The sequence below is a fragment of the Triticum urartu genome, chromosome 6A, assembly GCF_056163025.1.
Source record: "Triticum urartu cultivar PI428250 chromosome 6A, HENAU_Tu73, whole genome shotgun sequence".
NCBI lineage: Eukaryota > Viridiplantae > Streptophyta > Magnoliopsida > Poales > Poaceae > Triticum > Triticum urartu.
In genome coordinates this window covers 537,136,411-537,198,895 of record NC_141878.1, presented here as the reverse complement: position 1 = coordinate 537,198,895, position 62,485 = coordinate 537,136,411, and the positions used below count along the sequence as shown (strand labels likewise).

The 62,485-nt window shown below is 45.4% G+C and overlaps 2 protein-coding genes across 2 annotated transcripts; one reads left to right on the top strand and one right to left on the bottom strand.

Moving 5' to 3' along the window:
• Positions 1–39,352: 39,352 nt before the first annotated feature.
• LOC125516896 (phenylalanine--tRNA ligase alpha subunit, cytoplasmic-like) lies at positions 39,353–43,733 on the top strand. The gene is made up of 17 exons (XM_087527117.1): positions 39,353–39,576; positions 39,666–39,788; positions 39,886–39,975; positions 40,258–40,314; positions 40,413–40,465; positions 40,578–40,670; positions 40,972–41,193; positions 41,282–41,320; positions 41,599–41,675; positions 41,786–41,870; positions 41,936–42,035; positions 42,169–42,265; positions 42,389–42,460; positions 42,689–42,755; positions 42,832–42,957; positions 43,319–43,373; positions 43,447–43,733. Exons 1-17 carry the CDS (start codon positions 39,406–39,408, stop codon positions 43,495–43,497), a joined length of 1,578 nt encoding a protein of 525 aa, XP_087383243.1. The 5' UTR covers positions 39,353–39,405; the 3' UTR covers positions 43,498–43,733.
• Positions 43,734–44,733: 1,000 nt separating this feature from the next.
• LOC125514755 (uncharacterized) lies at positions 44,734–59,352 on the bottom strand. The gene is made up of 7 exons (XM_087528667.1): positions 59,215–59,352; positions 56,752–57,199; positions 56,317–56,454; positions 55,779–56,223; positions 55,090–55,179; positions 54,600–54,704; positions 44,734–45,882 (listed from the first exon to the last, which is right to left on the bottom strand). The coding sequence occupies exons 2-7, from the start codon at positions 56,848–56,850 to the stop codon at positions 45,095–45,097; spliced, it is 1,665 nt and encodes a 554-aa protein (XP_087384793.1). The 5' UTR covers positions 56,851–57,199; positions 59,215–59,352; the 3' UTR covers positions 44,734–45,094.
• Positions 59,353–62,485: the final 3,133 nt, after the last annotated feature.

The following is a 62,485-nucleotide window of genomic DNA, read 5'->3' as shown; positions in this document are numbered from 1 at the left end:
GTTCTTACTTTGATGGTACTAATTTTGCTAGTTGCAAGCATAAGATGAAAATGCATATTCTTGGACATAACCCCGCTGTTTGGGCTATTGTGTGTATTGGCTTGCAAGGTGAATTCTTTGATGGGAGAGAACCGAACCGTGAAGCTACCGCGGAATAATTGAAGATGCTGCAATACAATGCTCAAGCTTGTGATATTCTCTTCAACGGATTATGCCCCGAAGAATTCAACAAAATCAGTTGTCTTGAGAATGCAAAGGAAATTTGAGATACTTTGATTGATATGCACGAAGGTACCGACTCCGTCAAGGAATTCAAATTGGGTGTACTTCAAAGTCAACTTGACAAGTTCAAAATGAAGGATGGTGAAGGTGTCGCTGAAATGTATTCTAGGCTTGCTCTCATCACAAATGAGATTGCCGGCTTAGGAAGTGAAGAGATGATCGATAGATTCATCATCAAGAAGATCCTAAGAGCCTTGGATGGAAAATATAATATTGTGTGCACATTGATCCAAATGATGCCAAATTACAAAGATCTCAAGCCAACGGAAGTCATTGGAAGAATTGTTGCTCATGAGATGTCACTCAAGTATAAGGAAGAGCTTCACAACAAGTCAGGTGGTGCTTACAAAGCCTCATGTGATGCTCCCACATCATCAAGTGAGAAACAAACCTTCAACGAAGAATTGAGACTAATGGTGAAGAATTTCAACAAGTTTTACAAGAGTAGAAGCAAGGAAAGAAGTTCCAAGTCAAGGTCCTACAATGACAAAAGATCTTCTAGTCGTGAACGTAATTGCTACAATTGTGAAAGACCCGGACACTATTCCAATGAGTGTACGACTTCCTACAAAAGAAGAGAAGATTCTCCCAAAAGAAGAAGTATAAGAGAAGAATCACCACCAAGAGAGAGAAGGAGTAGAGATGACCATTATGAACGAAGAACATCATAGAGAAGTAAGGATTCGGAAAAGAAGGACAAGTCATCAAAGAGCTACACAAAACAAAGACATCAAGTGTAGCGACCAGACCTCAAACAGTCTGATCTCTGTGCTCCGGTGTCATCCCTGGATCAGTAATGCTGACACCACACAGTACTCGGAGGATTTATAGCAGAGTAGCAATCACACACTTATTACATCGAGTGTCTCAAAAGAGAACTTATTACAATAAATATGGCTTAAGGCCATCTAGTGACGATAACAGCGGAAGGCTTGGAAGATAAGTGAGTCCATCAACTCCAACGGCATCACTGAGTATAGAACCACGACCTAAAAACTCCTTAATCGTCGTCTGAAAAGTCTGCAACATTAACGTTGCAGCCCGAAAACGGGTCAGCACATGGAATATGCTGGCAAGGTAACACATAGAGAATAATGGAATGCAACAGCTATACTATATGCATATTTGGCTGGTGGAAAACTCTATGGTTACTGTTTTTGCGTAAAGCCAATTTTTCCCTACTTCAAAGGAATAAAATTAATTACTATCATGGTGGTTGTGAAACATTGAGAATGGTTGACAGCATCCTCAATCCCAATTAAGTAACATCATTAAAACCCATCAAAATTAATTTAGAGTAACATGTTGAGATTCACATGAAAATCCAGGTACCAGATACTCAAGATGTCCATAACCGGGGACACGGCTAACCATGATTAGTTTATACACTCTGCAGAGGTTTGCGCACTTTTCCTCACAAGACTCGATCGCCTCCGTTTGGTTTCTCGCACTGCAGGGTGTTTGAGAAGACGGATGACCGAGACATAGTCTTTCAGAAGCGCTAGCACCTTACGATCGGGTAGACCGTACCACCTACATCCCCTACATCTGCTAGTCTACCACTGTAAGAGTTCGCACAACTTAGTCAACTATGCCAGAGCCCATAATGTCTTGTGGCTGCACACGAAAGTTTCTAGTATGAATAATCTCATGATCCCTTTGGGCCTGGGTGGCGGTCCAAAGAAAACAGGCAAGTCCTGGTAACCCCAGGTGCCTCAATCCACCCAGATGTGTGTTAGGTTGCCACCTTAGATAAACCCTTAATTATAAATCTCACATCTGTCATGGATATCACCCACCCAATCCACGTCTACTAGCATAGCATGGCGTAATAAGCAAACATAGAAGTAACTCCCAAAGGTTTGATAATAAACAGGTAATAGGTACTACCTCATCTACTTCCCATCCCATAATTTAATTAGATCCTAATCATGCAATGTGTGAGGATTGATCTAATGCAATAAAACTGGGTTGTAGAAAAGGTATGATCAAAGTGTTACTTGCCTTACTGATGATCCGCGTAACCTAGAGATTCGAAGTAACAATTGGCGCACTCCGGGTATTCTATCACAGACAAACAACAAGCATACAATAAGTACTCATCTAATGCACAGGTAAAACTCAAATAAGAGATCTAACCAGAAGGTTCAACTTAAGAACTCCGGTTGGCAAAAAGAATCAAATTGAACGAAGCAAAAGAAATTAAACGACGAAAGAAAACAACTTCGTTCTAGTAATCTGGATCTAGGGCAAATTTTACAGTAGCAAAAACATGTTTAAGTTGATTATTCGGAAAGAGGGTTTCGAGACGAAACTCCAGGCGCTTGAATCGCCTGATTCCGATAAACGAGCGAAAAGTTATACTAAAACGAAAATCGGATCAGAAATCGCGATCAGAAAATAACCGCGAAAAATCCGACGAAAAAGAAAAACGATGAACAGAATTTTTTTTTAAAAAAAACTGCACGGAAAACGAGGCGGCGGCGAACCTCGAAAGGCGCGCGGCTCCGACGGCGGTGGCGGGCGGTGGCGGCGGCGGCGGCTAGGGTTAGGCGGCGAGGCGGGCTGGCTCTCTCGGCGGGCCTCGGGCGCTATTTAAAGGCGCCCCGGGCGGAGGTTTCCTGGCCGGGTACGGCCCGGAGTCGGTTACGCGTTTTTTTAAAATTCCGCTCGGAAGAAAAATAAAAAAAATACTAAACGGACTCCAAAAATCACGAAATAAATTTTGCCGGGTTTCTAAAATCAAGCCCGATAAAGTGAACATTTATCTGGGCCCAAACTACAACTTTGAAAAACGCGCATTTTTCCTAAATTCAAATAAAAATACCGAAAAACTCCGAAATAAATCTTATTTGATTTTTTTATTAAATCCTCAATATTTATATATTTTGGGAAAGTCATTTCATTCCCTGTCTCATATTTTTTGTAATAAAAATAATTGATGATAAAATAAATAAAATCAAATGATCATGTTTACATAATTTGAGAATACTCAAATACGTAAATAACGAAATCCCCAACTCTCTCCGTGGGTCCTTGAGTTGCTTAGGATTTTCTAGGATCAAAACCAAAGCAAAATAAAATATGATATGCATGATGACCTAATGTATAATATTCCAAATTGAAAATTTGGGATGTTACATCAAGCTCATGTTGGTGAATGGGTATCCGGCTCCGACTCCGACGATCACTCCGAAAAAAGTTATCACTCCGATGAAGTAGTTGTTGGTCTAGCACTTGTTTCAACCAACTCCTACGACATATTTGAGTCACCAAATGAAGGAATTGAAAGATGCTTCATGGCTAAAGGTCCAAAGGTATCACACCCCGAGTATGTTGATTTCAGTAGTGATGAAGATGATTTGCTAGGTGATGATAATTTACTCATTGACAACTCTAGTTATGAAAACTATGATGAACTTACTATTAATCATGCTAATCAAGATAAAACGAATGACAATGATAAGAAGGAGATTGAGCGTCTAACTAAAGAACTAAACACTCTTAAGTTAGCTCATGAAACTACCTTAGAAGATCATTGAGAACTTTTAAAGACTCATGAAAAGCTACGTTTTGAAAAGCTCAACCTTGAGCAAGAGTATGAGTTCTTAAAGGCAATCAATGATGATCTTCGCAAGAAAAGTTCTTCTTACATTGCCAAGCGTTTAATCTTGTCTACTTACATGCCACAAGTTAAATCTAGCAACAAGAACAAGAAAGATTCTTCCTCTAGTAGTAACCACAATCATGCTAAATTCAATGTTGTTGCTTCGAGTAGTTCTCTTAATCCCACTAATGATTCTCTTAGCCAAGTTACATTTGAGCAAGAAAATAGCTTATTGAAGGAAATTATAGAGAAAGGTGTTTACAAGAGTCTTGCCGGAAGTAAGCAATTTGAGGAAATTGTACGCAAGCAAGGAAGACACCGGAAGAATCAAGGTGTTGGTTTTGAACGAAAGTTCAATGCCAATGGAGTTGAGTGGGAAGAAGATCAATACCCCAAGACGAAATTTGTTCCTCAACAAGAGAAATATGATCCTACTTCTTTCCAAGGAACACAGGCTCAAGATGATCTTCCACCACAATACCACAAGCTAACATGCAAGGACAAGCTTCAAGAGGAGATTGATGCATTTGAAGAAGCACCTAAGGCCTTGGTCAAGTGGGCTCCCAAGACTACATCAAGTTCCACTTCATCAAGTACAACTACAACTCCAAGGATTCCCATCAAGATGGTGTGGATCCCTAAGAAGAAGAACTAGAGAGTATACTTCACTCTTATCATCTTGGCAAGGACAAGTGCAAACAACTTCCATATATTGCACTAGTTCAAGGAGTCACAAACCCTCTTGTTGGTAAGACAAGGGACAAGGTAACCTAATGCATTCATGGACATCATCTCATGTGAATATCGCTCTATGTCTATGGATATCCTTGTTTGTTCCTTGTGGGACTAACCCGTGTAGGTATTGAAAGTGTAACTCACTCCAAAAAATTGCTCTGAATGATCTACATCAACATTGAGCATCTACATCTTTAACACCTACATGAAGTCACCATCGACAAAACCCAAGGTTAGTTCATCCCTCTTAGGGGGATATCACATCTAGGGGGAGCTTTACTCCAATCAATTGAGGTAAATCAACTCTAATAATGTGAGCACAACAATGCTTTATGTAAAAGTGGTAACCCCGCTTGTGCTTAAACGGTGAGTATGACCTACGATCAAATGTTCTCATTTGACTCCTAAGTCAATATACTCATATATAGATGGCCTAGTCATCGACAAATTGCTTGATAGATGCTAGAGTGATTGTGCATGCTTTGTCACATATTTCATTTGCCATTTTATTGTGTGAGCATGTTGGATGCATATTTTACTCATTCGAGGACATTAATTTGTTGCTTTGATTGTTTGGCTTTTTCTATTTTGCCAAATGGATGGACAAAATGCATAAGAACTCCCTCTAGCTATCTATACTTTTCTCGTCTCAAACTCTATTCATGCTACATCATAAAGTTTGATCAAGTCAGATTCGAACCACTCTGTGTGACCGAGTCATCTTGGAGCACTTGGAGTCCCCAATTCGTCATAGACTTAAACTTCCAAAACCTCTTTGTGCATTTCGGTATGACCGAGTCATCCATTTCGGTCACACCGAGATCACTAAGTTGATCTAGGTTTTCAATCTCGGTGCAACCGATTTGAACTTTTCGGTCACACCGAGTTGCAGTAACCGCTTGCGATTCTGCATCTCGGTGCCACCGAGTTGTTACACTCTGTCACACTGACAGGGTCGGGATATATAAACCCACGGGTGAGATTTTGGAAATTTCTTCAAAACCTCTCAGTCCGCGCGTATCCTGCTCTGCCGCCTCGGGTCTCCGGATCGTCTTCTCGCCACCGGCGACCTCCCGCCGCTGATTTCCATCGCCGTCAATGGAATTCTGCCCCTCCATTGCCGCCGTAGCGAACTCCGCCGAACTAGGGTACGAGTTCGATCCTTTATGCTATTCTTTTAACTCCGATTCGTAGCACATTACTTTGCCATGATCATGACCACGTATGCAATCAATCCATCCACTGAAAATCTCCTTTAGATTAGATTGGATTTGAAAATTTAGGGTTAGGTCTCCGCCGGACTCATCTCGGACCGACCGAATTGTAGAAATCGGTCTCACCGATTTGGTTTAGTCCATAGCACGTGCATTTTCGGTCTGACCAAAAATTGCAAATCGGTGTGACCGAGTTCAATTCTTTGTGAAACCCTAGCAGTCTCGGTGCCACCGAACTGTGACTCGGTCTGACCGAGTTCACTAGTTTAGGTTCCAAAAGCTGCTTCGGTATCACCAAGTTTACAAATCGGTAGCTCCGAAATGCTTTCTGTGAAGAACTAAAACCAAGTTTTTAAGTCATCTATTTTGCAAAAACTCTGCACTTTGTGATGCTCATCCACTCTACCTCATCTATATCTATTCACAAGGTCTGCTGTCAGTAAGTTTGCAGAGATGTTTGACCAAAGCGACAGCCAGAACAGGTTTGAAGAGCAAGTGCAATTGAGTGAGGGCACTAGTCCCTCTAGCAGTTCTGATGATGGTAGCAGGAGCACAACAAGCAACTTACCCAAAGCAGCCACCAGGTCAAGAAAGAAGAAAACCTCAGATTCTGAAGATGAGGACTATGTGGCTGTTGAGGAGGAAGTCAGCTCCAAGAAGAAGGTGCTGAAGAAAGAATATGGGTCAGCTGCTACAACTAAGCCTGGCTTGCACAAGAAGGCCCCTGCCAAGAGGGTGCCAACCTTAAAGGTTAGAGCCTCAACTGCTGAAACCTCCAAGCCAATTGAAGAGGCTGTTGGAGAAGGAAAGAAGAGGAAGGAAAGGGTCAAGAAGACCACTGCCAGAGTGCTTGGTAGATCCTCCATTATGAGAGATCCAGAAGAAGAGGAAGAGGAAGAGGAAGAGGATGCTGCTCCAGCTCCCAAGTCTCAGAAGCTCATGGGAGATGCTATAAAATCAGGGGCTACTCTGTCTAAGCCCAAGTCTGCTCCCAAGACTGCTGCTCAGAAGCCTTCTGCACCCAAGAGAAACACTAGAAGTATTCCTGCAACAGAAAAGAACAAGGCCCCAACGCCTGAAGCTAAAGAAGAAGAAGATGATTCACTTGTTTTGAGGAAGTTGAAGCCCAAAATTCCTGACCATAATGATGCTCATCCAAGCGCTGAGGACATGCACATCAGGAAAATCGGTAAGGAATTCTATGTAGACGAAGCACTGACAAAACTATTCTCCTCCATCTTCCAGCTATAGAACTTATTGGAGATTTCATATCTCTCAATTCGGGCATTTGCTTGAAATATTAACTTCAACTCCTGGAACATCTCACATGCTCGATGACGTTCAAAACATCGTTGAAGTCCCGGTTCTAAGCCGTAAAGCATGGCACACTGAACTATCGAGTAGTCATCAACTTTTCTCTGCCAGACGTTCATAACATCTGGCGTTGCTCCTGCAGCGGGTTTGTCACCTAGCGGTGCTTTCAGGACGTAATTCTTCTGTGCACCAATGAGGATAATCCTCAAGTTACGGACCCAGTCCGTGTAATTGCTACCATCTTCTTTCAACTTTGCTTTCTCAAGGAACGCATTAAAATTCAACGGAATAACAGCACGGGCCATCTATCTACAACAATATAGACATGCAAAATACTATCAGGTACTAAGTTCATGATAAATTAAAGTTCAATTAATCATATTACTTAAGAACTCCCACTTAGACAGACATCCCTCTAATCATCTAAGTGATCACGTGATCCATATCAACTAAACCATGTCTGATCATCACGTGAGATGGAGTAGTTTTCAATGGTGAACATCACTATGTTGATCATATCTACTATATGATTCACGCTCGACCTTTCGGTCTCAGTGTTCCGAGGCTATATCTGCATATGCTAGGCTCATCAAGTTTAACCCGAGTATTCTGCGTGTGCAAAACTGGCTTGCACCCGTTGTATGTGAACATAGAGCTTATCACACCCGATCATCACGTGGTGTCTCGGCACGACGAACTTTCGCAACGGTGCATACTCAGGGAGAACACTTATACCTTGAAATTTAGTGAGAGATCATCTTATAATGCTACTGCCAAACTAAGCAAAATAAGATGCATAAAGGATAAACATCACATGCAATCAATATAAGTGATATGATATGGTCATCATCATCTTGTGCCTTTGATCTCCATCTCCAAAGCCCCGTCATGATCACCATCGTCACCGGCTTGACACCTTGATCTCCATCAAAGCATCGCTGTCGTCTCGCCAACTACTGCTTCTACAACTATCGCTACCGCTTAGTGATAAAGTAAAGCAATTACATGGCGATTGCATTTCATACAATAAAGCGACAACCATATGGCTCCTGCCCGTTGCCGATAACTGTGTTACAAAACATGATCATCTCATACAATAAAATTTAGCATCATGTCTTGACCATATTACATCACAACATGCCCTACAAAAACAAGTTAGACGTCCTCTACTTTGTTGTTGCAAGTTTTACGTGGCTGCTACGTGCTGAGCAAGAACCGTTCTTACCTACGCATCAAAAACCACAACGCGGTATAGTGATTGCTTTTTGATCTTCAGAAAGAACCCTGTTCATTGAATCTGATTCAACTAAAGCTGGAGAAATAGACACCCACTAGCCACCTGTGTACGAAGCACGTCGGTAGAACCAGTCTCGCGTAAGCGTACGCGTAATGTCGGTCTGGGTCGGTTCATCCAACAATGCCGCTGAATCAAGAATCAACTAGTGACGGCAAGCAATATGTATATTCCCACGCCCACAACTCCTTTGTGTTCTACTCGTGCATATAACATCTACGCATATACCTGGCTCGGATGCCACTGTTGGAAAACGTAGTAATTTCATAAAATTTCCTACGCACACGCAAGATCATGGTGATGCATAGCAACGAGAGGGGACAGTGTCATCCACGTACCCTCGTAGACCGTAAGCGGAAGCGTTATGAGAATGCGGTTGATGTAGTCGTACGTCTTCACGATCCAACTGATCCAAGTACCAAACGTACGACACCTCCGAGTTTAGCACACGTTCAACTCGGTGACGTCCCACGAACTCCGATCCAGCAGAGCTTTGAGGGAGAGTTCCGTTAGCACGACGGCGTGATGACGGTGATGATGATGCTACCGACCCAGGGCTTCGCCTAAGCACCGCTACGATATGACCGAGGTGGATTATGGTGGAGGGGGGCACCGCACACGGCTAAAAGATCAACTGATCAACTTGTGTATATTAGGGTGCCCCTTGCCCCCGTATATAAAGGAGCAAGGGGGGAGGCCGGCCGACCCTAGAAGGGCGCGCCAAGAGGAGGAGTCCTCCTCCTAGTGGGAGTAGGACTCCTGTAACACCCCGGATATGATTTGCCTAATATGTAATCCAACTCTTGCCGTTTCCGGTGTTAAGTTATTTTATTTTCTCGGGTTCGGGTTTTTGTCTCCGTGTGTTTTTGTCGTTGTCATGCATCTCATATCATGTCATCATGTGCATTGCATTTGCATATGTGTTCATCGCATGCATCCGAGCATTCTCCCCGTTGTCCGTTTTGCATTCCGGCGCTCCGTTCTCCTCCGGTGGTCATTTCTACCTTTCTTTTGTGTGTGGGGATTAAACATTTCCGGATTGCACCGAGACTTGACAAGCGGCCTTGGTTTACTACCGGTAGACCGTCTGTCAAGTTTCGTGCCATTTGGACTTCGTTTGATGCTCCTACGGTTAACCGAGGGACCGAAAAGGCTTCGTGTGTGTTGCAGCCCAACACCCCTCCAAGTTGGCCCAAAACCCACCAAAACCCTCTCCATCATCTAGAGCGTTCGATCACGATCGCGTGGCCGAAAACCGCACCTCATTTGGACTCTCCTAGCTCCCTCTATGCCTATATAAAGACACCCCCAAAAATCTCCTTCTCCTTCCCCCCGAAAACCCTAGATCCACTCATCATCGCGCGCCGTCGGACACAACAGCCACCGACGGACATGTCCGTTTCGCCCCCGCCGCCGCCACGTGGCAACCGTCGCCGCCGTCGCCTCTGAGGCCCGCCGAGCCCAGCACGGGCCCGCGGAGCCCATCGCGCCGCACCCCGCCGCCCGGGTGCCCCGCCGCCATAGCCACCGGAGCCGGCCGCGCCCGCCGCCTCTCCCTCCGCGCCGGCCACCGGCGACCTCCGCCGCCACCAACCTCCGCCGGCGCCGCCCCGGCCACCGGTGCCCGCCGCCCCGGCCGCCGTGCCCGTGGCCGCCTTGCCGCGCCGGCGCCGCCACTTCGGCAGCTCCGGCAACCCCCCCCCCCGCAAGGACTCCGGTGACCTTCAAGATTTCCAGCGATCCTCGTAAAGCGTGCCGGCCGGATCTAGATCTGAGATTTATCTCGGGTTGACTTTTTGCCCGAAACCCTAATTATTTTGCCTCTGTTCATCGCATCGTAACTTTGCATCCGTAGCTCCGTTTTGGACATATAGAATATCAAAATGTTCGTCTCAGAGAGCACATCATTTCATCTCATTGCATCATTTTCATTTGAGTTCATCTTGATGCCCGAAATGCTGTTAGAAGAGTGCTATTTGAGATAATTGTCAGATCTGCTGCTCCAATTAGATATTTGTCATTTTGCCATGTTTATTGTGTGCATGATATGCCCCTGAGCTCTACATGAGTTTTGTTACATGTTTTTCCATCTATCCAGAGGTTCAATCCATGTATTTTGTGATGTGTGTGCTGACTAGCACAAGCTTGCAAAGTGGAGCATTCGTTAATGTTGATTTCAGGGACTTAGCATTTCCACTAAGTCCTTGGTCTGTTTATCTCATTATGCCATATGTTCATGTTGTTTCCTAGTGATCCGTGCCTCTTTTGAGGATGATCAGTAAGGATGTTTTGTTAATCTTGTAGTGCTCTATCCATCCATGTCTTTGTTTGCAATTATGGAGCACCCTACCTTGAGTCAATCAAGCTCTACTTTTGTCATTTCGTGAATCTGGGCAGATTGTCTACTTGTTAGCAATTTTGCCGAGGATGTTGTAGTTGATCCGTGCATGCTATGTTATTTTTCTTGCCATGTCTAGCTTGTATTTTGTGTATTTTTGATGGGTGTATGCTTAGTTTGTCATGACTTGTTCTGTAGTGAGTGCATCGAGCTCGTAAACATGCCTACTTGATATCTGTTTCAGCATGCTCCAGTTTTCACCAAGTCTGAGAACTGATTATGTTTTTGCCATGTTCACATGCTTGCAAATGTATTTTCTGATCCCTTTTGGCTCAAGGTCACTAAGGGTCTTTTGTTAAGCTCTTTGAGTAGCTCCATGCCATGCTTTACTTTGCCATGTTCAGGTCCTGTAGCATATAGTTTTCATGCTCCAAAGTGGGCTACCTGATCTGAAATTCCAGACAAGTGTTAATTTCACTAAGTCTGAAATCTGTTTACCAAATGCATTTTTGCCATGCTTGTTTGAACCTGTTAATGGATGAATTGGCCGTAGCTCAGTGCTAGTCTTTTGTTAATCATCATGAGTAGATCCCTGCCATGTATTTTAACGCCATGTTTGGGTGCTGTAGCATGTTCATCTTGTTGCATCTAGTCGGCTACTTGCTGTAAATCGCAGAACGTGGTCATATTTGAATCGCTTGCCATTTTCAAACCGTAACTCCGATTCTGGCGTTCTTTATATCGTTTTCAAGCGGTTTCACCTCACCTTTCCAGTGGCACACTTGGATTTCCAAGCTGAGGCCAGGTTCATGCATTCCTTGTCAAATCTTGCATATGCATCCCATATCACATCCCGCATAGCATACCATCTTTGCATCATGTTGTTTGAGTTTGCACGTGGTTGATTGTGCCCTTGTTGCTTGTTTGTCTTGTTTGGGTAGAGCCGAGATACGAGTTCGCTAACGAGGAGCCCGTTGATTTTGCTTTCGAGGATCCAGTCTACTCTGACAACTTTGCAGGCAAGATGATCATACCCTCGAAATCACTACTATCTTTGCTTTGCTAGATGCTCGCTCTTTTGCTATGCCTATGCTGCGATACCTACCACTTGCTTATCATGCCTCCTATATTGTTGAACCAAACCTCTAACCCACCATGTCCTAGCAAACCGTTGATTGGCTATGTTACCGCTTTGCTCAGCCCCTCTTATAGCGTTGTTAGTTGCAGGTGAAGATTGGAGACCGTTCCTTGTTGGAATATTATTTACTTGTTGGGTTATCATTATATTATCTTGTTATCGTAATGCATCTATATACTTGGTAAAGGGTGGAAGGATCGGCCTCTCGCCTAGTGTTTTGTTCCACTCTTGCCGCCCTAGTTTCCGTCATATCGGTGTTATGTTCCCGGATTTTGCGTTCCTTACGCGGTTGGGTGATAACGGAAACCCCTTGATAGTTCGCCTTGATTAAAGCTTTTCCAGCAATGCCCAACCTTGGTTTTACCATTTGCCACCTAGCCCTTTTTTCCCTTGGGTTTCCGGAGCCCGAGGGTCATCTTATTTTAAACCCCCCGGGCCAGTGCTCCTCTGAGTGTTGGTCCACCTCGTCAGCCGCCGGTGGCCACCAGGGGCAACTCTGGGCTGGCCTACCGGAAGTTTGGACAATCTGAGTGTGCCCTGAGAACGAGATATGTGCATCTCCTATCGGGATTTGTCGGCACATTCGGGCGGTGTTGCTGGATTTGTTTTAACTTGTCGAAGTGTTTTGTAGAACCGAGATACCGAGTCTGATCGGAATGTCTCGGGAGAAGGTCTATTCCTTCGTTGACCGTGAGAGCTTGTCATGGGCTAAGTTGGGACTCCCCTGCAGGGAATTGAACTTTCGAAAGCCATGCCCGCGGTTATGGGCAGATGGGAATTTGTTAATGTCCGGTTGTAGATAACTTGAACCTTAACTTAATTAAAATGAATCAACTGTGTGAGTTGCCGTGATGGTCTCTTCTCGGCGGAGTCCGGGAAGTGAACACGGTGTTGGAGTAATGCTTGCTGCAGGTTACCCTAGTTACTCGTTCACGCTTTGCCTTCTCTTCTCGCTCTCTTTTGCGAACAGGTTAGCCACCATATATGCTAGTCGCTTGCTGCAGCTCCACATATTTACCTTGCCTTACCTATAAGCTTAAATAGTCTTGATCGCGAGGGTGCGAGATTGCTGAGTCCCTGTGGCTCACAGATTACTTCCAAACCAGATGCAGGGCCTGACGATTCCGTTCCAGATGACGCGCTTGAGCTCAAGTGGGAGTTCGACGAGGACTCGCGCCGATACTACGTGTCTTTCCCTGATGATCAGTAGTGGTGCCCAGTTGGGGTGATCGGGACCGTGTCGCTTGTTGGGTTTATCTTTTATTTTGGCGCCGTAGTCGGGCCATGAGTGTTTGAATGTTGTAATGATATTTATGTACTTTGATTGACGTGGCGAGTGTAAGCCAACTATGTATCTCCCCTTTTATTATCTATATTACATGGGATGTTGTGAAGATTGCCTAACTTGCGACATTGCTTTCAATGCAGTTATGTCTCTAAGTCGTGCCTCGACACGTGGGAGCTATAGCCGTATCGAGGGTGTTACAAGTTGGTATCAGAGCCTTCCCCGACCTTAGGAGCCCCATTGCTTGATCGTTTTTAGCAGCCGTTGTTGAGTCTAGAAAAATGTTTTGAGTCATTTAGGAATTATATATCAGAGAGTTTAGGAATTCTTTTTACTTCCCAGTCTCCTCATCGCTCTGGTAAGGCATCCTGACATAGAGTTTTGACTCTTCTCTTCTCAAATTTCACTAAAAAATTTTTAGGATCACGCGGGTATCTTGGAATCGTTCCGATGGTTTTGTGACGAGAACATTGTTCTTGGTGCCTCCTGTCTTTAGGGGTTGTGGCAGTGTCCCGGGGAGTTGAGCTCCGAGGTGTTGTCGTCACAATTTTATCGTTGCAGTTCTGGAATACCTGAGTTTAGTACGCCGACATCGAAAATCTCTTTTATGCAGTTCGTTGGTGAGATAACCTCGAGGCCACCCAGTACTGGGGCGGGAGTTCGGGAGTATCGCCATAACTTGTATAACGGATGCTTTTCGAAGGTTGAGGTAGATGGTTTCTGAAGTTTTTCTTGGTTATGTGTTGAAGGATGGATACAACTGGATGTAGGATTTGCTAGATTTGGGTGAGATATTATGCTTCCCCTGTATCCCCAACACCTGATTGCATAACCGGAAAGGTTCGGGAGTTCCATAGGTGGGAATTCTTGTAGCTCTAGCTCTTCTTCCACGGATATTTGGTTTGAGATTGGGATTTCTTACTGAGTATTCATTCTTGATCCGTACCTTGTTGATTTATTCCTCTACCTAAATTCTAAGTGGCTTCTCAATTTATGAATATGTGACCATTTCAAGTGGAATGCATTCGTTCATTTTGTTCGGATGTGAAGACTATATGTTGCAATTTCAACCCGTTTGATTCAGCTTCATTTTATCTGTCAATATGCTAACGGTTGTCACCCTCTTCAGGATGGCTCCCACTAAGAGCACCAATCAGAATCAGAATCAGGATCCGCCACGACCTCCACCTCCTCCGGAGGCATGGCAAGCTGTGATGGCCGCAACCAATGCAAACACACAGTTGATCATGCAAATTCTTCAAGAGCACAATCAAGCGAACCAAGGCAACCAAGGCAACAATCATAATCACTTTGCTACACTCGACCAGTTCCTTGCTAACGGGCCAAAGACTTTCAGCAATTGTGTTGAGGCAACTGATGCTGACAATTGGCCCGTGGATCTATGCAAGCATTTCGAGTGCAGTAACGTCATGCCTGAGGACTTCGTCAAGTTCGCTTCCTTCCAACTCAAAGACCAAGCTGCAGAATGGTTCCAGCAGTACAAGGACTCCAGAGGAGGCCGTGTGATTACCTGGGATGAATTCCTTCAAGACTTCAAAGCTCATCATATTCCTCAGAGTGTGGTTGAAAGCAAGCGTGAGGAATTCCACAACCTGAAGCAAGGCTCTTTGTCTGTCTATGACTACAACAAGTTGTTTCAGAAGCTCACCCGCTTTGCTAAGCAGGACGTCCCCGACGAGAAGAGCATGATATACCAGTTCAGGGGTGGTCTCAGAGAAGAAATTCAGCTAGCTCTTGTTCTCTTTGAGCCCTTGAGGTACGATGAGTTCTACAAGATGGCATTGAAGCAAGAGGCCGCTCAACTGAGGTGTGATGCTTCCAAGAAGCGAGTCAGAGATGCTACTCCTTCTTCCTCTACTCAAGTGGCCAAACAGCAGAAGTATTGGCTTCCTCCTCCTCCGTTCCATCAGCCATATCAGCAGAAGAGCAAAGGTGGCAGTGGATCTTCCCACCCACCCAACCCTGGCTTTCAGAACAAGACTTCGTCTCAAGCTCCAAGATCGAGTGCTCCGTATCACCGTCCTCTTTTAGAGGTCACGTGCAACAAGTGTCAATAGAAGGGTCACTATGCCAACAAATGCTTCAATCAGAGGCGTCTCCCTCCTCCTCCTCCTGTGAGATCGGCAAGTACAGTTGTGGTCAAGCATAACCCCAAGCACGCCAAGGTCAACTTGATGAACGCAGCTCAGGCAGAGGACTCGTCAGATGTCATCATGGGTAACCTTCCTGTTAACGATGTTCCTGCAAAAGTTCTTTTTGACACTGGTGCATCGCATTGTTTCATCTCGAAACCTTTTGCATCTAAGCATGAGTTGATTTCCCAAGTTATGCATACACCGTTAGCAGTTGTCTCTCCGGGTAGATGTTTGCTCGCTAACCACGAGATCCCGGATATTTCTATCATGTTGGGTGACTTCAAATTTCTGGCTTCTCCAATGGTTCTTGGTAACTCGGATATTGATCTTATTCTCGGGATGGATTGGCTTTCTAAACACAAGGCTCAGCTTGATTGTGTAGCCAGGCAGATTCAATTGACTCATTCGTCTGAGGATGTAATTGTCTTTGCCACTCGGGATAATACTATCTGTCTGTTTTCTATCAATGACAAGGGTGAACTGGATGCTATCTCGCAAATTCCAGTCGTTTGCGAGTATCAAGACGTCTTTCCAGAAGAGCTTCCAGGAATGCCTCCGCACCGGCCAGTTGAATTCGTCATCGATCTTGAGCCTGGCACAGAACCTGTGTGCAAGCGTCCTTACAAGCTCGGACCTGAAGAGTTGAAGGAGCTGAAGAAGCAACTCGATGTTCAAGAGATAATGGGTCTCATCCGGCCTAGTTTTTCTCCGTGGGGTTGTGGTGTTCTTTTTGTGAAGAAGAAGGATGGAACGGACTGACTTTGTGTTGATTACCGTCCATTGAACAAGAAGACCATCAAGAACAAATACCCACTTCCCAACATCAACGAGCCGTTCGAACAACTCAAAGGTGCCCAAGTATTCTCCAAGCTTGATCTCCGTATGGGTTATCATCAGATCCGAATCCGTGAGCAAGATATTCCCAAGACGGCTTTCGGGAAAAGCTTTGGTTCATATGAATACACTGTCATGTCTTTTGGCCTCGTCAACGCTCCTCCGACTTTCTCTCGCATGATGAACTTCATCTTCAACACCTACACCAATGACTTCATTTTGGTCTATCTCGACAACATTCTGGTCTTTTCGAAGAACAAGGAAGATCATGCCAAGCACTTGCGTTTGGTGCTCGATAAGCTCAGGGAACACAAGTTCTACGCCAAGTTCTCCAAGTGCGAATTTTGGCTCGATGAGGTTCCTTATCTTGGTCATATCATCTCTGCCAAGGGCATTGCGGTGAATCCTGAGAAGGTGTCTGCAATTGTGAATTGGGAACCACCTCAGAACGTGAAGCAACTCCGTAGCTTCCTCGGTCTCGCAAGCTACTGTCGAATATTTGTTGAAAACTTTTCTAAGATCGCGAAGCCTCTCTCAAATCTTCTCCAGAAGCACGTCAAGTACGTTTGGTCTCTGGAGTGTGGCATTGCTTTCAACACTTTGAAAGAGAAATTGGTCACTGCTCTAGTTCTGACTCCTCCTGATGAATCCAAGCCGTACGAGGTCTTTTGTGATGCCTCTCTCCAAGGTCTCGGCACAATGTTGATGCAAGAGAAGAAAGTTGTGGCTTATACCTCTCGCCAGTTGAAGCCCAACGAGAAGAACTACCCCACTCATGATCTCGAGTTGGCGGCAGTTGTGCATGCTCTTTTGACTTGGAGACATCTCTTATTGGGAAGAAAAGTGGACATTTTCACTGACCACAAGAGTCTCAAGTACATCTTCACTCAGCCTAATCTCAACCTCAGGCAGACTCACTGGGTCGAAATGATTCAAGAGTATAATCCGAGTATCGAGTATACTCCAGGCAAGGCCAATGTGATTGCTGACGCATTGAGCAGGAAGGCTTATTGCAACAGTCTGATTCTCAAGCCTTATCAACCCGAACTTTGTGAAGCTTTCCGCAAACTTAATCTGCAAGTGGTTCCTCAAGGTTTCCTCGCCAACCTTCAAGTCTCTCCTACCTTGGAAGACCAGATTCACCAAGCCCAGCTTATTGATACTATGGTGAAAAAGGTGAAGATTGGGATTGCCAAGAGTCAATCCAAGTACAAGTGCTACCGCCTTGATGACAAGGATACTCTCTTCTTCGAGGATCGTATTATTGTGCCCAACGGTGACCTTCGTAAAGTGATCATGAACGAGGCTCACAATTCTCTCCTCTCCATTCACCCTGGGAGCACGAAGATGTATCAGGACCTCAAGCAGGCTTATTGGTGGACTCGAATGAAGCGCGAGATCGCTCAGTTCGTGAATGAGTGTGATGTCTGCAGAAGAGTGAAGGCAGAACACCAAAGGCCAGCGGGTCTCCTCCAACCTCTTGCCATTCCAGAATGGAAGTTTGACCACATTGAGATGGACTTCGTGACTGGGTTTCCAAAGTCCAAACGTGGCAATGATGCTATATTCATTGTCATCAACAAACTCACTAAAGTGGCTCATTTTCTGCCTATCAAAGAGTCAATGACTGCAGCTCAATTGGCGGAACTCTATACCTCTCGGATTGTCTCTCTGCACGGTATTCCACAACTGATCTCTTCAGACCGTGGCAGCATCTTTACCTCCAAGTTTTGGGATTCTTTCCAGAAGGCCATGGGCACCAACATCCGCTTTAGCACAGCTTTCCATCCTCAAACTAGCGGTCAAGTCGAGCGTGTCAACCAGATTCTTGAAGATATGCTCAGGGCTTGTGTGATCTCCTTCGGCATGAAGTGGGAGGATTGTCTTCCTTATGCTGAATTCTCCTACAACAATAGTTTTCAAGCAAGTTCGGGCAAGGCCCCATTTGAAATTCTGTATGGCAGGAAGTGCCGTACCCCTCTCAACTGGTCTGAAACCGGTGAACGTCAACTTCTGGGAAATGACTTAATCACAGAGGCAGAGGAGATGTGCAAAGTCATTCGAGATAACCTCAAAGCAGCCCAATCACGCCAGAAGAGCTACTATGATAGTAAGCACCGTGATTTGGCTTTCGAGATCGGAGATCATGTTTACCTCCACGTCTCTCCAATGAAAGGTACTCGTCGCTTCGGTATCAAAGGGAAGCTTGCCCCTAGATACGTGGGACCTTTCAAGATTGTCAGCAAGAGAGGCGATCTCGCCTATCAACTCGAGCTTCCTTCAAACTTTGCAAATGTTCATGACGTGTTCCATGTCTCTCAGCTCCGAAAGTGCTTCAAGACTCCTGACCGCACCGTCAACTTCGAGGACATTGAGCTCCAAGAAGATCTCTCTTATCGTGAGCACCCCGTTGCTATTCTTGAAGAGACTGAACGCAAGACTCGCAACAAGTCAATCAAATTCCTCAAAGTCAAGTGGTCACACCATTCCGACCGTGAAGCTACCTGGGAACACGAGGATCACCTCCGTTTTGAATACCCGGCGTTCTTTCAGTCCTAGATCTCGGGACGAGATCCTTTCATAGTGGTGGAGTGTTGTAACACCCCGGATATGATTTGCCTAATATGTAATCCAACTCTTGCCGTTTCCGGCGTTAAGTTATTTTATTTTCTCGGGTTCGGGTTTTTGTCTCTGTGTGTTGTTGTCGTTGTCATGCATCTCATATCATGTCATCATGTGCATTTCATTTGCATACGTGTTCATCTCATGCATCCGAGCATTCTCCCCGTTGTCCGTTTTGCATTCCGGCACTCCATTCTCCTCCGGTGGTCATTTCTACCTTTCTTTTGTGTGTGGGGATTAAACATTTCCGGATTGGACCGAGACTTGACAAGCGGCCTTGGTTTACTACCGGTAGACCGCCTGTCAAGTTTCGTGCCATTTGGACTTCGTTTGATGCTCCTACGGTTAACCGAGGGACCGAAAAGGCCTCGTGTGTGTTGCAGCCCAACACCCCTCCAAGTTGGCCCAAAACCCACCAAAACCCTCTCCATCATCTAGAGCGTTCGATCACGATTGCGTGGCCGAAAACCGCACCTCATTTGGACAATCCTAGCTCCCTCTATGCCTATATAAAGACACCCCCAAAAATCTCCTTCTCCTTCCCCCCGAAAACCCTAGATCCACTCATCATCGCGCGTCGCCGGACACAACAGCCACCGACGGACATGTCCATTTCGCCCCCGCCGCCGCCACATGGCAACCGTCGCCGCCGCCGCCTCTGCGGCCCGCCGAGCCTAGCGCGGGCCCGCGGAGCCCATCGCGCCGCACCCCGCCGCCATCGCCACCGGAGCCGGCCGCGCCCGCCGCCTCTCCCTCCGCGCCGGCCACTTGTGACCTCCGCCGCCACCAACCTCCGCCGGCGCCGCCCCGGCCACCGGTGCCCGCCGCCCCGGCCGCCGCGCCCGCGGCCGCCTCGCCGCGCCGCGCCGGCGCCGCCACTTCGGCAGCTCCGGCAACTCCCCCCACGCGCAAGGACTCTGGCGACTTTCAAGATTTCCGGCGATCCTCGTAAAGCGTGCCGGACGGATCTAGATCTGAGATTTATCTCGGGTTGACTTTTTGCCCGAAACCCTAATTATTTTGCCCTGGTTCATCGCATCGTAACTTTGCATTCGTAGCTCCGTTTTGGGCATATAGCATATCAAAATGTTCGCTTCAGAGAGCACGTCATTTCATCTCATTGCATAATTTTCATTTGAGTCCATCTTGATGTCCGAAATGCTGTTAGAAGAGTGCTATTTGAGATAATTGTCAGATCTGCTGCTCCAATTAGATATTTGTCATTTTTTCCATGTTTATTGTGTGCATGATATGCCCCTAAGCTCTACATGAGTTTTGTTATATGTTTTGCCATCTATCCAGAGGTGCAATCGATGTATTTTGTGATGTGTGTGGTGACTAGCACAAGCTTGCAAAGTGGAGCATTCGTTAATGCTGATTTCAGGGACTTAGCATTTCCACTAAGTCCTTGGTCTGTTTATCTCATTATGCCATATGTTCATGTTGTTTTCTAGTGATCCGTGCCTCTTTTGAGGATGATCAATAAAGATGTTTTGTTAATCTTGTAGTGCTCTATCCATCCATATCTTTGTTTGCAATTATGGAGCACCCTAGCTTGAGTCAATCGAGCTCTACTTTTGTCATTTCGTGAATCTGGGCAGATTGTCTACTTGTTAGCAATTTTGCCGAGGATGTTGTAGTTGATCCGTGCATGCTATGTTATTGTTCTTGCCATGTCTAGCTTGTATTTTATGTATTTTTTGATGGGTGTATGCTTAGTTTGTCATGACTTGCTCTGTAGTGAGTGCATCGAGCTCGTAAACATGCCTACTTGATATCTGTTTCAGCATGCTCCAGTTTTCACTAAGTCTGAGAACTGATTATGTTTTTGCCATGTTCACATGCTTGCAAATGTATTTTCTGATCCCTTTTGGCTCAAGGTCACTAAGAGACTTTTGTTAAGCTCTTTGCGTAGCTCCATGTCATGCTTTACTTTGCCATGTTCAGGTCCTGTAGCATATAATTTTCATGCTCCAAAGTGGGCTACCTGATCTGAAATTCCAGACAAGTGTTAATTTCACTAAGTCTGAAATCTGTTTACCAAATGCATTTTTGCCATGCTTGTTTGAACCTGTTAATGGATTAATTGACCGTAGCTCAGTGCTAGTCTTTTGTTAATCATCATGAGTGGATCCCTGCCATGTATTTGGACGCCATGTTTGGGTGCTGTAGCATGTTCATCTTGTTGCATCTAGTCGGCTACTTGCTGTAAATCGCAGAACGTGGTCATATTTGAATCGCTTGCCATTTTCAAACCGTAACTCCGATTCCGGCGTTCTTTATATCATTTTCAAGCGGTTTCACCTCACCTTTCCAGTGGCACACTTGGATTTTCAAGTTGAGGACAGGTTCATGCATTCCTTGTCAAATCTTGCATATGCATCCCATATCACATCCCGCATAGCATACCATCTTTGCATCATGTTGTTTGAGTTTGCACATGGTTGATTGTTCCCTTGTTGCTTGTTTGTCTTGTTTGGGTAGAGCCGGGAGACGAGTTCGCTAACGAGGAGCCCGTTGAGTTTGCTTTCGAGGATCCAGTCTACTCTGACAACTTTGCAGGCAAGATGATCATACCCTCGAAATCACTACTATCTTTGCTTTGCTAGATGCTCGCTCTTTTGCTATGCCTATGCTGCGACCTACCACTTGCTTATCATGCCTCCTATATTGTTGAACCAAACCTCTAACCCACCATGTCCTAGCAAACCGTTGATTGGCTATGTTACCGCTTTGCTCAGCCCCTCTTATAGCGTTGTTAGTTGCAGGTGAAGATTGGAGACCGTTCCTTGTTGGAACATTATTTACTTGTTGGGTTATCATTATATTATCTTGTTATCGTAATGCATCTATATACTTGGTAAAGGGTGGAAGGCTCGGCCTCTCGCCTAGTGTTTTGTTCCACTCTTGCCGCCCTAGTTTCCGTCATATCGGTGTTATGTTCCCGGATTTTACGTTCCTTACACAGTTGGGTGATAATGGGAACCCCTTAATAGTTCGCCTTGATTAAAGCTTTTGCAGCAATGCCCAACCTTGGTTTTACCATTTGCCACCTAGCCCTTTTTCCCTTGGGTTTCCGGAGCCCGAGGGTCATCTTATTTTAAACCCCTCGGGCCAGTACTCCTCTGAGTGTTGGTCCACCTCGTCAGCCGCCGGTGGCCACCAGGGGCAACTCTGGGCTGGCCTACCGGAAGTTTGGACAATCTGAGTGTGCCCTGAGAACGAGATATGTGCAGCTCCTATCGGGATTTGTCGACACATTCGGGCGGTGTTGCTGGATTTGTTTTAACTTGTCGAAGTGTCTTGTAGAACCGAGATACCGAGTCTGATCGGAATGTCTCGGGAGAAGGTCTATTCCTTTGTTGACCATGAGAGCTTGTCATGGGCTAAGTTGGGACTCCCCTGTAGGGAATTGAACTTTCAAAAGCCGTGCCCGTGGTTTTGGGCAGATGGGAATTTGTTAATGTCCGGCTGTAGATAACTTGAATAATGAGGACATGACTACCTTGGATACGACCAAAAATATTGCATACATGCATATTTGTCAGGTGATTTCTAATGCAAACTATTGAATAATCTATTTATGTTATCCAGAACAAAAATACTTCACACACTTTTGTGTTTTGTCTAATTGCAGGTGTATGGGACATTTGTACAATCCACATATGAAGATAAGGGAAAAGGAGAAGTTTAGGTTGTGTTCAAAAAGTCCTCTCACGTCACTTTTGGGTCAAGAGAAGATAGAGTCCAAGTCTCTCACGTTCTGGATTCAGATTCGGACTGCACAGACATACCTGACTCAAAACGCCAACAACTTTTTCATACGGACTCCGAATTGGGTGATTCATTTTTTGTTGGAAACTAGATTTCGTTCTCTTTCCAACCCAATTGGATTCACCTTCAAATTCGTCCGGAGCGTTGAGTTACGGACGAAACAATCTAACGTTGCAGCAGAATCCGAGTCAAACTACAAGCCCAAAGGTGTTGCATCACCTCCACTTGGGCCCATGAGCCTTGTACGACCTAGGGTTAGTTTTAGGCTTCCTTGGGACGTCCTCCCACCTCCTTGGCCGCCAGCCCTTGCTCCTATATAAGTACATCCATCTAGTAGCTTTTTCCTTGGGATTTGTTTAGTTAAAAGTTAGCCATTGCAACTTCGTGTACTTCGTTTGTGTCCAACGACCAGACCAAGACCGCTTACGGATCCCCACCATTATCAATACCTCATATATATTTGCAATATTCATATTGCTTTATCATATTCTTGCTCGTTCTTTGATTGCTTGCAGGAATAGACCTTCGTGGTCAGGCTGACCGTGCTTCCGGCATCGTCAGTAACCTCAGGAGATTGGTTTAGCGATTGCTAAGGCGCAACGTTGTGCACGTTTGTAGTCGGATCATCAAATTCGTCTCCACCAAATCGATAGTTATCATCTCATCGAAAGATCGGGACACCCTCGCCTCTATCAAGTGGTATCAGTTTTCAGGTTGCTCGGTGAGAATTTCCAGTTTTCCTAGATTAGATTTATTTTCTTACCTATTGTCCAAGAAAAAGCCACAAAAAAAGAGTTAGATCTATTTATCCTTGGTCCAAGCCAGTCTGAGCCTTTGCAATTTTCTTTTCATTGCTTGCATAGTTGAATTATCGGTTGCATCGTCGTGTCGAGTTCCTGGTCTTAGTGTCTAGTTTGTTTAGAGTTTCGAGTTCTGTTCACATTAGTCACGCCACCGCTGCATCATTATCTCTTCCGTTGTCCACCACCCATCCATCAATTTCCACCACGTGCTATCCACCATTCATTGTCATAATAATAGTTGAGATCGTTCACATCTTCGCTTGATCCAATCTGCATCTTATCTAGTTTGTTCTGAAAAGAGGGAGAAAAAAAGAGAGAAAAAAACAAGAGAAAAAAAAAAGAGAAAAAAAGTCAGAGAAAAAAAGGAGAGAAAGAAAAAAAAAGTGTGAGGAAAAAAAAGAGAGAAGAAAAAAAACAAAATTCGGATCTTTTTAGACTCAATCTCGTAGTTGAATTCGGATTGGAATCTGTTTTGTGCACTGTTCAGTAAAATAGGCATAACTTCCTCATATGAAGTCCGTTTTGCCTCCGCGAGTACTCAAACAAAAGCTAGCGACGAGTCGCATCTAAATAGTTGAATAAGCTAGTTCAATATTTGGCACCTCAAAATCGGATTCTAAATAGGTCTTTTTGTCCTCCGAAGTTCATGAATATAGCTTATTCCAGTTTTTCAGGCCAGTTTTCGAATTTTTTGACTCCTCATATCAACTCGGAATTGAGCGATTCCTTTGGTGTTTGAAAGCTTGAGTCAATCCCATTCTTGAAAAAAAAATTCAAAAAAATCAGCACAAACTTTTTCAGAGGAAAGTTGGAGACAAAGTTGTTGATATATCCTGCTTGGCTGTTGTTTCACATCATTATCTTTACTGCCGTTGTGATCTTCACTTATATCTTGCTGTCCAGAGCTACTTAGTATCCTTCATTGATGCTAGTTGTGCTACGACGTGACCTCATTAGTGTTCTAGGCTCGTGTCTCTAGTTCGGTCTAGCCTAGGATCAGCACAGTACCGTCGTTGAGCGTTTATTCAACATTGCATCTCTGAATTGATTATTGCTAATCTTTTGCTACCATATATAGCCAACCCAGCTCCACATATTTCTACACCGTGTATATGTACGTTTTCCTAGCAATCGCTTTACACAATCTTCAGAGTTATTTGACCCTGCTAGTTGCCTGTCACCACCTGCTGCTTGGTAAGAACTTGTAAGATATTGATATTTGCTTTACTGTGAGCGCTTTACCACCACACCCTAGTAGTTCATAGGAACATTATTCTTGAATTTTGTTTCTTGTTTCTACTAATCATGACAGGATCCGAAGATAGAAGTTATTGGATGACGGACACATCTTCACCATCACGAGAGTTGGGACAACACACACAAGCACATGGCCAGGTTATCTTTTTACCGTCATTTGAGGGTAGATTTAATCCTACTACTTATCTAGCTTGGGAGCTTAAAGTAGAACAAGTTTTTAGTCACCATGACTTTTTTGAACTTGAGCGAGTGCAAGCAGCCACTAGAGCATTTACTAATTTTGCTTCTGTTTGGTGGAGTGTACATTGTAAGAAAAACATTGATAACCAACCCACAACTTGGAAAGTTTTGAAAGCTGTAATGAGACAACAATTTTTCCCTCCTTATTATCGTCGTGAATTGCTTCGCAAATTTGAACAATTTAAACAAGGCAACAACACTGTTCATGCTTACTACCAAGAGTTCAAATCTTATATGCATCATTGTGACATAGAAGAATCTGAGAATGATACAATGAATAGATTTTTTGGTGGTTTGAACCATGATATTCAGGCAAGATTTCAGTATATTCCTCGTTGCATTACTGGTATGTATGTCCGTGCTTGTACCTTTGAGAGACAGATACATGAGGATGCATTAGGTGACTATAACAACTACTATTCCAGTTCATGCTCACCACCGCCGGTGGGTTACTCCATCATTGCACCTCGGATTATGAGCGCGACATCATCTCAAGGGTATGGTACATTGTCAACGTCCGTACCTGCATCAGCTACATCTTTGCCACAAGGTAACAGTAAAGGTATTGATGATATAACTTCACATGAGAATGATGCATGCCTAGTTAACTTGAATGCGTCATGTATTGAGTTACCTGTTGATTTGAGCACACCATCTATTTTAGAGAATCTTGTTACTGTCATGAATGCGTCATGTGATCAAACAACTGAAATATCAACAATTTTGAGTGCACCCATTGAATTAACTGTTGATGCAAAAGAACTAATGTTTAATCATTTTGATATGGCCTCCAATCTTGGTGATGATTCTGTGTCCAATGACTTATTGCATGTTTGCTTATTTAAGCATGTTGTAGCATGTAAATTTGATGCAAGTAAGTTTTATTCACCAAAGTTGGGATGGTTTAATGATGAACGTTGCGAATCTTTTGAAATGAATAAGAGCTTCACTTATATGTGCAAACTGAGTTTTAATATTTTCATGTCTTCTACTTCTTGTGATAATTTTTTGGCTTTAGTTTTTATGAACTATGAAAGTTACTCATGTATACATGTGTCATACGTGCAAAAATCAAGGGAAGTTAAACTGGATGACATATACATATACAACATGTACACCTTGTCTCTTTTGTTAGCCACATTTCAGATTAAGCAACGTCGAGGACGGCTTTGTTTTCAAAAAGGGGAGGATGATGAGGACATGACTACCTTGGATACGACCAAAAATATTGCATACATGCATATTTGTCAGGTGATTTCTAATGCAAACTATTCAATAATCTATTTATGTTATCCAGAACAAAAATACTTCACACACTTTTGTGTTTTGTCTAATTGCAGGTGTATGGGACATTTGTACAATCCACATATGAAGATAAGGGAAAAGGAGAAGTTTAGGTTGTGTTCAAAAAGTCCTCTCACGTCACTTTTGGGTCAAGAGAAGATAGAGTCCAAGTCTCTCACATTCTGGATTCAGATTCGGACTGCAGAGACATACCTGACTCAAAACGCCAACAACTTTTTCATACGGACTCCGAATTGGGTGATTCTTTTTTTGTTGGAAACTAGATTTCGTTCTCTTTCCAACCCAATTGGATTCACCTTCAAATTCGTCCGGAGCATTGAGTTACGGACGAAACAATCTGACGTTGCAGCAGAATCCGAGTCAAACTACAAGCCCAAAGATGTTGCATCACCTCCACTTGGGCCCATGAGCCTTGTACGACCTAGGGTTAGTTTTAGGCTGCCTTGGAACGTCCTACCACCTCCTTGGCCGCCACCCCTTGCTCCTATATAAGTAGATCCATCTAGTAGCTTTTTCCTTGGGATTTGTTTAGTTAAAAGTTAGCCATTGCAACTTCATGTACTTCGTTTGTGTCCAACGACCAGACCAAGACCGCTTACGGATCCCCACCATTATCAATACCTCATATATATTTGCAATATTCATATTGCTTTATCATATTCTTGCTCGTTCTTCGATTGCTTGCAGGAATAGACCTTCGTGGTCAGGCTGACCGTGCTTCCGGCATCGTCAGTAACCCCAGGAGATTGGTTTAGCGATTGCTAAGGCGCAACGTCGTGCACGTTTGTAGTCGGATCGTCAAAATCGTCTCCACCAAATCGATAGTTATCATCTCATTGAAAGATCGGGACATCCTCGCCTCTATCATTGAACCTTAACTTAATTAAAATGAATCAACTGTGTGAGTTGCCGTGATGGTCTCTTCTCGGCGGAGTCCGGGAAGTGAACACGGTGTTGGAGTAATGCTTGCCGCAGGTTTCCCTAGTTACTCGTTCGCGCTTTGCCTTCTCTTCTCGCTCTCTTTTGCGAACAGGTTTGCCACCATATATGCTAGTCGCTTGCTGCAGCTCCACATATTTACCTTGCCTTACCTATAAGCTTAAATAGTCTTGATCGCGAGGGTGCGAGATTGTTGAGTCCCTGTGGCTCACAGATTACTTCCAAACCAGATGCAGGGCCTGACGATTCCGTTCTAGATGACGCGCTTGAGCTCAAGTGGGAGTTCGACGAGGACTCGCGCCGATACTACGTGTCTTTCCCTGATGATCAGTAGTGGTGCCTAGTTGGGGTGATCGGGACCGTGTCGCTTGTTGGGTTTATCTTTTATTTTGGCGCCGTAGTCGGGCCATGAGTGTTTGAATGTTGTAATGCTATTTATGTACTTTGATTGACGTGGCGAGTGTAAGCCAACTATGTATCTCCCCTTTTATTATCTATATTACATGGGATGTTGTGAAGATTGCCTAACTTGCGACATTGCTTTCAATGCGGTTATGTCTCTAAGTCGTGCCTCGACACGTGGGAGCTATAGCCGCATCGAGGGCGTTACAACTCCCCTTTCCTAGTCCCACTAGGAGGGGGAAAGAAGGAGTGGGAGAGGGGGAAAGGCAACGGGGGCGCCGCCCCCCTTCCTTGTCCTATTCGGACTCAAGGGGAGGGGGCTCGTGGCCTGCCCTGGCCGGCCCCTCTCTCTCTCCACTAGGGCCCAACAAGGACCATTAACCCCCGGGGGGTTCCGATAACCCCCCTGGCACTCCGGTGAAATCCCGATTTCACCCAGAACTATTCCGATGTTCAAATATAGGCTTCCAATATATCAATCTTTATGTCTCGACCATTTGGAGACTCCTCGTCATGTCCATGATCATATCCGGGACTCCGAACTACCTTAGGTACATCAAAACGCATAAACTCATATTACCGATCGTCACCGAACTTTAAGCTTGCGGACCCTACGGGTTCGAGAACTATGTAGACATGACCGAGACTCATCTCCGGTCAATAACCAATAGCGGCACCTGGATGCTCATATTGGTTCCTACATATTCTATGAAGATCTTTATCGGTCAAACCGCATAAGAACATACGTTGTTCCCTTTGTCATCGGTATGTTACTTGCCCGAGATTCGATCATCGGTATCTCAATACCTAGTTCAATCTCGTTACCGGCAAGTCTCTTTACTCGTTCCGTAATGCATCATCCCGCAACTAACTCATTAGTCACAATGCTTGCAAGGCTTATAGTGATGTGCATTACCGAAAGGGCCCAGAGATACCTCTCCGACAATCGGAGTGACAAATCCTAATCTTGATCTATGCCAACTCAACATGCACTATCGGAGACACCTATAGAGCACCTTTATAATCACCCAGTTACGTTGCGACGTTTGGTAGCACACAAAGTGTTCCTCCAGTACTCGGGAGTTGCATAATCTCATAGTCATAGGAACACGTACAAGTCATGAAGAAAGCAATAGCAACAAACTAATCATCGTGCTAAGATAACGGATGGGTCAAGTCAATCACATCATTCTCTAATGATGTGATCCCATTAATCAAATGACAACTCATGTCTATGGTTAGGAAACATAACCATCATTGATTCAACGAGCTGGTCAAGTAGAGGCAAACTAGTGACACTCTGTTTGTCTATGTATTCACACATGTACTAAGTTTCCGGTTAATACAATTATAGCATGAATAATAAACATTTATCATGATATAAGGAAATATAAATAACAACTTTATTATTGCCTCTAGGGCATATTTCCTTCAGTACGACTACATCAACCGCGTTGTCATAACGCTTCCGCTTACGGTCCACGAGGGTACATGGACGACACTCTCCCCTCTCGTTGCTATGCATCACCATGATGTGTGCGCAGGAATTTTTTTGAAATTAATGCGTTCCCCAACAGTCTTATCCATCCCTTGAATATTATAGTTCATCACGAAGCTCTTGTAGCTTGGTGGCAGTGATTGAAAAACTCTGTCAATGACACTATCATCAAGAAGATTAACTCCTAGTTGAGTCAAGTGGTTGTGGTACCCAGACATTCTGAGTATATGTTCACTGACAGAACTATTCTCCTCCATCTTGTAGCTGTAGAACTTATTGAAGACTTCATATCTCTCAATCCGGGCATTTGCTTGAAATATTAACTTCAACTCCTGGAACATCTCATATGCTCCATGACGTTCAAAACGTCGTTGAAGTCCCAGTTCTAAGCCGTAAAGCATGGCACACTAAACTATCGAGTAGTCATCAGCTTTACTCTGCCAGGTGTTCACAACATCTGGCGTTGCTCCTGCAGCGGGTTTGTCACCTAGCGGTGCTTCCAGGACGTAATTCTTCTGTGCACCAATGAGAATAATCCTAAAGTTACGGACCCAATCCGTGTAGTTTCTACCATCATATTTCAACTTAGCTTTCTCTAGGAACGCATTAAAATTCAATCAAATAATAGCACGGGTCAGCTATCTACAACAACATAGACATGCAAAATACTATCAGGTACTAAGTTCATGATAAATTAAAGTTCAATTAATCAAATTACTTAAGAACTCCCACTTAGATAGACATCTCTCTAATCATCTAAGTGATCACGTGATCCATATCAACTAAACCATGTCCGATCATCACGTGAGATGGAGTAGTTTTCAATGGTGAACATCACTATGTTGATCATATCTACTATATGATTCACGCTTGACCTTTCGGTCTCCAGTGTTCCGAGGCCATATCTGCATATACTAGGCTCGTCAAGTTTAACCCGAGTATTCCGCGTGTGCAAAACTGGCTTGCACCCGTTGTATGTGAACATAGAGCTTATCATACCTGATCATCACGTGGTGTCTCGGCACGACGAACTGTAGCAACGGTGTAACATCCCAAATCCTCAATTTGGAATGTTATACATTAGACCATCATTGCATATCATAATTTATTTGCTTTTGGTTTTGATCCTAGAAATTCCACGCAACTCAAGGACCCATGGAGAGAGTTGGGGATTTCGTTATTTTCATATTTGAGTTTTCTCGAATTTTGAGAATAGGATCATTTGATTTTAGTTATTTTATCATCAATTATTTCTATTACAAAAATATGAGAGAGGGAATAAAATGACTTTCCCAAAATAAAGAAATATTGCGGATTTAATAATAAAATCAAATAAGATTTTATTTCGAAGTTTTTCGGTATTTTATTTGAATTTAGGAAAAATGTGCGTTTTTCAAAATTGCATTTAGGCCCCAAATAAATGTTCACCTTGTGCGGCTTGATTTTAGAAGCCCGGGAAAATTTATTTCGGGATTTTGGGAGTCCGTTTAGTATTTCTTTTATTTGTTTTTTTGCCGAAATAATTTAAAAAAACGCGAATCGACTCCGGGCCGTACCCGAGCGGGACTCCGCCCGGGGGCAGCCTTTAAATAGCCGCCGCCCGAGCCGCCCCATCCCACCAGAGCCACCGACAGCCCAAGCCCGCCGCGCCGCCGACCCTAACCCTAGTCGCGCCTCGATCCACGCGCCGCCACCGCCGACCCGCCACCCGAGGTCGCCTCGATCCGCGTGCCGTTTTAATTATTTTATAAGAAAAAAAACCCCGTCGGTTTTCGTCGGTTTTTTATTTCTGTTTTTTAAATAGATCGGTGTTTTTTTCTGATTTATTTAAATAGCGAGCGTTCGTTTGTTCTAGCGAACGTTCGTCGTTTTTCTTTTTCTCGGATTTAATCCGCGATTTTTTTGATCACGATTCCTGATCCGATTTTCGTTTTAGTGTAACTTTTCGCTCGTTTATCGGATTCAGGCGATTCAAGCGCTGGAGTTTCGTCTCGAAACCCTCTATCCGTTTAACCAACTTAAACAAGTTTTTGTCACTGTAAAAATTGCCCTAGATCCAGAATAATAAACGAAACCTGTTTCTTTTGCCGTTTGACTTTCGTTGCTTCGTTTGATTTGATTTTTTTGCAAACCGGAGTTCTTAAGTTGAACCTTCTGGTTAGATCTCTTGTTTGAGTTTTACCTGTGCATTAGATGAATACTTATTGTATGCTTGTTTGTTTGCCTGCGATAGAATACCCGGAGTGCGCCGCCTGTTACTTTGAATCTCTAGGTTTCGCGGATCATCAGCAAGGCAAGTAACACTTTGATCATACCTCCTACTACCCACTTTTATTGCATTAGATAAATCCTCAAACATTGCACGATTAGGATCTAATTAAATTGTGGGATGGGAAGTAGTTGAGGTAGTACCTATTACCTGTTATATTATCAAACCTTTGGGAGTTACTTCTACGTTCGCTTACTATTGCCATGCTATGCTAGTAGACGTGAATTGGGTGAGTGATATCCATGACAGATGTGAGTTTGTTAATTAATGGTTTATCTAAGGTGGCAACTTAAACACACATCTGGGTGGATTGAGGTACCAGGGTATTCCAGGATTGCCTTTTTTTTATGGACCGCCACCCAGGCCCAAAGGGATCATGAGATTTTTCATACTAGAAACTTCCGTGTGCAGCCACAAGCTATTATGGGCTCTAGCATAGTTGATTAAGTCGTGCGAACTCTTACAGGGTAGACTAGCAGATGTAGGGGAAAGTAGGTGTAACGGTCTATCCATCGTAAGGTGCTAGCGCTTTTGAAAGACTATGTCTCGGTCATCCGTCTTCTCAAACACCATGTAGTGCGAGAAATCAAACGGAGGCGATCGAGTCTTGTGGGGAAAAGTGCGCAAACCTCTGCAAAGTGTATAAACTAATCATGGTTAGACGTGTCCCCGGTTATGGACATCTTGAGTATCTAGTACCTGGATTATCATGTGGATTTCAACATGTTACTCTAAAATTTAATTTTGTTGGGTTTTGTTTAATGATGATGCTTAATTGGGATTGAGAATGCTGTCAACCATTCTCAATGTTTAACAACTACCATGATAGTTAAATAAAATTTATTCCTTTGCAGTAGGAAAAAATTGGCTTTACGCAAAACTGTAACCATAGAGCTTTCCACCAGCCAAATATGCATATAGTACAACTGTTTCATTCCATTACTCTCTATGTGTTACCTTGCCAGCATATTCCATGTGCTGACCCGTTTCGGGCTGCAACGTTAATGTTGCAGACTTTTCACACGACGATTAATGAGTTTTAGGTCGTGGTTCTATACTCAGTGATGCCGTTGGAGTTGATGGACTCACTTATATTCCAAGCCTTCCGCTGTTATAGTTATTAGATGGCCTTAAGCCATATTTATTGTAATAAGTTCTCTATTGAGACACTCGATGTAATAAGTGTGTGATTGCTACTCTGTTATAAATCCTCCAAGTACTGTGTGGTGTCAGCATTACTGATCCAGGGATGACACGTGAGCACAGAGATCGGACTGTTTGAGGTCTGGTCGCTACAAACGGTGCATACTCGGGGAGAACACTTATACCTTGAAATTTAGTGAGAGATCATCTTATAATGCTACTGCCAAACTAAGCAAAATAAGATGCATAAAGGATAAACATCACATGCAATCAATATAAGTGATATGATATGGCCATCATCATCTTGTGCCTTTGATCTCCATCTCCAAAGCCCCGTCATGATCACCATCGTCACCGGCTTGACACCTTGATCTCCATCAAAGCATCGCTGCCGTCTCGCCAACTACTGCTTCTACGACTATCGCTACCGCTTAGTGATAAAGTAAAGCAATTACATGGCGATTGCATTTCATACAATAAAGCGACAACCATATGGCTCCTGTCAGTTGCCGATAACTGTGTTACAAAACATGATCATCTCATACAATAAAATTTAGCATCATGTCTTGACCATATCACATCACAACATGCCCTGCAAAACAAGTTAGACGTCCTCTACTTTGTTGTTGCAAGTTTTACGTGGCAGCTACGGGCTAAGCAAGAACCGTTCTTACCTACGTATCAAAAACCACAACGCGGTATAGTGATTGCTTTTTGATCTTCAGAAAGAACATTGTTCATTGAATCCAATTCAACTAAAGTTGGAGAAACTGACACCCACTAGCCACCTATGTGTGAAGCACGTCGGTAGAACCAGTCACGCATAAGCGTACGCGTAATGTCGGTCTGGGCCGCTTTTTCCAACAATACCGCCGAATCAAGAATCAACTAGTGACGGCAAGCAATATGTATATACCCGCGCCCACAACTCCTTTGTGTTCTACTCGTGCATATAACATCTACGCATAAACCTGGCTCGGATGCCACTGTTGGGGAATGCAGTAATTTCAAAAAAATTCCTACGCACACGCAAGATCATGGTGATGCATAGCAACGAGAGGGGAGAGTATCGTCTATGTACCCTCGTAGACCGTAAGCGGAAGCGTTATGACAACGCGGTTGATGTAGTCGTACGTCTTCACGATCGACCGATCTCATCACCGAAGGTACGACACCTCCGCGATCTGCACACATTCGGCTCGGTGACGTCCCGCGAACTCACGATCCAGTAGAGCTTAGAGGGAGAGCTTCGTCAGCACGACGGCGTGATGATGGTGATGATGTTGCTACCGTAACAGGGCTTCGCGTAAGCACCGCTACGATGTGACCGAGGTGGATTATGGTGGAGGGGGGCACCACACACGGCTTGGAACAATCAACTTGTGTGTTCTAGGGTGCCCCCTGCCCCCGTATATAAAGGAGCATGGGGGAGGCCGGCCGACCCTAGTGGCGCCCAAGGAGAGGAGGAATTCTGCTCCTAGTAGGAGTAGGATTTATCCTTTCCTAGTCCTACTAGGAAGGAGGAAGGGGGAAGGAAAGAGAGGCAGAGGGAGAGGGAAAGAGGGCCCCCTCCCCTAGTCCTATTCGGACTCCCCTTGGGGGGCGCCACCTCCTGGGCTGTTGCCCTCTCTCTCCCCTAAGGCCCACCAAGGCCCAATACTTCCCCGAGGGGTTCCGGTAACCCCTCCGGCACTCCGGTTTTCTCCGAAATCATCCGGAACACTTCCGTGTCCGAATATAGCCGTCCAATATATTGATATTTATGTCTCGACCATTTCGAGACTCCTCATCATGTCCATGATCATATCCGGAACTCTGAACTACCTTCGATACATCAAAACACATAAACTCATAATACCGATCGTCACCGAACGTTAAGCGTGCGGACCCTACGGGTTCGAGAACTATGTAGACATGACCGAGACTAATCTCCGATCAATAACCAATAGCGGAACCTGGATGCTCATACTGGTTCCTACATATTCTACGAAGATCTTTATCGGTCAAACCGCATAACAACATACGTTGTTCCCTTTGTCATCGGTACGTTACTTGCCCGAGATTCGATCGTCGGTATCTCAATAACTAGTTCAATCTCGTTACCGGCAAGTCTCTTTACTCGTTCCATAATGCTACATCCCATACTAACTCATTAGCTACATTGCTTGCAAGGCTTATTGTGATGTACATTACCGAGAGGGCCCAGAGATACCTCTCCGACAATCGGAGTGACAAATCCTAATCTTGATCCATGCCAACTCAACAAACACCATCGGAGACACCTGTAGAGCATCTTTATAATCACCTAGTTACGTTGTGACGTTTGGTAGCACACAAAGTGTTCCTCCGGTATTCGGGAGTTGCATGATCTCATAGTCATAGGAACATGTATAGTTATGGAGAAAGCAATAGCAACAAACTAAACAATCATCGTGCTAAGCTAACGGATGGGTCAAGTCAATCATATCATTCTCTAATGATGTGATCCCGTTAATCAAATGACAACTCATGTCTATGGTTAGGAAACATAACCATCATTGATTCAACGAGCTAGTCAAGTAGAGGCAAACTAGTGACACTCTGTTTGTCTATGTATTCACACATGTATTAAGTTTTCGGTTAATACAATTCTAGCATGAATAATAAACATTTACCATGATATAAGGAAATATAAATAACAACTTTATTATTGCCTCTAGGGCATATTTCCTTCATGCCGACCCGGAAAACACGTTTGTAGTTCGCGGAAAAATGGCTTTGCGGGCCAGTGCGGGCGGCCACAGAGTCAGATTCCGCATAACGGACCAGTATAAAAGGATATTCACGGAATATGCTCTTTTACGGGTCGGCTTTGCGGGGTCTGCTCGGGCGCCGCTCCTGCCGGCCCGCAAATATTAATGCCACTCCATAATACAACAATCATCTACTTTACAAATAATTATTCAGAAAAAATATCAATATGACATCACAATACAACAATCATCCACATTACAAATAATTATTCAAATCATCGAAGCAAACTAAATAATTCAATATAAAACTTGTCCCGAATACAAATAACACATGAATTAAATGAAAATGAATAGAAAAATGAGTTTTGTTACTGTCCAGCCCTTTGACAATGGTGCTCAATGAGATCCTCCTGAAGCTAAAAGTGGGTGTTTGCATTTTCAATCTCCTTGTAGGTATGAACAAAAGCTCTAATGCGGTTAGGGTCTCTAACTGGTTTCACACGGCTACCCGCATTATCATAGAAGAACTCCAAGTTCATGTCTCTCTCATCTTCGAGAATCATATTGTGAAGAATAACGCATCATGTCATGATGTTTTTCAAAGTCCGCTTGTCCCAAAAACGAGTAGGACCACGAACAATGGCAAACCTAGATTGCAAAACCCCAAATGCTTTTTCAATATCTTTTTGGGCCGTCTCTTGCACCCTTGCAAATTCACATTGTTTCCTAGTTGTGGGTTCTTTGATGCTCTTGAAAAATGTGCACCAAGGAGGGTATATACCACCTGCAAGATAGTACGCCTTTGTGTATTCATGCACACTGATAGTGTAGGTGCAAGCAGGAGCATCACCACTAGCTAGCCTAGCAAATAAATAAGACCGTTGCAACACATTGATATCATTGAGAGTACCCGGCATACCAAAAAAAAGCAAAGCCAAATCCATAAATCCTCGGATGCTATGGCCTCTAGCACAATTGTGGCATCACGAGACTTGCCACAATACATTCTGTGCCATGCCTTCGGGCAATTTTTTCAAGTCCAATGCATACAGTCAATACTACCTAGCATGCCAAGCCAACCTCTTCTCTCATTAGATGCCATAATTTTTTTGTGTCTTCCTCGTTGGGTGTCCGAAGATATTCAGGACCAAAGACACGGGCGATCACTTTGGCAAACCTACGCACTGACTCAATTGTGGTATCTTCACCAACGCGAAGGTACTCATCGACATAGTCAGCCGGAATGCCGTATGCAACTACCCTCATAGCTGTCGAGATTTTCTGATATGCACTAAATCCCTTCAAGCCCGCGACATTTCTTATTTGAGTAAAATACCGACAATTGGCCTCGCAAGCTTGAACAATTTTCACAAAAAGAGATTGGCGCATTTGGTACCTTCTCCGGAAGAGGTGCGGCGGGTATGTTGGATTCTCCGCGAAGTAATCTTGCATCAACATCTTGTTTCCAAGATGGCGATTTCGAGGAATGCAAAGATGACCGACGGTCGATCCTCGCCGCCTCTTTTGGTTCTCATCTTCGTGCTCCTTCACGGCAAGGGCCATCACCAATGTCTGCTGGCGATAGTTGGCAAGCAGCGTCTCAACATCCGAGTTGTCCGAATCGAACGAATCGTCGAGCAAAAACTTCTTGCACGGGCTCAATTCCATCTAAATTCACAAAAAACGCACGCCGCGTTAACCGACTATGCATACCATTCGGCACAAACGCAACTAAAAACTCACCGGCGGCTCGGGGGCGGTGGCTCTCCAGCGGCGACGGCGACTAGGGGCGGCTCGGCTCGGCGGATCCGGGGGAGGGGGTGCAGCGGCTCGGTGGAAGACGGTAGGGGCGTCCCCGTGGCGCGATTCCGCCCGCGGATTTGGCCGGAATCGCCAGCGGCGGACGGACGGAACCAATGGCTGGCGGCGGCGGAAGGAGGTGGGGAAAAGGCGCGGGCTGAAATATCCCTCCCGCCAACCGCTTTCCTGGGATAAGGGGCACCGTAGGGGCGAGGTGGAAACCAGTGTATTCGCGGGTTGGGGACGAGATTTTGTCGCGCCCCTCAAAAATATTTACGGGTCGGACGCGTTTGCGGGGTCTGGTTGGGCAGAATTTTTCGCGTCAACCCATATATTGACGGTTATTTTGCGGGTCAGGTCTTTTTACGGGGTCTGCTAGAGATGCTCTAATCTAGGTGCAACGAGCTTGAGACCAGGGCAGGGACATGTCCGTGAATCCAGGTAGGCAACCAAGCAATGTCCGGGCACATCTCATGGATGGTCTCAGGCCAGGCGGATTTGTCCCAGGATTGCAACCAAACTGACCCTCAATGTGCCAGAGGTGACTTGACCCGCGCGAGGACGACGTACTCGTTCATGGCCGTGCGGTGCACAATAGTGTTTTTTTGCGGGATAATACTTGTATTACTCAATCATCCAAGAATTACAATCACGACCGACAATGTCTAGGAGTTCTTCTGGACCGGATCCAAGCCACACAATTGTTCGGCATCATGGTCGTCCAAAATTTGCCAAGAAATGACTAGCATTATTTTTGCTACGAACAATATGAGTAATACAAGAATTACGCTCGATCAAAAGATTTTTGATCTCCTTTATCATAAAGGCATATTTTGATCTATTTGTTTCTGCACTTTGTACCATGTTCACTGCTTGTAGACTGTCTGATTCGACATCGATAGGTAGATTGCTCCATTGTAGCGCAAGCAAAAGGCCCTTCCGAATGCCCATAATCTCCGTCTCAAGCACATCATCACAAGTAAACAAATATCTGCATGAACTAAAAATGATTCTGCCTCTGTTGTCTCTTAAAATCATACCTATACCTGCTACACCATTCAGAACAGATCCGTCGGTATTCAACTTCACCCGGCCAGCCGATGGGGCAGCCCAAGAACTAAAGTCCAGTTGCCTTATATTGCATGAAGGAGCAGCCAAAGGGAAGCACACCTGGGCTGGGTACTTACCCTTTGAGTGGTCTGCCAGCGGGTCTGAAGCAATTGAGTTTAGCGAGGCGACGTAACTAGCAAGAAAGCGGCAGGAGACATCCACAGGTGGTGCAGGTTTGTTATGAACCAACTCATTTCGGATGTGCCATATCCGCCAGAGAAGCATCATGAACCGTAGCCGGACAGGTTCGCACAACTCTGAAGTTATTTGAGCAAACCATTCCCTTCCTGTAGGCAGTATTTTTGTAACATCTGGGAGATCCCATTCAGCAGGCATTGCTTTCCAAAGACGTTTTGCATTAATGCAAGAGCAAAAGGTATGGAAGGAATCTTCCTCTTCACAGCTACAAATCGGACACATAGCACTTGTTTCCAGATTTTTTTTCTGTTTGTTCTTCCAAGTAGCAAGAGAGTCTGTAGCTAATCTTCATGCAAAATTCAGTACTTTAGGCGGAGCCGGAGTGGACCAGATACACTTCCAGCCATCCCGAGCTCCATCTGGGTGCCTACTGGAGGAAGCAACAGCACCGTTCATCGTCTCATTAGACGCAAGTCTGTAAGCACTACGTACTGAAAAGACGCCCGATCTTTCTGGCGCCTAGGCAAGGAAGTCGTCACCAACCCGGGAAGAAGGCCGGATTTTCAAGATTTCACATATGTCCACAGAGCGGCACTGTCGGCCCTCGCGTCGATGCCGCTGGATGCCGGGGGTGAGTCACAGAGTCAGAGCTGACCCGGACGACGGCGCGAGGACGTCGTGGCATGCATTGGTCCCTGTGCCGATGCTGGAGGCGAGTCGGCTGACCAGAAAGGAGGACGCTGCTGCATGCATATATAGCAGCCGTGGTTCGGCGGCGAAAGGAGATGCCCGGGGCCGAGAGCCGACGGTGCGCTGCTCATTAGCTAGCTAGCGGTAGCACAGCCTGCCTCGAGCGGCCACTGAAGTGGACACAAGAAAATACGCACAAACCCATCCAAAGACTCAGAAAAGTACGGGGCACTTGGTATTTTTTTGCTGGAAAAAAGACGCGGGGGAGAAGATTTAATCTGATCGTTGGATGGAGAATGGACGCAGGGGAGCACGGGGGGCAGCATTAGGCAAGCCCCGTCCAGACTTACCGTGCCTGCCACGACTGTCGAACCACACCAGGGAATATATAACCGAGCCGAAGCGGGCGAGACCCGACCCGACAAAACCCACACCAAAACCCCCACGTTCGCCGCCTCTATTCCCGGAACCCCATCGCCGTCGGCCATGGCGGCGACGCAGCCGTCGGCGGACGTGGAGGGCGCGCTCCTCGCCCACCTCAACGCCAACGGCGAGATACCCGACTCCCGGGCCTTCGCCTCCTCCCTCGGCGTCCCGCACAAGGACGTCGAGGACGTCATCAAGAGGCTACGCGCCTTCCACATCATCGAGAGCACGGTACGGCACCCTCTGCTTCGCGTCGTCCCTGCCTTCCCCGAGTTGTTCCCCCGAGGCCTGACGAGCCGTGCTTGCTTTCCTGCCCGCAGGACATCACCAGGGAGGCGTGGGTGCTCACCGACGAGGCCAAGGGCTACGCCGCCGGGGGCTCCCCCGAGGTGCACCTCGTCGCGGCCATCCCGCCCGAGGGTGCCTCCAGGGCCGCGCTCGAGGTGAGTTCCCTCTCTGCTCCCTTTAGGAGGCGCTCGGTTCGAGCCGATAGTTTCTGCTCCGGGGATGATCTCTGACGCCCAGAGTGCTGCATTGCAGGAGGAATTCGGGGACGTCTTCGATATTGCACGGAAGGCTGCCGCCAAGAACAAGTGGATTAGATTTGAGAACGACCTCGTGCTGAGAACGGTATAGAGCTGAGCTCGTTTCGTCTCTTCTCTTTGTTGTCGTCGGAGAGATATAGAGCTCGGTTCAGTGTGTATTTGTATTGGAAACTTGCCTGGCATGTTCTCAACTTGCCAGTGTGTGGGTTGTAGATGTAGAAAACAATTGCCTCATCATCATAGTTCAACTATTTCAATGTGCAATGGTTACATCTATGTTCACTGAAGGTCTCTGGGCGTGCGTGCGTGCCTTTATCTGTCTTGAGCTTTGGCATGACATTGTGTAATTTCTTTTCGTTTTATTCAGGTTGAGGATGCCAGGGATGAGTTTCAAGAGCTGCTTAAAAGAGTGGAGAATGGGGAGGTTGGTGTTGCTTATTGCTTGTTGTTCCTCCTATATTTTGCATTTCCACTTGGAACCATTTACTGGATTGTGTGGCATGGCACAATTATTTCATGTAGGTTGTTCCTGATAAAATAAAGGAGTTGGAGAGAAGAAAGCTTGTAACAAAAGAGTAAGTATCTGTTTTGAAGATATCTCTTTTACAGTTTCAGTAAATGCTAGCCAAGTACAGTATCAAATAGTCGATTATCCCCAACTTTTACACCTGCTTCGCTGTTTTTCAGAAAAACTATTTGGTATTCACTGAAGAAGGGACCTGAATTTGTTGTAAAGAGAAAAACATTGGCTACCGATGTGACACGAGAACATCTCAAGAGGTAATTTGATGTCACTTCTCTCAAGCTAATTTCCAAAATTGATCAGGAAACCTCTGCTTGTTGACTGTAAACTATAATGTACTATGAGCAATTGAAGACTACATAGAAGACTCCTCATTGCCTTTTCTCTTGTAAATAGCCCAACTGTACTTATCCTATCTGTGAAAGGCTACATTAAACTTAATTGTTATGTTAAAATCGACTTTTAATAACATCTATTATGTGTGTACCTATTAATGGATAGCAGTAGCAGACTTCTGATATATTTCCCTTTTAAATGTTTTTTTCTTTCCTAATAAAGTGGCGACTGGAAGGATCTGGAATTTAAAGATTATAACTATGGAGCCCAAGGACAACCTATTGCGATAGGATATAGTCAACCCTTGTTGGAGGTACTTCAAATCTTTACGGTGTTCCGTTTTTTCATACAGCTTTATCTGATAAACCAGATAAATCATAACTGTTATTTCATGGATTTTCTTCAGGTCCGTGAAGCAATCCATAACATTTTTCTTGAGATGGGGTAAATAAAAATATTTTGGTCATGATATTTGCAGTTCAAGGCAATATTCAGAAAATGGATTAATTCATTTTATTACTTGATGTAACAGGTTCAGTGAGATGCCTACAAACATGTTTGTAGAGAGCAGGTAAAATACAATATAAGACAAGATATTGTTTTTTTTCTGTTCTCATACCTGTTTGTTGTCAATTTCTTGTACTGGTAGATCTTCTCTACAAACTTGGAAGTTATTTTAGGTTTTAGGATTGATAGATTGGTGAAAATACCGTATTATGAGTATATGACAAGACAATGTAGTGTATAGCATATCATAGTTTCCTAGTTAAAGATCCATATATTGTAAAAAAAAGATAAAATCCATATATGTATATATAACATTATATATGGCTGTCTTTCCTTTGGTAGCTTCTGGAATTTCGATGCACTGTTCCAGCCACAACAGCATCCTGCTCGTGATTCGCACGATACATTTTTCCTCAAAGGTAAAGGTTATGTTACTTATGTTCAGCCAACAGTTGGATTTAAAGGGTAGCTGTTGGTTATGTTACTTCTGTGTCACACATACATTTTTCCTCAATCAATTTTTTTGCAGCCCCTGCTACAACAACACAATTACCTGATGACTATCTTGAGAAAGTGAAGCAAGTCCATCAGTATGGTGGTTATGGCTCCAAAGGGTATGTTGTGGTGTCTTTGCTGCAGTTTAGTCAAAGAGTTTTTAATTTGAGGTTGCTGTCTGCAGGTATGGTTATGATTGGAAGCGAGACGAAGCGGAGAAAAACCTGCTTCGTACTCACACAACTGCAGTTTCCGCAAGGATGCTATACAAGCTAGCACAGGAGGTATAGCAATTAAGTGCTGCTTATTTTATCTTTTATCTATGTAATTCTATGTAGGTGATATCAATTGTTTTTTCTGTTCTGTTGAACAATTCATGAGATCTGTTTTTCTTTATAAATCACCATGGTTGTTCAGAAAACTTTTGCTCCTAAGAGATACTATTCTATTGATCGTGTTTTCCGGAATGAAGCTGTGGACCGAACTCATCTTGCAGAATTCCACCAGATAGAAGGTAACCATTCTCTTGATTCTTGCCTATGGGTGGTTCAATTGATCGATATTTGGTCCGTATCGTAGATGTCACACACATGTAACCTTCTGCCAAGGAGGCTACTTACAATGCTTCTGATTTCAGGTCTTATTTGTGATTATGGTTTGACGCTTGGTGATCTGATAGGAGTATTGGAGGATTTCTTCTCCAGACTAGGTGCTAAGCCAAAATCATCAACTTTGTTACAATATTTATTTATGGATCTTGTTGTTAAATTTGTTAAAACTGTACTGCCATCTGTTATTCAGTTATTCAAAGAATATTGCTGCTCCATGCCCATCTGCATAATGTGTATTCGGCATGTCTTTAATATTCTTGTCCTGTATCTGCTATCTCCAGTACATAGAGATTTAATTATGCCACCTCTCCTTTTCTGGCTCTTAGGCATGCCAAAGCTGCGTTTCAAACCTGCCTACAACCCGTACACTGAACCAAGCATGGAAATTTTCAGGTCAGAACGAGTTTGATTGCTATTGTTTTCATGATTGTTGTGATCCCATGAATCATTATTATGTTTACCTTTTCAGCTACCACGAAGGTTTCAAGAAATGGGTGGAAATAGGCAACTCAGGCATGTTCAGGCCTGAAATGTTACTTCCCATGGGACTGCCAGAGGGTGTTAATGTTATCGCATGGGGTCTTTCACTTGAAAGGTAAAACTGGCATAGTTTCCATATGAATGATTCCTTTATGTGCATCTATATATGTTAAATTGAAGTATAATGTAGAGCATATAAGTAGATTTTTAAAAAAAAAGTCAAACGGAGAAAAACATGTACATCTAGAATGTCAAATATGTGTCATTAGGTTCATAATAAGATGTAGTTTTATATTTGATATATTTGATATTGTAGATATAAATAGTTTCCTCAATAAACTAGGTCAAAGTTTGACTTATTCTAAAAATCTATACACACTATATTATGGAACGGAGGGAGTATGTTTCAAGAACTCTTGCTTTATCTGTCGAATTGCAAGAGATTTGTGCTGACCACATTTTGCTGCTGAATGCAGGCCAACGATGATTCTGCAAGGGATTGACAACATACGGAATCTCTTTGGGCCAAAGGTATTTTGCTTATTAACTTTTGTGTTATACCACGAGCCTGTGCTAATATTAGTATTAATTATGATCTTTACAGGTCGACTTCAATAAGATCAAGGGCAGACCGATGTGCCGCGTGGGGCTGTAGTGAGCCGGATAGGACTTTAGCTGGAGGTAACATGACTGACATGTCATGCTTGAGTTGGATCAGCTGCTGGATGCGAATGGTGTTTCTTTGTGGCTGCTATACCTTTGAAAACCAGTACTTGTGCAGTTTGACAGAGGGAGTGCAGAAACGCACATATGTTGTACTGCTAGCTCTGAATTGCAATTTTGAGGTGTTTCCATGTATGATACTACAGTCTTCCATTTCTGTGCAGTCTCAGTCTTTTTGTTGTGTAATCTTGCGGTTCCCTTTAACAAAGGTGAGCGCACACAACCCTCTATGGAAACACACACACACGGTTGGAAAAGAAAAGAATCAAGGGCTTGTCATATTTATCTCCCATGTCATTTTGAAGCCTGCCCTGTCTATTTCCAACCACGGCCAACTGTGTAGACTATATATAGAACATCGTAGTGAAGTCAACAAACAAATGACGACGATAACACGAGTTCTCCTCGTGGCAATTCAGGGCGCAAGTTGGAGTGATCGATCGAATTTTTATCATGATACAACACCACCAGTAGCTGCAAAAGTTGAGATGCATAGCCCGCACAGCGCAACACTAGGCCTAGTGCCGTTTGCACCCGAGTGGCCATTTTATAGACTGGCATTCAGAAGTCAAAGTTGCCGTGTTTTCCTTGCAGACTCGATCTGTTCCTCTCCGGACGTTTTCCTCCAGCACCGACTCTAGCGGTTCTCCCTATGCCTCGGTTCAGTCCGTCCAGCAAGACGCATGCTTTGCATAATTTCTACGAAGCCAGGATTTTCAACCAACATTGAGCCAGTAGTAAAACAACTGGAAAATTTTACAATGTGTAATGTGTGTGGGAACTCAAGATGAAAATGGTTTCCCTGCCGTCGTGCCTGAGCTTTTAAGTATGGAATTGAGGGGCCCGAGTACTCGAGTCCTTCGCTTGCTCACGTCGAAGATTGACTTGTACAGCGTGCTCGCTCTAATGACTTGGTTCTAATGACGAAAATTAGCCAACAACAGAGGTGGAAGACTCAAAACTTGCGCAGCTTTTCTGTTTTTCGTTCTCTGTATTTGTTCAGTCCACAGCAAAGGCAACGAACGGGGTCGGGGCCCCTAACAATGCGCAGGCAAGGCAAGGCAGGGAGCAAAACTAGCTATAACTGACGAAAAACAGGTAAACAGCAAACGGCTGCCATGGCAGCGAAATAGCGCATGAATGAATGAATTAGCCAAGGTAGCACATGGAAGCAGAAACAGCCAAGGTAGCATATATAGCACATGAATGAATCAGCAACGTATGTAGTATATCAGATCAGTGCCAAGGATATTTCTCTGCAAGACCCCCCCTACCTGATCTTGCACTGTTGGTGAATAATTGTTCTGCGTCTGTTCCTTGCATCTACAGGAAGATATCGTACGCTACCTACTCTTACTCCACCAAAACGCCCCCATCAGCGAGGCCTACTAAGTGGTGGAAGGGACATATCCCTCCCACCACTTAGTAAGCCCCATAGCCCCAACTGACCGGCAAAATTATAAACTGCCCAGCCTTCAGAACCAGGCCCATACCTTGGAGGCGATCCGTCGAGCCCTGCTGGCGATGCCTCATGCTGTGCTGGATGCGATGCGTCGAATATGTCTGAACATTGCTTGAATCCTGCTCTCCACTTCCTCAAACTCGACGGCTGTGAAGTAGTCAAACCACTCGTACCTCACCCAAAGGACCGGGCCCTCGGGATCCTGATTATCGAGCACCTTGATGTCCATGATGTCCTCCTCTGATATGTGGTATCCGACGCAGAGCGTTGCGTGGTTTGGAGCCCAGTCCGTGGCGTCAGCTCCGTTGTAGGATAGGAGCGGGTGAACAGCGGTGCGGTAGCTAGGGCCAGCATGGAGAGCTCCGACGACGGGACCTCCCAGCCGAAGCAGGCGGGCCATCTCGGAGTGATTCAGCCTTGTACGACCGCCGGAGGACGTGGAAAGGGAGCTGTAGAACTCGCCCCAGCTACTGGGCCGCAGGGTAGGGCCTGGCACTCCATTGAAGAGCTCGGTCTTGACTCCAATATTTGGATGTGACTCCAGCAGCTCGAGAACACGGGCTGGAGTTGTGCCCATCTTAGCAGGTCTCCAGATGTTTGCCCCCCGGCAGGCTGCCTTCAGGTACCGCAGGTCCATTGCTACCTCGAATGGGAATGACCCCAGTCCATGGCGCCGCTCATACTGCAGTCGGTACCTGGCGTGTATGCACATGACCAGTGAACAGATGACACAGGAACCCTCGCCCGTCCTTCCATCTCTGCCAAAGCCCTGGTGAACCGGCGGATAAGCTAGCCACTCCCATGTCCATTCTTTTGGAAGTAGTTGTTCTGATAACTCGACTGAGTTGCACCATACTGCCCAAGAAAACAGATAATGTTGAAAATATGCCCTAGAGGCAATAATAAAAGCATTATTATTATATTTCCTTGTTCATGATAATTGTCTTTATTCATGCTATAATTGTGTTATCCGGAAATCGTAATACATGTGTGAATAACAGACACCAACATGTCCCTAGTGAGCCTCTAGTTGACTAGCTCGTTGATCAACAGATAGTCATGGTTTCCTGACTATGGACATTGGATGTCATTGATAACGAGATCACATCATTAGGAGAATGATGTGATGGACAAGACCCAATCGTAAACATAGCACAAGATCGTATAGTTCGTTTGCTAGAGTTTTTCCAATGTCAAGTATCTTTTCCTTAGACCATGAGATCGTGTAACTCCCGGATACCGTAGGAATGCTTTGGGTATACCAAACGTCACAACGTAACTGGTTGACTATAAAGGTAGACTACGGGTATCTCCGAAAGTGTCTGTTGGGTTGACATGGATCAAGACTGGGATTTGTCACTCCGTATGACGGAGAGGTATCATTGGGCCCACTCGGTAATGCATCATCATAATGAGCTCAAAGTGACCAAGTGTCTGGTCACGGGATCATGCACTACGGTACGAGTAAAGTGACTTACCGGTAACGAGATTGAACGAGGTATTGGGATACCGACGATCGAATCTCGGGCAAGTAACATATCGATTGACAAAGGGAATTGCATACGGGGTTGATTGAATCCTCGACATCGTGGTTCATCCGATGAGATCATCGTGGAGCATGTGGGAGCCAACATGGGTATCCAGATCCCGCTGTTGGTTATTGACCGGAGAGTCGTCTCGGTCATGTCTGCTTGTCTCCCGAACCCGTAGGGTCTACACACTTAAGGTTCGGTAACGCTAGGGTTGTGAAGATATGTATATGCAGTAACCCGAATGTTGTTCGGAGTCCCGGATGAGATCCCGGACGTCACGAGGAGTTCCGGAATAGTCCGGAGGTAAAGAATTATATATAGGAAGTGCTGTTTCGGCCATCGGGACAAGTTTCGGGGTTATCGGTATTGTACCGGGACCACCGGAAGGGTCCCGGGGGTCCACCGATTCCGGGGGGGCCCCATGGGCTGAAGTGGGAGGGAACCCAGCCCAAAGTGGGCTGGGGCGCCACTCCCCTAGGGCCCATGCGGCTAGGGTTGAGGGGAAACCCTAAAGGGGGCGCCCCTTGCTTGGGGGGCAAGCCCCCCACCCTTGGCCGCCGCCCCCTAGTAGATTCCATCTACTAGGGCCGGCGCCCCCCCCTAGCACCCCTATATATAGTGGGGGAGAGGAGGGACTTCATACACCAGCCCCTGGCGCCTCCCTCTCTCCCCGTTACGTCTCTCTCTCGTAGTATAGGCGAAGCCCTGCTACTGTGACGCCCTGCATCCACCACCACGCCGTCGTGCTGCTGGATCTTCATCAACCTCTCCTTCCCCTTGCTGGATCAAGAAGGAGGAGACGTCTCCCGTCCCGTACGTGTGTTGAACGCGGAGGTGCCGTCCGTTCGGCGCTTGGTCATCGGTGATTTGGATCACGTCGTGTTCGACTACATCATCACCGTTCTTTGAACGCTTCCGCATGCGATCTACAAAGGTATGTAGATGCATCCGATGACTCGTTGCTAGATGAACTCCTAGATGGATCTTGGTGAAATGAGTAGAAAAAATTTTGTTTTCTGCAACGTTACCCAACAGTGGCATCATGAGCTAGGTCTATGCGTAGTTCTTCTTGCGCGAGTAGAACACAATTTGTTGTGGGCGTAGATTTGTCAACTTTCTTGCCGCTACTAGTCTTTTCTTGCTTCAGCGGCATTGTGGGATGAAGCGGCCCGGACCAACCTTACACGTACGCTTACGTGAGACCGGTTCCACCGACTAACATGCACTAGTTGCATAAGGTGGCTGGCGGGTGTCTGTCTCTCCCACTTTAGTTGGAGCGGATTCGATGAACAGGGTCCTTATGAAGGGTAAATAGAAGTTGACAAATCACGTTGTGGCTTTAACGTAGGTAAGAAGACGTTCTTGCTAGAACCCTAATTCAGCCACGTAAAACTTGCAACAACAATTAGAGGACGTCTAACTTGTTTTTGCAGCAAATGGTTTGTGATATGATATGGCCAAAGTTTTGATGAATGATGAATGATCTATATGTGATGTATGAGATGTTCATGCTATTGTAATAGGAATCACGACTTGCATGTCGATGAGTATGACAACCGGCAGGAGCCATAGGAGTTGTCTTTATTTTTTGTATGACCTGCGTGTCATTGAGAAACGCCATGTAAATTACTTTACTTTATTGCTAAACGCGTTAGCCATAGTAGTAGAAGTAATATTTGGCGAGCAACTTCATGGAGACACGATGATGGAGATCATGATGATGGAGATCATGGTGTCAAGCCGGTGACAAGATGATCATGGAGCCCCAAGATGGAGATCAAAGGAGCCATGTGATATTGGCCATATCATGTCACGTTTATTATTTGATTGCATGTGATGTTTATCATGTTTTGCATCTTGTTTACTTAGAACGACGGTAGTAAATAAGATGATCCCTCATAATAATTTCAAGGAGTGTTCCCCCTAACTGTGCACCGTTGCGACAGTTCGCTGTTTCAAAACACCACATGATGATCGGGTGTTTTATTCAGACGTTCACATACAACGGGTGTAAGACAGATTTACACATGCAAACACTTAGGTTGACTTGACGAGCCTAGCATGTACAGACATGGCCTCGGAACACAGAAGACCGAAAGGTCGAGCATGAGTCGTATAGAAGATACGATCAACATGAAGATGTTCACCGATGTTGACTAGTCCGTCTCACGTGATGATCGGACACGGCCTAGTTAACTCGGATCATGTAATACTTAGATGAATAGAGGGATGTCTAATCTAAGTGGGAGTTCATTAATAATTTGATTAGATGAACTTAATTATCATGAACTTAGTCTAAAATATTTTACAATATGTCTTGTAGATCAAATGGCCCACGTAGTCCTCAACTTCAACGCGTTCCTAGAGAAAATCAAGCTGAAAGACGATGGCAGCAACTATACGGACTGGGTCCGGAACCTGAGGATCATCCTCATAGCTGCCAAGAAAGATTATGTCCTACAAGCACCGCTAGGTGATCCACCCGTCCCACAGAACCAAGACGTTATGAACGCCTGGCAGACACGTGTTGACGACTACTCCCTCGTTCAGTGCGGCATGCTTTACAGCTTAGAGCCGGGGCTCCAAAAGCGTTTTGAGAGACATGGAGCATATGAGATGTTCGAAGAGCTGAAAATGGTTTTTCAAGCTCATGCCCGGATCGAGAGATATGAAGTCTCCGATAAGTTCTTCAGCTGTAAGATGGAGGAAAATAGTTCTGTCAGTGAGCACATACTCACTATGTCTGGGTTACATAACCGCTTATCTCAGCTGGGAGTTAATCTCCCGGATGATGCGGTCATTGACAGAATCCTCCAGTCACTTCCACCAAGCTACAAGAGCTTTGTGATGAACTTCAACATGCAGGGGATGCAAAAGACCATTCCTGAGTTGTTCTCAATGCTGAAATCAGCGGAGGTAGAAGTCAAGAAGGAACATCAAGTGTTGATGGTCAATAAAACCACTAAGTTCAAGAAAGGCAAGGGTAAAAAGAACTTCAAGAAGGACGGCAAGGAGGTTGCCACGCCCGGCAAGCAAGCTGCCGGGAAGAAGTCAAAGAATGGACCCAAGCCCGAGACTGAGTGCTTTTATTGCAAGGGAAGCGGTCACTGGAAGCGGAACTGCGCTAAATACTTAGCAGACAAGAAGGCCGGCAAAACAAAAGGTATATGTGATATACATGTAATTGATGTGTACCTTACTAGTGTCCGTAGTAGCTCCTGGGTATTTGATACCGGTGCAGTTGCTCACATTTGTAACTCAAAGCAGGGGCTACGGAATAAGCGGAAACTAGCAAAGGACGAGGTGACGATGGTCGTCGGGAATGGTTCCAAGGTCAATGTGATCGCCGTCGGCACGCTACCTCTATATCTACCTTCGGGATTAGTTTTAAACCTTAATAATTGTTATTTAGTGCCAGCTTTGAGCATGAACATTGTATCGGGATCTCGTTTAATTCGAGATGGTTACTCATTTAAATCCGAGAATAATGGTTGTTCTATTTATATGAGAGATATGTTTTATGGTCATGCTCCTATGGTGAATGGTTTATTCTTTATGAATCTCGAACGTAATACTACACATGTTCATAATGTGAGTACCAAAAGATGTAAGGTTGATAATGATAGTCCCACATACTTGTGGCACTGCCGCCTTGGTCACATAGGTGTCAAACGCATGAAGAAGCTCCATGCAGATGGACTTTTAGAGTCTCTTGATTATGAATCATTTGACACGTGCGAACCATGCCTCATGGGTAAGATGACCAAGACTTCGTTCTCAGGAACAATGGAGCGAGCAACCAACTTATTGGAAATCATACATACTGATGTGTGCGGTCCAATGAGTGTTGAGGCTCGCGGTGGCTATCGTTATGTTCTCACACTCACTGATGATTTAAGTAGATATGGGTATATCTACTTAATGAAACACAAGTCTGAAACCTTTGAAAAGTTCAAGGAATTTCAGAGTGAGGTTGAAAATCAACGTGACAGGAAAATCAAGTTTCTACGATCAGATCGTGGAGGAGAATACTTGAGTCACGAATTTGGCACACACTTAAGAAAATGTGGAATAGTTTCACAACTCACGCCGCCTGGAACACCTCAGCGTAACGGTGTGTCCGAACGTCGTAATCGCACTCTATTAGATATGGTGCGATCTATGATGTCTCTTACTGATTTACCGCTATCTTTTTGGGGCTATGCTTTAGAGACTGCTGCATTCACTTTAAATAGGGCTCCGTCGAAATCCGTTGAAACGACACCGTATGAATTATGGTTTGGGAAAAAACCTAAGCTGTCGTTTCTAAAAGTTTGGGGATGCGATGCTTATGTCAAGAAACTTCAACCTGAAAAGCTCAAACCCAAGTCGGAAAAATGCGTCTTCATAGGATACCCAAAAAGAAACTATTGGGTACACCTTCTACCTCAGATCCGAAGGCAAGATCTTTGTTGCCAAGAATGGGTCCTTTCTATAGAAAGAGTTTCTCTCGAAAGAAGTAAGTGGGAGGAAAGTAGAGCTTGATGAAGTATTACCTCTTGAACCGGAAAATGGCGTAACTCAAGAAAATGTTCCTGAGGTGCCTGCACCGACTAGAAAGGAAGTTAATGATAATGATCAAGATACTTCTGATCAAGCTCCTATTGAAATTCGAAGGTCAACAAGGACACGTTCCGCACCAGAGTGGTACGGCAACCCTGTCTTGGAAATCATGTTGTTAGACAATGGTGAACCTTCAAACTATGAAGAAGCGATGGCGGGCCCGGATTCCGACAAATGGCTAGGAGCCATGAAATCCGAGATAGGATCCATGTATGAAAATGAAGTATGGACTTTGACTGACTTGCCCGTTGAACGGCGAGCCATAGAAAATAAATGGATCTTTAAGAAGAAGACAGACGCGGATGGTAATGTGACCATCTATAAAGCTCGACTTGTCGCTAAGGGTTATCGACAAGTTCAAGGGGTTGACTACGATGAGACTTTCTCACCGGTAGCGAAGCTAAAGTCCGTCCGAATCATGTTAGCAATTGCCGCATTCTACGATTATGAGATATGGCAAATGGATGTCAAAACGGCATTCCTTAAGGATGGTTTCCTTAAGGAAGAATTGTATATGATGCAGCCGGAAGGTTTTGTCGATTCTAAGAATGCTAACAAGGTGTGCAAGCTCCAACGCTCGATTTATGGGTTGGTGCAAGCATCTCGGAGTTGGAACATTCGCTTTGATGAGATGATCAAAGCGTTTGGGTTTACGCAGACTTATGGAGAAGCCTGCGTTTACAAGAAAGTGAGTGGGAGCTCTGTAGCATTTCTCATATTATATGTAGATGACATACTATTGATGGGAAATGATATAGAACTCTTGGACAGCATCAAGGCCTACTTGAATAAGAGTTTTTCAATGAAGGACCTTGGAGAAGCTGCTTACATATTAGGCATCAAAATCTATAGAGATAGATCGAGACGCCTCATAGGTCTTTCACAAAGCACATACCTTGATAAGATATTGAAGAAGTTCAATATGGATCAATCTAAGAAGGGGTTCTTGCCTGTGTTACAAGGTATGAAATTGAGCTCAGCTCAATGTCCGACCACGGCAGAAGATATAGAAGAGATGAGCGTCATCCCCTATGCATTAGCCATAGGTTCTATTATGTATGCCATGCTGTGTACCAGACCTGATGTAAACCTTGCCGTAAGTTTGCTAGGAAGGTACCAAAGTAATCCCGGCAAGGAACACTGGACAGCGGTCAAGAATATCCTGAAGTACCTGAAAAGGACTAAGGAAATGTTTCTCGTTTATGGAGGTGACAAAGAGCTCGTCGTAAAGGGTTACGTCGACGCTAGTTTCGACACAGATCTGAATGACTCTAAGTCACAAACCGGATACGTGTATATTTTGAATGGTGGGGCAGTAAGCTGGTGCAGTTGCAAGCAAAGCGTCGTGGCGGGATCTACATGTGAAGCGGAGTACATGGCAGCCTCGGAGGCAGCACATGAAGCAATATGGGTGAAGGAGTTCATCACCGACGTAGGAGTCATACCCAATGCGTCGGGGCCAATCAAACTCTTTTGTGACAACACTGGAGCTATTGCACTTGCCAAGGAGCCCAGGTTTCACAAGAAGACAAGGCACATCAAGCGTCGCTTCAACTCCATTCATGAAAATGTTCAAGATGGAGACATAGAGATTTGTAAAGTACATACGGATCTGAATGTAGCAGATCCGTTGACTAAACCTCTCCCTAGGGCAAAACATAATCAACACCAGAATTCCATGGGTGTTCGATTCATCACAATGTAACTAGATTATTGACTCTAGTGCAAGTGGGAGACTGTTGGAAATATGCCCTAGAGGCGATAATAAAATCATTATTATTATATTTTCTTGTTCATGATAATTGTCTTTATTCATGCTATAATTGTGTTATCCGGAAATCGTAATACATGTGTGAATAACAGACACCAACATGTCCCTAGTGAGCCTCTAGTTGACTAGCTCGTTGATCAACAGATAGTCATGGTTTCCTGACTATGGACATTGGATGTCATTGATAACGAGATCACATCATTAGGAGAATGATGTGATGGACAAGACCCAATCCTAAACATAGCACAAAATCGTATAGTTCGTTTGCTAGAGTTTTTCCAATGTCAAGTATCTTTTCCTTAGACCATGAGATCGTGTAACTCCCGGATACCGTAGGAATGCTTTGGGTATACCAAACGTCACAACGTAACTGGGTGACTATAAAGGTAGACTACGGGTATCTCCGAAAGTGTCTGTTGGGTTGACATGGATCAAGACTGGGATTTGTCACTCCGTATGACGGAGAGGTATCACTGGGCCCACTCGGTAATGCATCATCATAATGAGCTCAAAGTGACCAAGTGTCTGGTCACGGGATCATGCACTACGGTACGAGTAAAGTGACTTGCCGGTAACGAGATTGAACGAGGTATTGGGATACCGACGATCGAATCTCGGGCAAGTAACATATCGATTGACAAAGGGAATTGCATACGGGGTTGATTGAATCCTCGACATCGTGGTTCATCCGATGAGATCATCGTGGAGCATGTGGGAGCCAACATGGGCATCCAGATCCCGCTGTTGGTTATTGACCGGAGAGTCGTCTCGGTCATGTCTGCTTGTCTCCCGAACCCGTAGGGTCTACACACTTAAGGTTCGGTGACGCTAGGGTTGTGAAGATATGTATATGCAGTAACCCGAATGTTGTTCGGAGTCCCGGATGAGATCCCGGACGTCACGAGGAGTTCCGGAATGGTCCGGAGGTAAAGAATTATATATAGGAAATGCTGTTTCGGCCATCGGGACAAGTTTCGGGATTATCGGTATTGTAGCGGGACCACCGGAAGGGTCCTGGGGGTCCACCGGGTGGGGCCACCTATCCAGGGGAGGGCCCATGGGCTGAAGTGGGAGGGAACCCAGCCCAAAGTGGGCTGGGGCGCCACTCCCCTAGGGCCCATGCGGCTAGGGTTGAGGGGAAACCCTAAAAGGGGCGCCCCTTGCTTGGGGGGCAAGCCCCCCACCCTTGGCCGCCGCCCCCCTAGTAGATTCCATCTACTAGGGCCGCCGCCCCCCCCCTAGCACCCCAAATATATAATGGAGGAGAGGAGGGACTTCATACACCAGCCCCTGGCGCCTCCCTCTCTCCCCGTTACGTCTCTCTCTCGTAGTATAGGCGAAGCCCTGCTACTGTGACGCCCTGCATCCACCACCACGCCGTCGTGCTGCTGGATCTTCATCAACCTCTCCTTCCCCTTGCTGGATCAAGAAGGAGGAGACGTCTCCCGTCCCATACTTGTGTTGAACGCGGAGGTGCCGTCCGTTCGGCGCTTGGTCATCGGTGATTTGGATCACATCGTGTTCGACTACATCATCACCGTTCTTTGAACGCTTCCGCACGCGATCTACAAAGGTATGTAGATGCATCCGATGACTCGTTGCTAGATGAACTCCTAGATGGATCTTGGTGAAACGAGTAGGAAATTTTTTGTTTTCTGCAACGTTACCCAACAGATAAGACGGTAGCCAGTAATCAAAATTGCCTAGACAGCCTGCACGCCTCAATAGCGAAGGGGCACCTTCATAGGTCCTGTCCAATGCCAAGAAGATATCTGCAGAGAAGAAGCAAGAAAAAATTCAGTTTCCTCTAGTTTTTTCTACAAGCCAATTCCTAACAATTGTACTACATTTTAGCAGCAGTTTCAGACTAGAAAGAACAACTTTAGCTGCATAACAGTTTCAGCAAAACTAAGACACTTTCTTTGATAAAAAAAACATACAATTTGCAGATCATTGGCCAGATCAAAATAACAACACACCTCAGGCTTCAAACAAATAAAACTAATGCATTTATATGAATGGACTGTTTTTTGAAAGGGTCGTGCATTACTTCACAGACCAATAATCATTCAGAAGCTGGTCTTTCGTTTGTTGCTCAGATTCAAAAAATACTTTTCACGGTTACAATGGATGTGTTGAAATAATAGAGAGACTCACCAGAACCCCCGGGATGGGGCAATTGGGGCCGGATGCCATCGATGGCAGGCAATTCAAGGAACGGATTAATTGCGCCAAGTTCGCATGTGGCTGCAAAAGAAGGCAATACTTTCAGTGTACTTCATTGAACACGATGATATTTGCAAACAAACCGTGCATTGTGCATTGCGGACTAGGTCATTCACAGATGGATCTACAAGCGAACAATAATCCACCAGCATAACACTAATTTAACAACCCGAGAGCTGAACCCAGACAGGTATCTAAATATATGTCAGCAGGAACAAGCAATTGCTGCTACCTAGCAAATCAAGATCTGAATTATCTGAAGAAATTACATATCAGGGACACTAGTAAGCATTGCATCAACCAACTAACCACAGACCATCTTTCACGACTTGCTGCAAACTCGTAACAAATCATTTTTACCGTTCCCACATGGCAACAGTCAAGTAATTTTCAGAGTACTAAACACAAAGGCAGTCAACATTTTCAGTAAGGCTCGACAGATTCCAGTTTGCAAACAATATCGCCACGCAGAGATAACAAAAGCTTTTAAGTAGGTGCCAAACTTAGGATTATGCGACGTTGGATTATATACTATTCCTTCGCCCCTTCTTTCTGTCAATCATCCCCAACTTTGAGAAATTTTCAAGCAATTTCCATGGAGCACAGGGTGGGTTACTCACCGTAATGGTTGGCTTGGGGTAGGAGGACCGGAGAGTCGCCAGCCGCCGCAGCTCGGATGCAGGGACGCCGCCGCAGCACCCACTCCACACCGGCAGCTCGGAAGACCGCGCGGCTGGAGTCACCGGGGCGGCGACGCTGCAGGTAGCACTCGTATGCCGCGGGCTCTCCAACTTCGAAGTCTGGCGCCGCCCGCGGCCCGATGCAGGCACCCGGCACCACCCTCTGCGGTCGGAAACGGCGACGCTCGGCGTGGAGGCCGTCACCGTTGTGGACGTGCTCCACCTGCGGTGCGCTCCGGTGGACGGTGTCGCCAGGAGACTCGCCGCCAGCTGCCGCTGACCGGACAGAGCGGCGCCGCACCACCCACTCGGCACCTCCTATCCGAACGACGGCAGCGCTGGAGTCGCCGGGCCGGCGCCGCTCCAAGCAGCAGTCGGGCTTGTGCTGCAGTTCGCAAAAAAACATGGATTGGCGAGATTAATGCAGGAGGGAAGTGCGAATCAAACAAGCAATTTCAGGCAGGGGCCAAGAACTCACGGGGTTCGGGTGCCCGGCGCCCGGGGCGGCGGCGTGGAGGCCGCCAGCATCGCCGTGGTCGACGTGGCCCGCGTTCTGCGACCCGCGGCGCTGGAGAGACTCGGAGGTGGGAGCCTGAGCAATCTGTTCGTCCCCAACCTGCAATCACAAGCCAATTCAGTCGATGCAAGAACCGGATCCAAGACTCACATCGAACAGACCAAGAGCTCGCGCCTAATGCCCAAGAAACGCGACAAGAGCTCGCGTCTGATGCCCAAGAAACGCATTTTTTTTGCAGAAGCAACGCCACAAGAACTCGCGTCTGATGCCCAAGAAACCCAATTTCTGCACAAGCATGCGGACAAGAAGTCGCGCCCGGCCTGATGCCCAAAAGAACCCCCAAATCCTTGCGGGGAAGCAGAAAGGGAGGGCAAAGAATCGTCGCAATGCACTTACCCTGGCACTAGCGTTCGGGGACATGCGGCGCCGCTTGAGGGCCGCGCCCTCCCTGTCGCCGCCGTGCGCGCGCGCCTGGTGGCCTCTCGACTGCGCCATCGGTCAACCGGAGAGGGTCTCTTGGTCGCGAAAACGGGACAGACGACGCTGCCGGAGGTGGAGAGCGGGGAGCGGCGGTGGGTTTCCTTTCTTCGGGCGGGAGGGCGGAGAGCGGGGAGCGGCGGTGGGTTTCCTTGTTCGGGCGGGCGGGTGGAGAGCGGGAGGGGTTTGCGTCTCGCCGCCGGAGGTATATTTCAAGTGCGAAACTTGGAAAGTTTTCCTCGGACGCAGCCCAGCCGTATCCGTGATCCATTTTGGTGCCTGCGAGCCAACCCCGGGTCACCAAATCGACCGTTGGTGCCTCGGGCTAGCTAGCTCTCAAACTTGGAAGGGAACCGGAACTGAGGAGCTGAATTAATGATGTATAAAGTGTTATACAAACATCAATCAAGTAGTATTACAGCATTATTACTCAAACTGCAAACCGTCTCATAAAACTAACAATCAGCTACTGCTGTATAAAATTCAATAGTGTTCCTACAAAAGATATGGGTCAGATGCCTTAGCACAAGTGGACAAGAAAAACTTTGGCTAGGTAATACTCCTACTATTATTCACACCTTATATCTCTGTTAAGTACAGTGGTACAATGGTCATGAAAGAACTGCACGGTACATTACTGCTCAATGTGGAAATCCGTTACATGACAACAGGAGAACAATCTGGTACTACAAAGTTCAGTAATACAATAGGTATGAGCAGAGGATGGACTTGACCAAAAGTGAATGTCAATTGCCAAACTATACCGACAACTGTATTTAAGTTATAATTCCACATCACATTTTCGTATGCCACCCAAGACCATGCAACCAGATAATGATCTAGACCACGAATAAAATCTGAGAAATGCAATGGCAAACCAAAAGACTAAACAAATAGAAAAAAAAAACTTTAAATTTGTCAGGATATATGTACCTATCTAACTCAAAATCTGTTCTTAGTTCTAGGTTGCTACTGCCACAGGAGGTGGGAACACCTGTCTGTAAGTTTCACTCTATATTTTCAGTACACATTGCTTTATTAGCAGGGATTGTTACATGGAACGGATTTTGAGAGGCCACCTAGTTAAGGAACAAATTAGATCTGCAAAATAAGTCTATACAACATCAGGTTCACCAAGATCCATTGTTCAGGATCAGTAAAACCGCAAGATACTAATCTGATAGTGGTTCCCATTTACCTATGTTCAAAGTTTACCGAGTCAATAATATCTATTCCTGCAGATTGGCATTGTGAGAACTGTGAAATTGCAATGCTACAAATTGTACCAATACTTCCTGTAGCAAGCAGCTCTTGCTAGGGAAATCTCCTAGTGTGGAAATATCGGTAGCAAGCAGCTCTTCCTAGGAACTAATACATGTCATCATTCTAATGGAAATCTGAGAAAGCACAATTCGAGTTTATATGTTTACATACTTAACCTCACCCTATTCATCGAAATGCCCACAGTGATCATGATCTAGCTGCTCCAACTTCAAAATATTGGCTACCAACAATATGGAAAAAAGACCAAATAAACATTTTACCCTGAGCATATACAACATCAGGATGCCACTGCATTAAAAGAGTTAGGCCATTTTCAGTTATAACCATTTCAATTCACCCAACAGAAATTATGGATTAACATGGCGTCAACTACACACACCTTTTGGGTTCTTTCACAATCAACCGCATTAGACTTTGTTTTGCCAAGAGCTTTTTAAAACACCATAATTAGCTAGAAATAAAGACGCCAAACTAATCTGAAAGACAATGTTTGTCCCTGGTGCATAGTCGCTAGGAAATTGTGGTAACAAAGACAGTGGAGCAACATGAGGTCATTTTCTGTGATGCCTATGCTCTGGATAATTATTGTGACCTGCACATCATACTAACCTTTTTTTTGTCTTATTCGCTTTAACTAAATAGAACAGAAAGATCCCATCTTCAGAGCTACAAGTCCTTAAACCAATTGATTACCCTGCTACACTAGTTCCCTAGATAGGGTATCTGTTCATTTACAGGTATATAGTCAATGACAATGCTACATATAGTACTATTTAGCAGCTCAGATGCCACTGAACTAAACTGATGTCTACTTGTTGCACTGTCAGATTGGTTCTCCTTTTCATTTACAGGTATATAGAAAATGCCATATATATAGCAGCTCAGATGCCACTGAACTAAACTGATGTCCACTTGTTGTACTGTCAGATTGGTTCCCCTTTATGGAAACTACATTGGTTCAGTCAAGATAATCACACCACCGACCCCCCTACCAAATCATCCCACACCGAATCACATCAGGAACACAATTACATGCAGCGGCCAGCGCTAATTGGAAAAATAAAGAAATTAAAAAAAATACTGTATTCATCTTATTACCTTGCCATCGGCGGACAGATATGAGAGCAAGCGCAGTGAAAGTTGAACAGTGTTGTGGCGTCGACGTGTAGCATGAAGGCCGCAATCATGGACCACTCCTCTGGATCCGCCGGGGTCGAGGTCGAGTGGCACCGGGGAAGGGTTGGTGTCGAGGCAGGGGAAGAGGGGTGAGGCGTCGCCGGGGCAGTCAAGAGGATGGCATGGCAGCACTGGATTAGGATGGGAGGACGGCAAGGCGCCGCTGAAGCAGGTAAGGAGGACGGCGAGCCGGCGCGGGAGTAGGGCAGGAGGACGGCGCGGCGCTGGAGGAATGCTAGGCAGCGTTGGGAGGATTGGGCGGTGCACTGTGAGCTTGTGGCTGAGCGGGTGCCGGTGTCATGTGCAGCGTCCATCTCATCCGCCTGTCCTTCTCCACGGCGACGCTGCCGCCCACGAAGCGCACGCTCCTCACAACCATCGGTGGCCGCGCGCTCCCGCCGTCGTCTCCCACCGAGGTCAGGCTCCTACGCATCTTCGGGGCAGTGCGGCGGCTGGATATGGGGAGGGGTAACCCTTAGCGCGTGGAGGAGGAGTGGGGAGCAGAAAAATGCAAGCGAGCTTAGAGTTTCAGCGTGTGTTTGGTTCGCAATGAAGTGTAATAGAAGCATCCCCGTAAACTGCTATAAGGGCAGGTACAATGGTTGATAAGATAGTCTTATCTTAAATCTTGCATATAATTTAGAGATGACAAAAAAAATGCCTATAATGGGTTATATCTTAGCCTTATCTAATCACCGGTTTGTGGGATCCATCTCGTATCCCCGGTTTGAGCAGATCCGTCAAATCGGTTGTCCGGCAACTTTTTTTTGGGATCCCGCATCTGGGAGCCCAATTCCTCCATATGTGCGGGAATCCACCCGATTTTGCCGGATCCTTTTTCGGTTGGCGCGAAGCACTTCCACCGCCTTCCGTTTCCTGCTTCCACTCCCTGCCGTCGCCGCTGCCGCAAATCCCCGCCTCTTGGTGCTGCCTCCGACTGCCCCTTGCCGCCCAAAGCTCCGTCGCCCCTCGCCGCATCCACTCCAGCAACTTTCGGCGGCGGGGGTGACCATTTGCGTCCGCGGCTCGCCTCTACCGCCGGCGCCATGGATCCGCCCTACAGGTTGACACACAGGCTCGTTCCTTATGGATCCGTTTGGTTCCGACTACTTTGAGAGGCGCGCGTCAGGGGAAGAGAGGCCGGCGTGGCGCTTCTTTGGCCGGCGGGGAAAAGAAAGGGGCAGCGCGGCTTCGGGCGGCGGGAAGAAAAAAGCGGCGGCGCGCCTTCGAGCAGCGGGAAGAAGACAGGGGTGGCGCGGCGCTGCTTCAGGCGAGGTATGCTTGGGCGAAACTCATGGTGGTTCGTGCTCGGGTTTGTCTTGGAGTAGGTTCAGGTGAAACTCATGCCGGCTTGTGTGCATTTTGTAGATGGACTGGAGTTCGTCCTCGTCGTCTTCGTCCGACGATTCAAACATAGAAGATTTGATCCTCGACGATGATGATGAGAACCTAGTGTTGTTGCATCTCATCGACGAATCTGAGGCGGGGCCGAAGAAAAAGCGGCGCGGATTGACGGTCGGTCGGCTATGCATTCCTCGCAACCGATCTCTCGGCCACAAAATGCTCATGAAGGACTACTTCACCGAGGTAACGACATATCCGGCTCACCTCTTTCATAGGCGACATTGAATGCGTAGGTCACTTTTCGTCCGCATCGTCAAGGCTTGCGAGCAAAATTGATGTTTCTTCACCCGGCGTAGGAATGCCACCAGTTTGATTGGTTTTAGTGCATAACAAAAGAATTCGGCGGCCATGAGAGTGATTGCATATGGTGTTCCAACTGACTACGCGGATGAATATCTTCGCATTGGCGAAGATACGACCATTAAAAGTGTGTGTCTTTGCAAAGACAATAATCCGGGTTTTTGGCCCAGAGTATCTTGGAGCTCCAAATGAAAAGTACATAAAAAAGCTCATGTCAATGAACTAGGGAAGGGGATGGTCGGGCATGCTAAGTAGTATTGACTGCATCCATTGGAGGTGGAAGAACTGCCCAGTGGCTTGGGTAGGGCAATACAACGACCACAAACATAAACCCACCATCGTGCTTGAATCCGTGGCTTCACATCACCTATGGATTTGGCATTGCTTCTTTTGTTTGTCGGGGTTTCTCAATGATATCAATGTTTTGCAGCGATCTCATTCTCAGCTAGCTAGTGGCAAAGCTCCGTCTTGCAACTATACCGTCAACAGTCGTGACTATACCATGGGGTGCTATCTTGCCGATGGTACTTATCCTTCATGATCAACATTTGTGAAGACCATTAATACGTCTCCAACGTATCTATATATTTTTATTGTTCCATGCTATTATATTATAAATCTTGGATGCTTTATATGCTATTTTATATCATTTTTGGACTAACCTATTAACTCGGCACCTAGTATCACTTCATGTTTTTTGCTTTTCAAAAAATCAGTACCAAACAAAGTCCAAACATGATGAAACTTTACGATGATTTTTTCTGGATCCGACAGGGCCCTAGAATGTACGGGAGGAGGCCAAAAGAGCTACGGGAGATCCACAAGCTCACAGGGCGTGCCACAAAAACGTAGGCGTGCCCCCCGAGCTTGTGCCCCCCCCGTAGCACCTGTTGACCTAATTCCACCCATATAAATTCAGAAATATTCCCAAACCAACAGAGAGCCACCGAAAACATTTTTTCTATCGTCACAAGCTTCTGTTCTTCCATGATCCCATCTGGAGGCCTTTTTAGGTACTCTGCCGGAGGGGGAATCGATCACGGAGGGCTTCTACATCATCCTTGTTGCCTTCCGATGATGCGCGAGTAGTTCACACAGACCTATGGGTCCATAGCTAGTAGCTAGATGGCTTCTTATCTCTCTTTGATCTTCAATACAATGTTCTCCTCAGTGTTCTTGGAGTTCTATCAGATGTAATCTTCTTTTAAGGTGTGTTTGTTGGGATATGATGAATTGTGGGTTTATGATCTGAATATTCATGAGAAGTAATTAAGTCTTTTTTGAACTTTATTATGCATGATTGTATAGCTTTGTATTTCTCTCTGATCTATCTGTTTGGTTTGGCGAACTAGATTGATTTATCTTCAGTGGGAGAGGTGCTTCGTGATGGTTTCAATCTTGCGGTGCTCTATATCCAAGTGGCAGAAGAGGATAAGACACGTATTTGTATTGTTGTCATTAAGGGTAAAACAATGTGCTTTATTCATAT

Coding starts and splice junctions, on each gene's coding strand:
- LOC125516896 (XM_087527117.1), top strand. CDS start 39,406: ATGGCGGCGACGCAGCCGTCGGCGGACGTGGAGGGCGCGCTCCTCGCC. Junction 42,036..42,168: donor TATACAAGCTAGCACAGGAG/GTATAGCAATTA, acceptor ATGGTTGTTCAG/AAAACTTTTGCTCCTAAGAG. Junction 42,958..43,318: donor TGGGGTCTTTCACTTGAAAG/GTAAAACTGGCA, acceptor TGCTGAATGCAG/GCCAACGATGATTCTGCAAG.
- LOC125514755 (XM_087528667.1), bottom strand. CDS start 56,850: ATGGCGCAGTCGAGAGGCCACCAGGCGCGCGCGCACGGCGGCGACAGG. Junction 56,224..56,316: donor GCGCCGGGCACCCGAACCCC/GTGAGTTCTTGG, acceptor TGCGAACTGCAG/CACAAGCCCGACTGCTGCTT. Junction 45,883..54,599: donor GCTACCGTCTTATCTGTTGG/GTAACGTTGCAG, acceptor TTTCTTGGGCAG/TATGGTGCAACTCAGTCGAG.